Below are 72,089 nucleotides of genomic sequence, written 5' to 3'. Positions count from 1 at the left end.
AATCCAGAGGCTACCTGGCCCGATTACAGACTCTGCCTGAAGAAATAAAATGTAACCACTTCCTGAATAGTAGATCTGATGATCAATCCTCGCTTGATATCCTGTAAAAATCTCTTCTACAAATCAAGCAGCTCTGATACCATGTAGAAATTTTGAATAATATGACACATATTCAACAGAGATTATCCTGATCATACAATTTAAGCGGAACATGTATAATACATAATCTCCTCTACGTTGATCATCAATTTACAGAAGCAGAAACATCCACAGGCACACATAGAAGCATTAATCAAACTCATAAACACAGTATGTATCCCGGGGAAAGCATCTCGCTAAAAACCCCACACTATCTGTATATTATATTGATTGAATCATGTAACAATACAAAGCATAATACTTCTCACAAGTATCTCCACCTGTTACACACAATACAGCTCAGATTTGATCTCCAAATCTCTCCCGCTGCTTGCCTGCCTCCACTGCTCAAACCTGCTCGAGAACTGATGAGAATAGCTTCCCAAACTCGATTTTACATTGCAAAATAGTCACCCACACTATGTTGGACGTGAGCAACAGCTATAATATCATGAAGATACGTGAGCAAACTCATTGGCATACTCAATCCTTTGATTGTGCAAATCATCATGCACAGCTATAGTCACAACTGATAGCAATCTGATCCTCTAACACCTGTCCCTGCTGAACTGAACATGCACTGACATGCAACTGAGTTAACTGATGTATTCTATAGTTGCATTATGAGTTAATAACTTGTGAATTAATTAATAACTAATTCACCCAACTCATCTTTAGTCTATTGATCAGTTAGACTAAATACAACCAGTTTAACAAAGCTAAACTGAACACAACTCCATCAACTGTACCTCCAGTCCACTAAACTCAACTCACTTGAGTTCTAACTGAAGTCATGCATGCAACAACTCAACTGACTCATAAGAAAAACGAATTTCCTTCTGACAGCTGCATGTGCCACTTCCGTAGCTCAAACTGAAGTGCTCCAAGAGAATAAGATTAAGTTTATAGTCCAAATATTATTGTGAGATAATAATATTTGACTTTTCTATTTTTGACTTTGATCACTCACACTGTGATCACTCACACTGTAATCACTCACACTGTGATCACTCACACTTTCATCAAAAATAGAAGTCCATCTATTTTTCCCAACTTGATCAATCATCCATAGACATGATCCATATGTCTAAAAATAGACATAGTCTAAAAATAGACTTGCGCCAAAAATAGCCTGCGGGCCCACTTAGTGAAGGTGACTCTTTTCACTAAGCTCCATCATCTTGTTGCAATCTCAACAAGCATTTCTTGTTGCACACTTTTCAACATATAACTTTCACAACACATGCAAAATCTAGGTTGTTGTTACAGGGTGCATAGTGTAGGTTATTGGAGTTTGGCTACTAAATTAATTAATTCAAGGACTAAATCATAGAGCACAAACATAGAGTAATTCGAGTTTGCTCACAAGAACACAGAAAGGCATTCAAATATCTTTTTATTCATTCAAAATGTGTTGTTACAAATAAGAATACAAATTTGAGAGTTGATTCCTCATAATACTTGACATTCCCAAGTTGTTACACAACAACCAAACGCCCTCGCTAACTCGTACACCAACAAGTTGCAATCTCTTGAAATTGTGCAGTAGCCAAACCAACGTCAACAACTCAAGATCCAGGAGCTTGCACGAGCCAGCGGAAAACCAATAGTAAAAGGAAAACATTCTATCCTCGCACTAATAACCTCTTCACATTCCAATTGAAACAATTTTTTTCCCATGTCGTCGACCTCTTTGCCTTCCTAAGTTGAATTGATTCGCTTCCTCTTAGCATGCAGACAAACCAAATTTGTAACCTATGTCCCATTTTTATCATGTCTAGTAATGGTTGTCTTGTAACAACATGGTTAAACAACGACTAATTTTAGATGTGTCAGCTACTCCCATGCAATAGGAGTATCAACATGTGATCATGGGATTGTCAGCAACTAAAAAGTAGTCGTCGTTTTGATAAAACATGCCTACAGGAGTAACAATAACCATACACCGAGTGTATTAGCAACTAGCATAACAAGTGTATCAACATCTTAAAACACATGGTTATAACAACACTTATTACAAACTCAACATAAACTTGTTTTTGGTTTATGATGATTGTCTGAGGCGAAGGATGCTCTTGTATCAATATTGTATACATTTATTGCCCTGTTAGAGTAAAATAGTGACTTAAACTGAATTGGTGTTTTTGTGTTTGTTATAATGGATGTATGGAAAATAATATATAAAAAATATGAAAGTTAAATTACAAAAAAATAATAATAATAATGAAAGTAGCTTGAATTCCTTTGTTAATTTCTCTTTAGTTGGCCTTTATCAGAGCAAACTCCATGAAATACAAAGTTTTTTCCATTTTAAAAATAAAATTTAATGGTTAACTTCTTATCATTTTAAATTCAAATTTTAGCATCTTTTAACTTTGAGATTTTGATGAATTCACAAATTTACATAGAGAAAGATAAATCAAGATGATAAACAAGTGTTGTATGCAGTGTAACCCCTATCGAATAATTTTGAATACAAATGTATGCTAACTTTGATAAGTATTGATAATAGATGTGTTGAAAAAATATAATAGCAATTTACACAAGATAAGGATGAAGTATTGTAAGAAAAAATAGGGATGAAATAATTTCAAGTAATCTCAATTTATGAATCCAATTAAATCTCCTCTTATGATCATATAACTTTGATTAAAGGTTTTTTTTTTTTTTTTTTTTTTTGATTTTAATGAGTTTTCATTGAATAATGATAAGAATGAGTGAGTATATATTAACTAATAACAACTAAGAATATTAATTTACAACATGAATATAATAATTATCACAAATAATAGGGGTCCTTATGGCCTCGATGAAAAAATTGAAGCACAATTTGCATAGGGTTTGGGGCACGCGACAAACAATCAGCTAGAGTATTTGGCTCTTTGGAAAGGCGTGAAAACTACATTTGAAAGAAAGGTATTCAATATCATGGTTTTTGGTGATTCGATGGTAATAATTCTCCAAGTGGTCAAGACTAGAAGTGGATTAAGTCTTGGTCTTCCTCCTATTCTTCATAAGATCCTCCAGTTATCCTCTCAGTTTGAGCATATAGAATTCATTTGTGTTTATAGGCATCTCAGCTATATGGTTGGTGTTCTGGACAAACGTGGTTCAGTGGTGACCCAAGATCAAATTGAGTTGGATCATGAAAATATTAAAATTGCTTATATCCCTTAATAATGTTAATATCAAATTGTTATTTTTTTAATTTAAGTCTTTATCCTGCTGGAAATATGTTGTGTAAGAGGGATGAGACTTCGGTCTTTCAAAGTAAATGGTCCCAAGGTATTGGTGTAGTGTCAAGCAACTTTGGGATCTGGCCTATCAGAATTCTCCAACGTCGTTTTTTAAACTTCTCCTCCATGTGTCTCTCCCCTTTTTCTATGTGTTATGATTCCTCCCCCTCCCTGTGTTTATTATGGCATATGCATTTATATCACCTTATGCAAACCCAGTTGGAAGTTGATATGACTCTCACATTTCCTTTTTCGTGATGTGAATCTAAGTTAATTTCGTTGTCTTGTGTGTTCATTTCCCAGTCCTCTCAACGTCCTCCACCCAAATTTGGGTGGTATTTGGAATTACACCCTCTAATGGGCCCGTGGAAATGTTTCATTTTTTATTGTAACGGGGATTATGTGACCTATCAATATTTCCATGGTGATTTCTATTTGGTTGTTTTGCGGAGTGGGAGAATTTCTCTAGTTGTGATTAGGATTTGGGTGCAGTGGTATTCTCGTGGCATAGCGGAGACTCAATCCTCTCTAGACTACAATGTTGTGGATGATCCGAATTTAAGCAGGAACGCAATAGATTATAGAGATAACCATAAATACAGAGATGCAATAACCATAAACACAGAGATGCAGCAGAAATAATGCTTCATTTCATTAACGTAAAATACTGAAATATGCTTACAACCAGAAATGGGAATAAACCAGCTAGGGCGATGGTAGCTTATCTCTGAGAAGATATGTGATGGCTACATGCCTCTGAACTGTTCCGAACTGTGTTACAATGAGGCTCGAAGGCCTATTTATTGTTGAGAAACAATGGAAAACCCTTCACCTCCCGAAACCTAGCCCTAGAAGATGAAACACCAAATTGTGGGCCCCGTTTGGGTAAATTGGTACATCAATTTCCCGGGGTCGTAACTTTGGCATACGATCTCTGTTTGACGCGTACGATAGCTCGTTAGAAAGATCTATCCGAGTACTACCACTTTGGGAGGCAACATGGGTCCATGGACCCATGTTGCCCCAGAATCCCAAAAAAACGTCGTTTAGGGCCTCAAAACGGCTCCGGAAGTTCAGGACCCGAAAAACTGCTAAAAATAGTAAACTGTGCTACAATTTAGGAAACTGAAAAGACTGAAAGAGACAGTTGTGAGGGTCCAAATGGGTTGGTGGGTGGCCACCAACATCCACCTGGATCATTCCTCCCCCCTTAGGAAGCAATGGTCCCCATTGCGTTGAGTTCCTCCCTGAGATGAGGAAGCTTCTGCTGAGTTGGTTCTCTGGTGAGCTGTTCTGCAATCTCTGATGTGTCCAGAAATGGTGGAAAGCATGGTCGACGATGGTCCACATTGAATACTCGGTGCAAGCGAAGGAATGGAGGAATGCTGTGCTTCAAAGCATTGTTGCCCATAGCCTTGGTACTGCTGTGAGGACCATGTCGGAGTGGTCGGAGCTTCTGATGGGCTCTTGTAAGGCGTTCTTTCTGCAGATGTAACCAAACTTTGTTGCCCACCTGAAACTTATGTGGTACCCCTGTGGGTGAGGAGAAGTTGTTCCTGTGTTCTGTCATGACCGTATCCCTTTGCTGCTGCTGCTGCGTGGAGGAACCCTTTGCAGGGGTCATGGATGTAGCAACGATCTTCCCCTTACTTTGGGAGTGTGCCAGACAGATGAATTTCCTGGTCTGTGAGATGAGCTTGCTGCCTTTCTTAGCAGTGATCAAAGATGTGGCGGAAGGTGGGGCTACCTCTGGTATCCTATATAATGAATTATTCAAAGAAATAATGACAGCACGAGGCCTGGACTCATACACAGCATGTCGCCTCCACAAGTATGGCTGGCCTAATAATACATCACAAACATCCAGAGGTGTAACATCACACAATACCTCGTCTGTGAAGGGCTTGATGCTGTATGGAAGGCGGCACTGCTGGCGAACTTTCAGATCTCGTCCTTCGTGAAGCCACCCGATACTGTACGGCTGCGGGTGTGGTGTAGTCGGTAGGCCCAACTGCTTCACAACCTCTGCTGAAATGAGGTTCTTTTGGCTACCACTGTCGACAATGAATTGCAGCGGCGAACCCTTCACCCACATCTGTGAGTGGAAAAGACGCTCTCCCTCTTCTGGATTTTCGGGCTCATCTTTCTGGATCTTGGCGGTGGCAACAGTGGCGCTGGGATCCGCATCGATGATCTGCTTCCCTTTGCCATTCCCCTTGTCTGGTTCTGGCTCAGGGTCGGAACATGCATCTGATTCGGAAGCCTTCAACTCAGCCACCAGCGACTGCTTGGTCCGACACTCACTTGTGTTATGAGTGGGACTCTTGTGGAACTCACACCACTTTCCTGTGTCCTTCTTCGACTTCATGGTGTTGTTCTTTTCTTGCGGCTTCGACGGGTTGTCTTGGGTCACCCCGCCTTGGCTTTGTCCTTTGGGCTTCGGATTTGCAGATCCAAAGTCTCGCTTCTTCTGTTTGAACTTTTGCTCGATTTTGACAGCGTATCTGTATGCTGTGCCGAGTGAGGGGATGTTCAAGAACACCATCTCTTCTTGGATATATCTGTGTAGGCAGCCACGGTATTTGAGTACCAGATGCAACTCAGAATCTTTGATACCCAACTGTGTGCGAAGGGTATGAAAAATGTTTGTGAACTCCGGCACATCTTGGTCTCGTCCCTGCCGCAGTGTGGTCCATTTGATGTATTTGTCCTCATAGCTTCCGACAGGGTAGTATTGCTCCTTGATGGCATCCCGGAAGTCATTCCAAGTGGGTGCGGCTGAAAATAGTGAGCCTATGCTTTCATCCTTCTGCTCGCAGTAGGTTTCCCACCAGTCCTTGACGTGGGGGGCTGCTTTGAGAAGAGCGAAAACAATCTTTTCCCGACTTGAAAATTCATGAACAGAAAAATACCCATCTAGCGGATTTAACCATTTATCTACGGCATCTGCATCTATTTGACCCTCGAAGATGGGGATTTCAAAATTAACTTGTACCTTAAACGGTGTGGCATTTCCAGAGTCGCTGTTGGAAGCCGATGCGTCGCCTCTGGGTAGCCGCTGAAGAATCTGCGCAAAGCTATCCATCATCGCGTTCCTTTGCCGCTCGAGTGCTTCTTCGAGCAAGATTTTGATAGGATCTCCTGCTCCCTCATCTTTCTTCTCATCCGCCATGGGAGGCCGTCGGGATTTGCGAGGCTGGTCTTGCAAAGGTTCGACCAGTTCAAGCCCTAACTCCTTATATCCCGACCTCGTTGGGGACATGCAAAGAAAAACAGAGAAAAAAGCAGGCCTCTCTGATACCACTGATCCGAATTTAAGCAGGAACGCAATAGATTATAGAGATAACCATAAATACAGAGATGCAATAACCATAAACACAGAGATGCAGCGGAAATAATGCTTCATTTCATTAACGTAAAATACTGAAATATGCTTACAACCAGAAATGGGAATAAACCAGCTAGGGCGATGGTAGCTTATCTCTGAGAAGAGATGTGATGGCTACATGCCTCTGAACTGTTCCGAACTGTGTTACAATGAGGCTCGAAGGCCTATTTATTGTTGAGAAACAATGGAAAACCCTTCACCTCCCGAAACCTAGCCCTAGAAGATGAAACACCAAATTGTGGGCCCCGTTTGGGTAAATTGGTACATCAATTTCCCGGGGTTGTAACTTTGGCATACAATCTCTGTTTGACGCGTACGATAGCTCGTTAGAAAGATCTATCCGAGTACTACCACTTTGGGAGGCAACATGGGTCCATGGACCCATGTTGCCCCAGAATCCCAAAAAAACGTCGTTTAGGGCCTCAAAACGACTCCGGAAGTTCAGGACCCGAAAAACTGCTAAAAATAGTAAACTGTGCTACAATTTAGGAAACTGAAAAGACTGAAAGAGACAGTTGTGAGGGTCCAAATGGGTTGGTGGGTGGCCACCAACATCCACCTGGATCAGTGGATCAAGCGATAAACAAATAATTGATGGTGGTCGAGGCTATGACTGCGGAAAGAAAACAACAAGATGAAAGATGAAAATATCTTTCATGACAACATTAGTCCTCTCAACTTCTCGAGGAGGTCAAATTTCTTAAGATTCTTGGCAACATGGAAATTTCTTTTAATAAACTTCATGACGAGGTTGTGGCTCTCTGTGCCAAGATCACTTCTCTGGAGAATTCAATGGGTTGCAATGCGAAGGCAGATAATGGTGGTGTTGGCTCCAGTGTTGCGACCGAAAAAAAGAATCCTAGTCACCAGTGAAGTAATGTCACTCTTGGAAATGGCCTCGGTTGAAGAGCTTCCCCTAGTTGGATCATTAGGTTTTGGTCTAGTTATCCTACTACTTTATGTTGCAATGTAAATATATTCTAGTTTTAGGGTCTTTTGCAGAGTTATAAGTAGATATATCTTTGTCCCTGGGAAGAAATGCAGCCACAGTGCTTGTGTTAATTTTGTATGGAGAAATGAATATTTACATAGTTTGAAATCAATAAGACTTCTATGTAAGGGTTCTGGCACAGAATCCAAACTTTGTTAATATAAATCTTATCCATCTCTTTAAAAAAAAATTATCCAAATAATAATATTAATTATTAATTAACAACAAAATATCCAAAAATCAAGACACTAACATTTAAATGATATTCATATCATGGCACAAATATTCCAAATCGGAAAGTGACAAACATTCCTTAATAAACATGGAATTATATCTTGAAAAGGCTACAATGAGACTTCTAATTTATTCACCAAAGGGATACTAATAACACTCAAAGAGTAAATTGATGGATATAATCCTACTTTAGCAGTGACTAGTAAAACACTAACTTTATAAAAAGCCTACCATATGGCTTCCATGTATCCATAAATCTCATTTTTTACCATGTCAACGACTGGCATGCAAAGTGGTTACTATTTCCTCATGAAAAGAAGGTGACATTAGAGGGAAAGCTTGGACAATCAAATTTTAGATTCATCGAATGACAATTCTTAGGTCATCACTTAGTAAGTTTTTTCATAATAAAGATGCTTTTTGGCATAAATATGTCAATTTTGCAAATAGGCATATATGTTACACATGTATTCTTAAATTTTAATTTCTATAATTATGCAGAAAGGCATTGTATTCACATTGCTTCAATTTCATCCTCCTTCATCTAATTAAAATTTGACATGTGGAGCCTTACTGTTACCAACATTGTGCCGAACGGCCGAGGACGATGATGCAATAATGGTTGACAATGCAGACATCTCCTTCCTGGTTGACAATACATCCATTTTCTTCCTGGTCCTTGGTCTCTATTATTACAACTGATTTGTCTTTCACAAACTCACTGCCATTCTCAACCCTGCCATTGTCGATGTATTGTTCATATTGTCCATTTTTGCAACTTCGAAAGGACTAGACGTGATGACTACAACATCTTGGGAAAGCAAATTATCTGCAATCCTTTTGCAGAATTGAAGCAATTAAATGTTTGGACTCTGCTCTGATCCAATTTAGAATACATATGTTATTCTGCTAGACAACAAACTTTGGCACCACAACGAGCAAGTCGTCAACAACGAAGGTCGAAAACCATTCCAGTTCCTCCAAGGCACTGTTTTACGAGTAGACATAATTAACACACACACTAAGTAACATGAGAGCTCTAGTAGCTAGATAAATGACAACGAGAAGACCTAGAGACTTACTGCAACAAGAAGACTTGTAGACTTACTAGCATGTCGAGCTCGCTTGAAAACAGCCACAAACTGCCATTGTCGTCTGCTTCGACCATGTTAAACCCCGAGCATGAGACCTTGTTGCAAGTGGCGGTCACTTCAGTCTCCGTGATAGACAAGTCACCAGAGTAATGTTTCCTGATGATGTTAAGGTATGGTTTTTTCCCCCTTTTAACAGGTCTCCCTTGTTTAATTGTCACTAGCCCTTGTAAGCGATGTTACCCTTTGAAACAATCATGGTTTCAATGAATTTTTTTATGCAGTGTCTATGTGAACTTCCAGAGTCACACGAAGCTTGTAGAAAGCAGCAGCGTCGATGGCATTCAAGTCTAATGCAATTGTTTCGCTTGTGCCTTTAAGACATTATCCGTTCTAAGGTTGGTTCATTGATTATCAACTATTCATTTAGAATCTACAATAGCCATTTGGGAAATGTGTTGTTATTTTGTTACATTTGAATGTTATAAAGGTTTCAATATTATTTTTTCTTTTTTTTGTAAATTTATTTCTGGAAGAAGGCAAACTTAAAATTTATTTTCTTTTAGATGCGAAAGCTTATCCTACCTTTTTATTCATTTACGCTCTTCTGCATTATCCTTCCTATGACTATGTTCCTGCCAGAAGTTGAATTGCATGCTTGGGTTGTTTGTTATGTGCCTACTATTATGTCATTATTGAACCTTCTAACTGCACCAAGATATTTCCCATTCATTATCTCTTATTTGAGAACACAATGTATGTCACTAAATTTAATGCCATGATCTCTAGATTGTTTCAACTTGGTAGTGCTTATGAATGAGTGGTAACAAAGAAATCAAGTCGGGCATCTGAAACCGATCTACTTGCATTAGTGGAAAGGGAATCACATGTTCAGTTAGAACACCCAAAGCATCATCGTGGTGTTTCAGAATTAGGCTTGGATTTCCTCAACAAGCTTAATGAACAAATGCATCAAAATCCTCCAAAAAAGAAACCCAATCAGATTTACAAAAAGGAATTGGCTCTTACTTTCCTCCTCTTAACTGCCTCTACTAGAAGCTTGATGTCTGCTCAGGGGATTCTTTTTTACTTTTTACTCTTTCAAGGGATTTCCTTCCTTATGGTTGGCTTAAACTTGATTGGTGAGAAAACCAATTGACTCTGTGTTGTGGGACTTAAGGTGCTTCATACAAAATTTAATAACCCTTCGTTTGCGTCATTCTAGCTAAAATTTGAGTTGAGCAGGCACTGAATAAAATTATCTACAGGCCTGAGTAGGAAAATATGAATTTTTTTCTTACTCCATTGATTTCTATTGAACTGGTGCCACTAGGTTCATGCAAAAGAAGTAATGTCATCACTACATGGATACATGATTTTTACACTAAACGGTAGCGCATGTTTTTGTTCCTAAAACACAGATCACGTGGCAAGATCACCAAACCTTCTGAGCAGTACAGATCACCTGGCAAGATTAGCACTTCTCCAACAATATTTTTTTGTTCAATTTGTTTCAGGATTCAACTCTATGATCACCACTTCTTCCTGTATATTTTTTTTTATTAAGCTACTGCTCTAGCAACATAATTCTTTACTTTCTTTCCTATTCTTCCGATTCTCTATCAGTTTTCTTATGGGAACAATTTTTTCATATAGGCAAATCCTCATTTAAATTTATTGGAGAATGGAATATCTAGAGATGATAAAAGAGGGTTACTCTGCCCTCCTTGGCAGGTCTATTCACCCATTCTTATGATTTATCATCAAAAGATGTAAATCATATTTGTAAATGTAATTGAATCCAATTGTTTAAACCAGTTTGACTCTTATTTCCTCAAATTTGGCCTACTTTGGAACCTGATGATGTCACGATATTTCACAAAAATGATCTGTTAAGCAATTTTGGCCTACTTTGGAACTTGATGATGTTACATATAATCCACAAAAATGATATGTCAATCAATTCAGGTAGTTTGCAATTGATTGTTTTTGGATGAGTTTATGGCATAAACATATCTATCGTTGTGTTTATTAGACATGGATGTTCCAAGTATAGTTTGATTATTCAAATTCATTTAAAAATCCAATCTTTTGTCTAATAATGTATGGTTTTAACAAAAACTACCAAAATTCCTTTCTAATATTGTAATTTTGGTTTGGGTAAAAAAGTTCAAAAGCAAATGGTTGAAAAATATAAATACAAGAAATTTTATAATCCTGTTAAAAAAAGTTTAAAAGCAAAAGGTCGAAAAATGTAAATATTTAAAACATTTTATAGATTTTCCATAGAGAGTAGATTCAATTAAGATAAACATAATTACATAAATTTATTTTTAATATAGAGTGTTTTTTAGTACAAAGTGTTCCAATTTAGAAAGTTGGAATTTAGTTCTATATATTGACTTTTAGTAAAGAGTGTTTTAATTTAGTTGTATTTATTGAAAAATTGGATGTACGAAGAGATGAAATTTCGTTGTTTAATGAAAATTTAGGTTTATCAAGTATCAAGAAATTTCAAGATTTTTAATGTGTAATTAAATTTTTTAGTATGTAGGTAGTTATTTATTTTTATTTTTTTAATTAATTTATTTATTTTTAAATATTTTGATGTAATGTCATGCTTATGTTAGTTTACAACAACATTTCTCTCTGTGAAGCAACTCACTACTCTCAATGTAATAAAAATGTACAATCTCATTATATTTAACGAGTCTAGATCCATCTAACTCCGGATCTATCATGCGCCGAGAGGGATCAAATCCCTCGAGGTGCAAACCTTCTTTTTGGAGTGTGGAATTTGAGGAAAGGTTTGCACCTTGAGGGATTTGATCCCTCTCAGCGCATGATAGATCCGGAGTTAGATGGATCTAGGTTGGTTCCAGTTGAGGGAAACAATGACACATTTTTAGATTATCATTATTATGTATATGTTTGAAATAAACTTCATACTTTGAAATTTACAATGACACATTTTTAGATTATCATTATTATGTATATGTTTGAGATAAACTTCATACTTTGAAATTTACATTATGTTTTCTTTGTTTGACATGACTATATCATTCTCTTCTTTAATTTTATTTTTGTTGCTTGCCTTGAATGGTTTGTACATCTGCACTTGGATGCTTTGAGTGGTTTGTGTGTTTATGTGTTTGGATTTGGATGGTAATGTTTGTGAATGTTACAATTGTTGTGTTATATTTCTATATGTGTATGTAATTGTTTGTTAGTAATTAGTTGGTGATGAAGAAGGGAGACAATCTTGTCAATAGTTTGCAAGAGGATTGATACTACACTTTTTCATTTAATTTTAGGTATCACGACTTTTGACAATTAATAATTCTTAATACTGTCACTCCAGGTATTACTAAATATATTTTGAAGAGTAGTTTTAATAATTTATTGCATCAAGATTACTCTTGAAATCATTTGTTTCATTGCTAATGTTTGAAATAATTTATTTCCTTCAAAATATTTTGATGATTTTTTTTATTATCTATAGTTTGTTTTGCAAAAGTCAAGAAATAATGTAATTTTGATTTTTTTTTAATGAGTGGTCAGATTTACAAAATCTTTACATTATTTGTTAGTTTTTCCATCTTTTCATATCGATTATATGAAAAGGATAGTTGAGATTGTAAACCATTCAATTCTTTAACTCGAACTATTGTAGTAAACATCATACCTTGTCTCTCTTGCTCTCCAATATTAATAGGTTGAATTACTATAACACAAAAATCAATGCAAATTGTCAATCATTTTTTGTGCTTACACTGAAATCAATGCACATTGTTAATACAATCACTTTAAGTTAATGTACCATCATACATTAAGTTACATCAAATCAGAAATCATCATCTACACTGAAATCAATGCATCTAATGCACACAATTAAATAAGATTAGAAAACATCTACACTAAAATCAATGAATCTAATGCAAGAAATCAAATAAGATTAGAAATCAACATCTACACTAAAATCAATGCATCTAGTGCAAGCAATCAAATAATATTAGAAATCAACATCTACACTGAAATCAATGCATCTATTGCAAGCAATCAAATATGATTAGAAATCAACATATAGACTAAAATCAATGCATCTAGTGCAAGCAATAAAATAGGATTAGAAAGCACCATCTACATTGAAATCAATGCATCTAATGCAAGCAATCAAATAGGATTAGAAATCACAATCTACAACAAAATCAATGCGTCTAGTGCAAGTAATCAAATCGAATTAGAAATCACCATCTACACCGAAATCAATGCATATAGTGCAATGCATCAAATAGAATTAGACATCAACATCTACATTGAAAACAATGTATTTAGGGCAAGTAATCAAATAGAATTAGAAAACATCTACACTAAAATCAATGTATCTAGTGCAAGCAATCAAATAGGATTAGAAATCAACATCTAGACTGAAATCAATGCATCTAGTGCAAGCAATCAAATATCATTAGAAATCAACACCTACACTGGAATTAATGCATTTACTACAATAAATCTTCTTCCCTCTCCCCCCCACCATATGTATATATATATCCCACTATCTCTCCTTCTTTGTCTCTCTAGCTCACCCCCAAAAATATACACTCTCTCTCCATCTCTTCCTTTCCACTCCCCCCTCTCTCTCACTCAACTTTTCTCTATGTATGTTTTTTATTCCCTCCCTCTCTCCTCCTCTCTCTCAAGTTGTATCTCTCTCTCTCTCTCTCTGCCCTCCAACCCTGTCACTATCTCCCCCTCTCTCTCCCCCACTCGCCCCCCTCCATATTTGTGTCTCCCTCTCTCTCTCTTACCCTTCTCTCCCTCTCTTACTCCTCTCTTTATCTCTCTCTTCATTCCTCCTCTCCCATGTCCTTTAGTTTATCTCCTTCAAGGCAAGCAATCAAATAGGATTAGAAATTACCATCTACACTGAAATCAATGCATCTAGTGCAAGAATTCTTTTTCCCTCTCTCCCCCCTCCATCTCTCCGTCTTTGTATCTCTATCTCACTCCCCTCCCCAAACACACATGCTTTCTCCCTCCATATCTATCTATCTCTCCCTCTCTCTATCTCTCTCTTCTTCCCTCTCTTCACCTTCCATCTATATATCTATCTCTTTGTCTCTCTATATCACCCCCAAAACATACACACTCTTTCTCCATATTTATCTATCTCTCCTTCCATCTTCCTCTCCCTCCCTCTTCCTCTCCCTCTCTCTCTTTCTTCCCCTTCTCTCCCTCTCTCCCCCCTTCTATCTCTCTTCCCTCTTGCTCTCCTCTCTCCCTCTCTCCATCTCCCTTGTCACTCCCTCTCTCACTCCACCTTTCTCTCTCTGTGTCTTTCTTCTTACCTCCCTCTTTCTCTCCCTTCCTCTCTCCTTCTCTCTCTCACATCCAATCTCTCTTCCTTCCTCTCTCTCCCTTTCTCTCTTGCCTCCCTCTGTCTCTCCCCCTTATCTCTCTGTCTTTGTCTCTCTCTCCACACTCCAACTTTGTTACTATCTCTCCTTCTCTCCCCCTCTTCTCTCTATCTCTCCTTCTTTATCTCTCTATCTCACCCCAAACATATACACTCTCTCTCCATCTCTCCCTTGTCACTCCCTCTCTCTCTCTCTCTCTATGTGATTCTTCTTCCCTCCCTCTCTTTCCTTCCAACTCCATTTCTCTATCCCTCCCTCTCTCCTCCTGTCTCTCAAGTCCTCTCTCATCCTTCCTCTCTCTCCCTTTCTCTCCCTTCCTCTCACTCCCTCTATCTCTCCACCTCTATCACTTTGTCTTTGTTCTTCCCTCCCATATATATCTAGAGTTAATATATATCATGATATATTAATATATATTATAATATAACAAATTTAATATTATATTAAATTTAATATTGTATTAATCCTAAGTTATTAAATTTATAATATATTAATATTAATATTAGATTTAATGATATTTTTTACATGGCATGATAACAAAATTTTCAAATATTACAACTTTGATGTGGAAATATTTATGTCTTTAGAAATTTTAATATATACATATGATATGGTTTTACTTTTAATGATTCATTTTACAAATATTTAATTAAAAGAAATATTAAAAGATTTTGGAGCAAGATTTTTCGATTCTTTGTGTTGAAATAACCTTTTTACTTTATTTTACGAAATGATATTCACTTTAGCAAAGAGTAAAGATGTTTAAAATTTTCCCTGATTTGGAATTTTAATGTGGTAAAATGTTTTGTTGAAGGTAAATTTACGATCCATTCAAATTCGACGTATATGATAAAATATCTATTAAATATAAAATATCTTATTCGTTTAATAGTGATTTTATCATAAAAATAACTATATAAAACATTTAGATTAATTATTTTTATTTTTAGATTTTTTAGATTTTTTATTTTGGCCGACATGAACAAAATTTCAACTTTAATGACGGGTAGACAATGTTACACATCATACTGGGCTTTAGAATGGGCCTCTGGGCGTAATAAATAGAAAATTGATATATTTTTTTAGACATTTCTTTATTTAAAATAATTTTATATTTTAAATCATTGCAAAGTAAAATTAAAATTGAAAAAAACCTTTATAGATCAATCAACCTCTTGTCTTTAACTTCTTTTTAACGTCCTCAAATGTTAGCAATGTGCCTTATCCAAGCCCGTGCATTTCTCTGCTCAACTATTCAGAACCTTTATAGATCAATCAACCTCTTGTCTTTGCCTTCTTTTTAACGTCCTTAAATGTTAGCAATGCACCATATGTAAGCATGTGCATTTATTTGCTCAACAATTACTAAATTTGGTTTGGTACTGGTGATGTATGCATCATAAAAAAGCTAAGGGATAACTTGGTGTAAGTGGTTTTTTAAGTAAAACTTTAATTTACAATAAAATAATTAAATTACCAAGTTATAATCATTATGTGATTATTATGTATGTGGGGTTTTTGGGTTATGGTTATTTGGTTATAATATAGATTTATATTTGGAAGTAGGGAAACTTTTGTGATATTGATATCAATTTGATGTAGAAGGATATTTAATATTTTATCTAGTCATTAACTTTACATGGATGTGGTTTTGTTTGATTGTGTTTGTCATTTGAGTTTTTCTTTATGACAATTTGTGAGGATTATCATTGATGTTGTCATCTCCTTTGTTTTATTTTTATTTATTTATTTATTTTTAAATATTTTTATGTAATGTTATGTTTATGTTAGTTCACGACAATATCTCCCTCTTGTAAAGGAACTCACTATTCTCAGTGTAATAAAAAAATACAATCCCATTATATTTGATAAATAAAAAATTAATATTTTTATCTTTAATATTTCTTTATTTAAAATAAGTGTATATTTTAAATTGTTGCAAAGTAAAATTGAACTTGAAAAGTGTCGTTATAAATCAATCAACTGCTTGCCTTTGCCTTCTTTTTAGCATACTTAAATGTTGTTAGCAATGCACCTTATCTAGTGCATTTCTCTTCTCAGCCATTACTAATTTGGTTTGGTATTGTTGATGTATACATCATAAAACCTTCTTTTTAACATACTTAAATTGTAGGTTTTAATCCCATACAGAAATTACCTGCATATGAATTCTAAAACACAGAAAATAAACAATGCGAGAGCATAACACATAAAACACATATACACAAATATTTTCCCCTGGATCCCAAAACCAGGACTACCAGCTTGTCATTATTTCCTTTCAATGTTACAATATATATATATATATATATATATATATATATGCTGAAGCATCCAATACCATGGACCGAAAATTATCACGCCCAAAACCAGGTGCGAAAACCATGCACAAAACCATAGGTAGGTCTGCCCACCTAATACAGGGTCCAAAAAAAAATTCCCCGAGGCGCTGCCCCGGACCCCGTAGAGGGAGGCTAACCACCCCCCTCAAACCCCCTGTGATCCCCCTGCTCCGCAATGAGGGGGGGGCTCCACCTCCCCCGATTAACTAGGGCAGCTAGTCGTGGAAAGAATATAACACAACCCAACATAAATGTTGTTAGCAATGCACCTTATCTAGACCTATGCATTTCTCTGCTCAACCATTACTAATTTGGTTTGGTACTGGTGATTTATACGTCATAAAAAGTTGAGGGATAACTTGGTTTAAGTCGATTTTTAAATAACTTATAATAAGATAATCATTCAACATTAAGTAAAACCTTAATTTACAATACAATCACTATGTGATTACTATGAATGTGGGGTTTTTGGGTTATGGTTATTTGGTTATAATCATAGTTTTTAAACTAGGCCAGTTTGACTAGGAATCGGCCTAGTTGACTGAGCCATACCCATGCCCAGACCGACTAGGTCTATTATCTGGTTCAGTGGTCGGTCTGTTACCGAACCGTCTGAGTTGGTCACCAATTCCGCCGATTTGGTAATGGACTGGTCGGACCAAAGGAAAAAAGGCGGGTTGGGCGGACTTGAAATCATTTTTTTTTTGTTTATTTTGTAACCCTTATCCCACACCTATAACAGTGACCCAACCCCCTCATATTTCCTCACAACTATCTCATTTCATTTATGTGAGCAGTTGGAGTTGGTTTTTGGAGCAACATTGAGGAGGTTTTTGGGCGATCTTTGGAACAACATTAAGGAGCTAGTTTTTGGAGCAGCATTGGTTATGTGTTTTTGTTCTGATCTCTATATATTACATGTATTGGACAATGAACTCAGTTCCATTTTGATATAATAGTTATTTTCGTGAGCATGCTTTGATCAAGTGTTGTCTTCTCTCTATTATTCTAATGTTTAGAGTTTGGAAACACGAATGAAATATTTAAAAATATTATTTTTCATTAAAATTAAATATTTAATGTACTTTTTACAAAGATTGAAACTTTTATGATATTGATATCAATATTTGATGTAGAAGGATAACTAATATTTTATCCTTTATGAAAATTGTATGTGTGTATGTCATTAGCTTTACATGGATGTGGTTTTGTTTGATTGTGTTTGTTATTTCAGTTTTTCTTTATGACAATTTCAGGATTATCACCGATGTTGTCATCTCCTTTGTTTTATTTATTTCATGAATCAAACTCTTGGATGTGATCTAGTGGGCTATTTAAGTAAGAAACATAACAAGAGTAATGTTTAATTATATAGTCATTCAAAAAATCACGCAAAAATTAGAACCATATCCAATCCCTCACACAACCAGGAGAAGAGATAGAAATTGACAACTTAGCAATATTGATGTGACTGGAAAATGATAATTTAGTGATGTTGATATGACATGAATGATTGATGGAAATACGATGGATTCATGGTAATTGTGTGAGTTTAATGAATGGTTATATGGTTGACTTTTCTTTGACGATGTCATCTTTCCTAAACAAAGAACATCAATGGTAAAACTTTATTTTAGTTTTCCCTTTTTAGGGTCTCTCAATTATATTAAAGTCAATGTTTGAATGGTTCAAAGACAAATGTTATTCGTCAAAATATAAAAAGTGTTTGCGAGTTAATACAAATATTTCCTTTTGGAAAACATATGGTGATACAGGGTTAAAACAAACATCACCAAAATAAGTTTGGAGCATCCTATTTACATTGAATTTTCATTTTCATTTTGAAAATGCATTTAGCTTTATGCTCATAAGCCCTTATCTCACACAAAATAGGAAGGCAACACATTGCATAGGATGAAACCAATGCATTAATGGAGTCTTATTATAATGAACCAAATTACTTAAAAGACCATAATCAATCAAGTTGGAAACTAATCGCCATCCACTTGTTGATTTGAAATGGTTCCGTATATTGGTCACTTTATTACAATTTTTCTACGTCTTGGACTTTTGACTTCACCGTTACCTATCAAACATTGTTGTGTTAGTGCAACCGAGATAGTTGTTTTATTCAAGTGTTGGCGAGGAGGAATTGAATTGCAGATGGAGAGGTGGCATGAGAGATCACTCATTCTCTCTACGATCAAAATGGCCCCTCCACCAAATAAGTCACTTAGGAAGGCTACCATTTATCACTAAATTTACTTTTGACTAAGTGTGTAAGTTATATGATTACAATCTTAGGTTAAACTATTGAGCACCCATCGTTGTCGATTACTTGGTTCAGTTAGTGGTATTGTTCCTTCAAGTTCCTTGGCACATGTTCCCATCTACCTCTAGTCGTCATTGAAATAAAAAAAATTCTTTGTTTATGTTGCAATATATATTAAATCCATCTCGTCACATGTTATTGCCATAGTAATATTTTAATTTTAATTGTGAAGTTAAACGATGAAGTAGGAAGGTTAATGCTCGGTTTTAACAATACAGTAGGTTAATGTTAAAGTATGAAGTGTAATAATTATTTATTAATATTATTATATATGTAGTCTTTTTAAGTATGAAGAGTAATAATTATTTAGTAATATTATTATATATGTAGTCTTTTTAGATAAATGCTAATGTGGATGTATTGAGGTTAATAAATAGTTCTAATGATATAATATTTTTATGTTAAACTAATTCTAATAATATTATTATTTTCATTCATATATAATTTTTTTCTATACATTCTCATTTAAATTATAATGTTAAAGTGTCAAAATAAATAATTGGTTTTCATAATATAATATTTTAGGACTGAAATATTAAAAGTAATAACTATTTTAATAGTATTATTTTGTATACAAGAATTATTTTATATTTTATGGTGTCTTGCTGAAACTCATCAAGAAATTTTGGATAAAAATCTTCAATTGATGGAATCGATACACTTTTTCCTTGATCTTCAATCAAAGGAGGCTCATACAATCTCAAATTTTCAACATTAACAACGGAATAAATTTGCATATATGAAGACAAATCTAGCTTAAAAGCATTATTACCAATCTTTTCCATAATTTTAAATGGGTCATAACGGATTAGTTTAAGTTTTTTACCTTCACCTTGAAGCCTTTCCTTGTTAATATAAAGCCAAACTTCATCACCTACTTGAAATTGATGATCCACACGATGCTTATCATGTCTTACCTTATACTCGTCTTGAGTCTTTCTAATTGTTCTTGAACTGTTGGGTGAATCAATTGAATTTGCTCAATGGATTTCTTTTCTCTGGCTGTGTCACTATGTCCATCTACAGCTACATATTTCTTAAAGATGAAATCCAAAGGCAATTTAGGCAGATAACCAAGACATGCCTCAAAGCACGAAGTTAGAGTAGAAGAGTGTTTTGCTTGGTTGTAAGCATGCCGAATATAATGCAATTTTTCATCCCACAACTTAGGATGTTTGCTGCAATATCCTCTTAACAAATGAATAACTGTCATGTTAACCACTTCTATTTGACCATCTGTTTACGGATGGAAGGTTGTACTTTTCTTCAACTGGGTGTCCATTAAGTTCCATAAACTTGACCAAAAATTTCCAAAAAATCGGGAATCACAATCACTTACAATAGACGTAGGTAATAAAAAATGAACCCATACATTTTGAAAGAAAAGTTGAGCTGTTTGTTCAACTGTAATTTGTTTTTTACAAGGCATTAATATGCACATCTTGTTGAACCTATCCACAACTACATACAAATAATTATGACCTTTTCTTGATAAAGGAAGACCTCCTACAAAATCCATAGAAACACTTTCCCATGGACGTGAAGGTAATGGAAGTGTTGTGTACAATCCTAGTTTCCTATTACTTGGCTTACTGACTGCACACAATGAACAACCTCTGATGAAACGTGACACACTTTCAAGCATACGAGGCCAATAAAAATTCCTTTGAATATTTTCCACAGTTTTACTTACACCAAAATGTCCAGCAATAAGAGAAGTGTGTGCTTCCCTTGTGACATTTACTCTCTCCCTCTATGGAACACAAAGTTTTCCCAAATGATACAACATATTATCATGTACATGGTAGTCTAATTCCTCAACTTGGTGGCCCTGACTCAAGTTTGAATATACCTCTTGAAAGTCAGTATCATTTACAAATTGTTCAACATAACTTTAAGGCAAAATAGAATTATTCTTGAGTAAAATGGCTACATTAATAACCGGTCTAGAAAGCATATCAACAACTCTGTTATAAATATCTTTCTTGTACCTGATTACCAAGTGGAATTGCTGTAAAAATCCCATCCAACGAAAGTGCCTTGATTGCTGCAATTTTGTTTAAGAGTGTAGATATTGCAAAGGTTGATGGTCAGTGTGAATAATGGTTTCTTTACCCATCAAGTGATGCTTCCATTTCTTCACACTTTGCACTAATGCGTAAATCTCTTTATCTTATGTAGGATAGTTAATAACAACACCATTAAAAATCTCAGAATGAAATGAAATGGGCTTACCATGCTGTAAAAGAACTACACCCATGGCGTAGTCACTTGCATCTGTTTGTATTTCAAATGGTTGTTTCAAATCCGGCAATGCTAAAACTGGGGCTGAACTAATCTTTTGTTTTAAAGCATCAAATGCTTTTTGTTGTTTGCCTCCCCACTGGAAGACACCATTCATGCTAGTCAAAGCATGTAGTGGAGCTGTTATGGAAGAGAAATTGGAAATAAAATTCCTTCAGTACTGCGCTACTCCTAGAAAACTCCTTACTTCTGTGACTGATTTGGGTATTGGCCAATTCACAATGACCGAAACTTTAGAGGGGTTAATCTTCAACTCACCTCCTCCAACTATATGGCCCAAATACACTAAGGAAGTTTTCCCGAATTCACATTTAGACATCTTCATAAATAACTGTTCTTTTCTCAAGACATCCAACACTTTCCTCACATGCTTGACATGCTCTTCTTGTGATTTGTTGAATATCAAAATATCATCTAAATAGACAATTACAAACTCATCAAGAAAGGATATGAAAACAACATTCCTAACTCTCATGAATGTAGCTAGAGCATTGCAAAGTCCGAAAGGCATAACCAACCACTCAAACAAACCTTGTTTGATTTTAAAAGAAATCTTCCAAATATCCTCTTAAGCGATTCTAACTTGATGATATCCACTTCTCAAGTCTAATTTAGTGAAATATTTTGCATTCTTCAATTGATCTAGCAAATCATCTATTCTGGGCAATGGGTATCTGTTAGGATATTTCAACACATAGGAAATAGTTAAGTATAACTTGGTCTAGTGTAGAGTCAGGTAAAGTGTGTTTCTTTACTATGTACATTTGTAACTTACAATCCGACAGTCACGATATGTTCTAGACATGAAGTGATCTAACGGTTCATTCTCTCCTCGGGATTACCGACACTTGATCTGTGGCTTCACATCTGATTGGTCCATGATCTCTATTTAAAGAGCATGGAGGGTCATTTGTAGGGTGACCATTCATGAGAGAAGCTTATGTAAATTTTATTTCTTTTATTAATAAATTGCCTTAAGTGGCCATGTTGGCTTAGGCCATGGACTGTTTCCCTCTTTGAGGGTTTTAACCATGTCAAGAATACTGGTGTATTGATCTGTGATCTGTTTGTGAGAGGTGTCCTTTGGTGTTCTATCTGAGGAACTTACCCTATAAATTCCTACATGGTATTAGAGCTATTTAAGGGCTGCATTCGTTGGTGATCCAAATCCGAAGCTGGTGCAACTGCATCCGACTGTCATGTCCTAGATCCACTGTTTCTGACCGTTTTCGGGCCGAGAGAACTGCTCTATTGTGTTAAGAGCATCTGCTCCAGTGAGGAACCCCTTTCGTTTCACGTGAAAAGGTTTCTAGTAGCCCTAGCTACATCATTTTTAAGATTTGGAGGTATACAATGTTTATTTGCAGTTTTAGTTATTCATCTCTTTGTTTATTTCAGTTTAGTTAGCTCTCTGTTTTTTAATTACCGGATCTATACCTTTCATTTGTATGTATGCTCTTTGCCTTGTGACTTTGTGCGATCTGAGCAAATAAGAAACAAAAAGGAAGGATTGTTCTCATGTGTATACTCTTTTCCGTCGCGCCTTAGTGTGATCTCGGAAAATCAGAAACATTGAGGAAAATATTTAGGTTCTGATGAAAGCTAACTTCAAGCCATAAGATTTGATTTTTTTGTATATCCGTGTTGGGTTGTGTGGTTTTTTGTTTTGTAAAAAAATATATATTTTTCAAGTAAGCACCACCCCAAAACTTAAGTGACTAAAAAAAAAAACCCTTCCTCTTTCCCAAAAATTACTAACATTTTAAACTAGCTCACTTTGTCCAAAGTTACTTTATGAGAATAGAGGTTTTGGGTTCAAGTCTTTTTTTTGTTGAGTTACTTTTTGAGAAAACACATGTAGCATATGTTTTAAAGTTATTTTATGTAAAAGTGTTCTCACCCATTATAAAAAAAAAAAGTGAGTCATTTATAATTCTAAAGTCTCTTTATTTTTTATTTAAGTTATAATTTAGTGAGTAGCTCATAAAGTACCATTGTAAAAGTGACTTTCACTTATTTATAAAAGTGGGCCACAAAATATTTTTTTTAAAGTGAGCTAATTAGATTAAGTTTGGAAAGGGGCGATTTTTTCATTCACTTCCGCACATTCACGCACTTCGTTGACATCTTCATCAACTTTTCTTCAAAAAGTCATTAATTTTTCATTAGGAAGCCGTTTTTTTTAACTACCTAATTTTTCGAGATCTTTCCATTGGAACACTTAGTTTCAACTTCTACAACTTCAGTCTCTGTTAAAATGGAAATTTCATGCCAAGTTATTCTTGACAACACCAACTACTTCCAATGGTGGTCCTACATTATGGATTTACTTAGAAGTAAAGGTCTTTACAAAATAACCTCATGCCAAGAAACTAAACCTAAAGATGAAGATAAGGCAGCCAAATGGGAAAATAGGCAAGATCAACTTTTCTTCAAAAAACAGAAAGCTAACTAAATCGAAATAAACAGAGTGATGAATAACTAAAACTGCAAATAAAGATTGTATACCTCCAGATCTTAAAAATGATGTAGCTAGGGCTACCAGAAACCTTTTCGCATGAAATGAAAGGGGTTCCTCACTGGAACAGATGCTCCTAACACAATAGAGCAGTCCTCTTGGCCTGAACGTGGTAAAAAACAGTAGATCTAGGACACGATAGTCAGATGCAGTTGTACTAGCTTCGGATTTGGATCACCAACGGATGAAGTAGAAGATGAAGAAGATGGTGGAGATGGTGGAGTCTTGTCTCCATTCCAATTACCTCCTTTTCCATCACCTCCTCCTGAAGTGCCTTCTCCTTTGGGAGGTTTGGAACTTTCTTCTTACAATCTATTATTCCTCTATTCATAGAGGACCTTTACCATCTTTGTCATATCAAAGAAACCCTTTCTAAACGTCTTCTCATCTTTTGTCATGGTAGGTTCTCCTTCATAGACTCAACTACAACTTCTACAAGTTGAGGATGAACTGGTGTAGAAGACTTTGGAAACCTTTCTCTTCTTCCACTTGACCCAACTTCAGGGCTTCCAACCAACTTTCCTTCACCTCTTTTGAGCTTTTACCTTGTAAGCATGACATAAACTTGCAAACAATTAAATCCTTCTTTCACAAAGCAAATCTAGTAAGCAAAAACCAGTGCTATGATACCAACTTGATCTCAAATGGAGAAAATTATTAATGTTGTACTAATTTGCCATTCAGAATAAAACCCAAGATGCTTATCATTTGCTTATCAAGTGCTTAAGGATTCAAAATTTTTGCTTAATAAGCTGATTCCCATGAGATCTTCTTATGTAAATGTTAGAAACAATTTAACACAAAGCATATGCTGAACAATAGAAAAATAACAACAAGAACATCAAAATACAACACACAGCAAACACATGATAAAGGATTTCACCCCTCCTGGGCTATGTCTCCTTGGTCCAACTTCCAATGGCTTGAGCCTCTTTATTATGCTCAAATTACAACAAAAGTGTATCTATAATGCTTAGATGCCTTTGAAACCTATCTTAATGAGTTCAAAATACTAAAAAATGGTTATCTAGTATCTTTTTGCATACCATTTGGATAAGTACTGAAGAAGTTATGACTTCTCCTAGTTCTCCCACTATTTGTTCCATAAAATGCTCCAACACTGACATAATCCCACAAATTCGCTCCAAAATCGCTAACTGAGTGAGAATTTGGTCGCGTTGCGGGCCATAATCAATCGGTCATATCGCAAATCAAAATCGGTGGAGTCATGCGGTCTTATGGACTGTGAACTAGGCGAGGGATATGCGATTGCAATACGACAGACCCGCCGGGAGTATTAAACTTAACATATAAATTATCGCATCCGGGAACCCAATCACAAATCACAATCAACGCTTTCCATCAACAGATACCAAAACGTATACCACTGTGGACCCACCGAGATTATCAAACCTAGTCCATAAAATATTGGGTTTGAATCCCCATCGCAAATCGCAATTGGAGTTTTCCCTTGGCGGATATCAAATTCCATACAACTGCGATATCAGCTGACCCGCTGAGCTATGAAATATAGTGTATAACATATCGCGTCCAGGGACCTTTCGCAATCACTGGAGTACCATGGGCAACATAAATATCTGCGGGGTTCTAGTGCGATATGCGATTGTGATTATTGCAAATTGCAACCCAACCTGCCAGGGGGCGATTTTCGTAATACCTTCCACCTGCGATATGTGATTGCGATTAGATCGCATCGCAACCGCCTGCGTCGGGGCTGATTCTTAACCTGTGTCCTCTGTTTTTCCTTGATATGCGACATGTGGGACCTAGTAGCAACCTGCCACTTGGTGCTTCCACATTCGTTGGGACCTTTGCCATGTCATCCAATCCTACCACGTGTCCAAGTCAAACCTGAACTTTGACTTGCTCTAACTTTTGCATATGAGCTCGGATTTGAGTGTCATTCTTACTGTTGAATTCAGAATGACGAGCTCTTTGATTTGAAGTTGAGTGTGACAAAATTATGACACTTTGATTTTTGAGCATAAACTTGAGCACCTTATAAGAGCAACAAGCTTTCCCCTTAGAAAAATCTCTTAGCATAAGTCATTGAATCTTGACTCATGCTTATGTTGTGATTTATCTATCATGAATTTAATTTCTATAGATGAGTAGAGTAGCTTCAAGTCTTGTGATTTAGTAAATTTCATGCGTAGTATTGAATATACACATTAATTTCTACACGGTATCAGAGCCTTGAAAGCACATTAGAACAAGTCCTTGAAGTCCTCATGTACAATGATCATTGAAGAACTAATGAGATGTTAGGAGGTAGAGTTATGGAGCCCTAGTTTAGGGCATATCCAGAAGACCCTATGTGAAAAATTCTTAATGGAGATAGAAGGATGCTAGTGGGTAAATCAATGAGCCAATGTTTAGTGACCCAAAAAGGAGTTGTGATCATTGATATTGGAAAAATGAGGAGCAGAGATATTTCCCACAAGGAGATCGAGATTCAGAGGGAGTCTAGTTTCAGAGGGAGCATCCCTATGGAAGCTAATACTTTCAGATATGGGGAGATCAGACTCATTATTTTGCAATAGTAGAGCAATAACAACACTTGTATGAGTAGATCATATTTTTCCATGCATGCAACCATACCTACAAGAGTGAGGTGGGGCGATGTAGATCTTTAGTCCCAGAGTTGCAGAAATTTGGGGCAGGGTCCGTTGAGGTGTTTTTTTGTCTCATGGATCATTACCTTGTTATGGGGCCCACAGTATTTAGTAGCAGGAGGATCAGTATCATTCAGATACTAAAAAGTGCAAAGGAGTGTTGACAGCAGAGCAGGAGGCTCAGTAGCAGAGTCAACAATAACATAGTTTTCCTAGTGGACAATTGGAGACACATTTGATTCAAGTTTTTTTTTGTCAGTTGCAGATGTTGTAGTAGAAGCAACAACAATGAGAAGTGTTGCATGAAGTACATTCCAAAGGTGTTGGAACGGGGTAGATGTGAATCCCTTTCTTGCTGAGAGGCAGTGTTGAAAACGCAACAAGAAATTCCTAATTTAATTTTATCCTTAATAAAATTAGGATAAAATTGTAATTCCACATCACAAGACAACAAGAATGAGTTAACTAAGTTAATTTCACTTAGTTGGCTCACTTAATTCAAGTTGAAGGCCTAACTTGAGTCATGTAGAGTGGTTCCTAAATTTTAGGAGCCTAGGTTGAGTTTAAATTGAGTTGTAATAATTTAATTCAGTTAAACTAAGTTAATGTCAGTTAATCTAGTTCCAACTATTGGAGGAACTAGTAGAATGTCTAGTAGTGGGGTTCATATTCAATGTTCAACAAGTTAATTGATAAATCAACCATAATTAACTGTTGCATGCATGAAATTTGAGTTACCCAGTTGAGATTGGAGTTCAAGGGCAGTGTACTACCAATTGTATAATCATCCAAATTATACAAGTGGTACACGTAGTAAGAGGAATACCTAAAGGAATTGCTCAATCCAATGGAGGAAAATTCCTATGAAATAGAGGCCTAATTCACAAGGGATTAGCTTAAGGTAATAAGAGCTTGGCAGGCAACAAATTGTCTAAGTATTGGCCGAAGTCAGCTTGTGAGGTAGTGAGATAGATTATACTTGTGCAGAGATTGTTCAAGTTGAACAAGCATTGTGTTTATTCTCTATTTTTTTGATCTAATGTAATATACAAATAGGAAGGGGTTTTGAGTAGCAAGCTTTCCCCTTAGAAATATATCTGAGCACATGTGATTGAATCTTGTCTCATGTTTATGTTGTGATTTCATGATCATGAATTTAACTTCCGTAGATGAGTAGAGTAGCTTTAAGTCTTGTGATTTAGTAAATTTCATGAGCAATATTGAATCTACACATTAATTTCTACAAGGAGAGCGCAATTCTCCCCAACCCTCCTAGTGCATCTGGTAGTGTCGACTCTAGTACCGTTATTCTTCCCCCTTTAGAAGAACCTCTAGAGTCTCATATCACTTTAGATCATGCTAGGAATGATCCACTTAATCATTCCTCCATCTTACATCAACAACCTAATCCCTTAGACATTGTTGGTGTTCAACCACCATGTCATCTAGGTGAACCCAGAAATTTAGTCCATTTTATTCATTGTTGTAGTGTCAAGTGAGATTGGCAATCCACCATTTCCTTTCTCTTCAATGCATGCTTTGTCTGTTCTTCCAATAAGAAGACATGCATAACATAAACAAATGGCAAACCACGTCATCAAAATGTGTCTAGAATCCATTATTCTAAATACATTCGACATGTCCATAACATATTGCATCCATCCATACAACATTCATGGACACATATGCCCCTCCATCTCCTCATCATCCTCTGGAGGATCTCGTGCCATTCGGGCCGACTACTTGAATCCCTTATTTGACATTTGGAACACAATGGTGCTCCACAAAATCATCTAGCAAAGGGGCATCATTCCCCACCTTTGCATACCCGATCAGTCCCCTCTACCACATATGCTGGGGCGCAGTATCTCATGCTTGGGGGCATGATGGCCCCTAGCCACCTTTCTCACTTGATTAACATAAGTCTCAACCTAGATCCTAATGATATAGGTATGGTTAATTATCCTTTCATTCCTTGGATACTTTGTCCTACCTGTCTTTCCGAGGAGCCATATACACATCGCATAACGTAGATGCTTGATACCATATATTGAAACATTCTACTCTGTGTGATGCCACATTTACCATCTAGTCTGCATGTTTAACTTAGTGGGCAAGAATGATCCTAGACCTTCTCTAGTAGTTCATTATCGTACCTTGATTCTTCATCAGGAACCATCATTTCAAGAAACATTAAGGTCATTTTTTAGAAAAGTAATATTAGCTGCCTAAAAGTTGCAGATCTAAATTACTATGGTCGGTTTGTCCACTATGATCTCCACAAAATTTAGGGCCTTCTCCTCCTCTCCAAATTCTCCAACAACTCACTATGCAAATGAATTGGATTTGGGGGCAAGGAGCCATTTTATAGGAAAAACCCTAGTTTTTATGTCACCCATTGTGACCAAACCCTAGCTTAGTTTGACGAATCGTCAACACTGTTGGAAAGATCTCATCGAGGTCGATAATGGGTCTCTTTTATTTTTGGTAAATTGGCACTTCACCAGGAAGCCATTTTTTCCATGAGGTCTCACTTTACCACCTATTAAAATCGAATTTCTTCACTTGAGCCACCCATACTTCGGTACCACTTTACTTATGCAATAGTTGACTCATGCATCGATTTTCGTCATGAGTAACCATCATCTACTCATTTTTTTATGGTCCCCCTCGGGTCTCCCCCATGTGGCAGCATCATTGAGTCACCCTTTTTCAGAGCATCCGAAATGAGTCACCCTTGCATCTATAGACTCTGTTCTGAGTCCCCTTGTGTCTTGTTACAATATATCATTCATTTTTGTGTCACATTCATCCCATCGTGCTCATATTTAGCCTCCAACTAAACTGTTCCATCTTTGAAAAGCCCACGTTTGAGTAATTGACCATCCCCTCTAGAATCGAGTCAGTTGCTGTCAGGTCAACCATGCATATTATGCTCTAACAAGGGAAGTCATCAACCCACCACTCATCTTGCTTCCTTCCATCATCATCCCTGGAGTCATTTCACTAGTCACTTTACTATGATCCCTCGTGCCTTTATTGAGGATTCCTCATTACCTTAACTCTTGCAGGTCCTCTTATGTCGACTTCAACACATTTATTCCAGAAGTGTGGTCTGGAGGGTGGTGTACCTTGCTTCCAACCTTCAACTTTGTTCGATGCCTCATACCAAGCAAAGGGAATCATTATTGCCCTTTGACTTGGTTGTTTCTCACGTGCTCAATGCCAACTCATTATTGCACGATTGAGAATCGTACACTTTGAGGTAAATTTCATGGCGTTGAGGTTTTTTTATTTCTCTTTAATTTTAAAATTATTTACTTTTTACTATGTCAGTTATGCAATTATAAGTTTTTTTATTTCTCTTTAATTTTAAAATTATATACTTTTTACTATGTCAGTTATGCAAGCTTTCTTTAGTTTTGTTTTGTTAGAAGTGAACAAATTATAATTATTCTAGCCCATTAATGAAAAGAATTAAGAGGGAAAAAATTATAAACTCTAATTACTTTAATTTCAGAGTTAAGAGGTTGAAAATAGATTTAAGAGTTGAGTATATTTCATAAAAAATTTATTATATTATATATTATAATAATATATAATTTAATAAATAGTTAAGAGTTAAGTATATTTCATAAAGAGTTTATTATATTATATACAAGATTTTTAATCATGAAATTTACCATGGATATTATTAACTTCTAAGTAGGTTTTTTTACAATACCATGGGCTTTTAATTGTATTTTCTTTAACATGATTGATCCAAAATATATGTTTAATATTTTACAACCAATTATGTTTTTTATTAATTTAGATACTTTCTTAAATACAATACAATGGGATCATATTTAACAAAGAGAGTGAGATGGAAGGGAGAATAGAGTGTGGGGGAGAAACATAGAGGTGAGAGACACAGTGAGAGAGAGAGGAGGGAGAGAGAAGGAGGGAGAGAGATATATTTGGAGGGGGAAAGAGAGGGAGTGACAAGGTAGTGATGAAGATGGAATGAGGGAGAGAGGAGACGAGGGAAGAGAGAGAAAATGAGAGGATAAAGATAGGGAAAGAAGGGGAAGAGAGAGACAGGTAGACATAGATGTGGAGGGGGGAGGAGAGAGAGAGGGAGGGAGATAGTGACAGAGTTGGAGGGTGGAGAGAGTGTGTGTGTATGATGGGGGGAGAGACAGAGGGACGTGGGAGAGAAGGGGAGAGAGAGGACTTGAGAGAGAGGAGAGAGGGGGGTGAGAGAGATGGAGTTGGAAGGGGAAGGAAGACATAGAGAGAGAAAGGTAGAGAGGGAGTGGCAGGGGAGAGATGGAGAGTCCGTGAGAGAGAGAGAGAGAGAGATTGAGAGAGAAGTTGGAGAGAGTGAGAGAGAGGAAGAAGGAGGGAGGGAGAGATAGATAGATATGGAGAGAGAGTGTGTATGTTTTGGGGGTGAGAAGGAGAGACAAGGGGATATATATATATATATATATATATATATATATCTCTGGGGCGGGGGAAGCGGTAGAAGAGAGAGGCAACGAGAGAGAGAGAGAGAGAGAGAGAGAGAGAGAGAGAGAGAGAGTGACATATGTTTAGGGAGTTGAGATAGAGAGACAAAGAAGGAGAGATGGAGGGAGGTATAAGTATAGATGACAAGGGGAGAGAGGAAAGAAGACAAAGATAAAGACAGTTAGGGAGAGGTAGTTAGAGTGAGATGGGGGAGAGAGGGAGGGGAAGAGAGAGAAGGAGAGGGGGAGGGAGATAAACACATAATGGAAGGTGGAGAGAGAGGGAAGAAGAAAGAGTCTCACAGAGACGAATATAGACATAGCAGTTAGATCTAGAAAGTCATGAATATTTTAGATTTTCACTAAAATATATGTATTGATTTCAATGTAGTTGTTGATTTTTAATCCTATTTGATCACATGCACTATATCCATTGATTTCAGTGTAGATATCGATTTATAATTATATTTAATACCTTACACTAGATGCATTAGTTTTAGTGTAGATATTGATTTCTACTCCTATTTGATTGCTTGCACAGGATGCATTGGTTTCAGTGTAGATATTGATTTCTAATCCTATTTAATCGCTTGCACTAGATGCATTGATTTCAGTGTAGATGTCGATTTCTAATCCTATAGGATTTCAGTATAGATATTGATTTCTAATCCTATTTGATTTCTTGCACTATATGTATTGATTTCAATGTAGTTGTTGATTTCTAATCCTATTTGATCATATGCACTAATTTCAAGGTAGATGTCGATTTATAATTCTATTTAATACCTTGCACTAGACGCATTGATTTCAATGTCAATGTTGATTTCTAATCCTATTTGATTGCTTGCACTAGATGCATTGATTTCAATGTAGATGCCGATTTCTAATCCTATAGGATTTCAGTATAGATATTGATTTCTAATAGTATTTGATTTCTTGCACTATATGTATTGATTTCAATGTAGTTGTTGATTTCTAATCCTATTTGATCACATGCAATATATGCATTGATTTCAACGTAGATGTCGATTTATAATTCGATTTAATACCTTACACTAGATGCATTGATTTCAATGTCGATGTTGATTTCTACTCCTATTTGATCGCTTGCACATGATGCATTGGTTTCAATGTAGATATTGATTTCTAATCCTATTTGATTTCTTGCACTAGATGCATTGATTTCAGTGTAGATGTTGATTTCTAATCATATTTAATACCCGACACTAGATGCATTGATTTCAACGTAGATGTTGATTTCTACTCATATTTGATTGCTTGCATTAGATGCATTGGTTTCAGTGTAGATATTAATTTTTACTCCTATTTGATTGCTTGCACAGGATGCATTGGTTTCAGTGTAGATATTGATTTCTAATCCTATTTAATTGCTTGCACTAGATGCATTGATTTCATTGTAGATGTCGATTTCTAATCATATTTAATACCTTACACTAGATGCATTGATTTCAACGTAGATGTTGATTTCTACTCATATTTGATTTCATGCATTAGATGCATTGGTTTCAATGTAGATATTGATTTCTAATCCTATTTGATTTCTTGCATTAGATGCATTGATTTCAGTATAGATGTTGATTTCTAATCATATTTGATTGTTTGCACTAGATGCATTGATTTTAGTGTAGATGTTGATTTTTGATTTGATGCAACAAGATGTATGATTTACATTAATTTCAAAGTAATTAGATTAATAGTGTGCATTGATTTCAGTGTAAGCACATCTCTACCTCCTCCATCTATATCTCTATCTCCCATTGTCTCTCCTTCTCTGTCTCTTTATCTCAGCACTTAAACATACACACTCTCTCTCTATATCTATCTATCTCTCTCTCCCTCCCTCCCTCCCTCTCTCTCTTCCCCTTCTCTCTCTCTTTAACATTTCTCTCTCCATATCTCTCTCTCTCTCTCTCTCTCTCTCCCCCTCCTTGTCTTTGCCTCTCTCTTCTTCCCTCTCCCTGCCCCATCTATATCTCTATCTCCTCTTGTCTCTCCTTCTCACCCCCAAAACACATACACACTCTCTCAATGTAAGCACATAAAAATTATTCAACCATAAATACAATACTTGAATTTTCATCCTAAATAAAATGTTTGCTTACCCCAAATGTTTGTTTCTTGAAACTATAAACTATTTATAATTGGGTACATTCTTATTATTCCCATTTTCCATCATTCAACATTGTTAATTACTTTGCATCAAACACAGTAATAGAAAATAACTATCATTGAAAATTATTTGGGGTTTAACACTCCATAAGTCACAATGGTTGACTTTGGAGAAAACTATTATTAATATTGGAGAGCAATAGAGACAAGGTATGTTGTTTACTACAGTAGCTCGAGTTAAATATTTGAATGATCTATGATTCCAACTACTCTTTTCATATGATCGATACGAGAAAATGGAAAAAATAATAGGTGCGACAATAGGAACATTGCTGAAACACAAGGACATCAAAGGACCTATCCCACGGAGGGGGATTTGCAAACCCGTTTTGTAAATCTCCTTCACCAGGTGTTACTAATAAAAAATATTAATTTTAAAAGTCTTTCCATATTGGGTTATTACATTGGATATTTATTGCTGTTTACTGTTTTGGATCACATATATATTTTTACTGCAGGGTTTTCTTGTTTTATTATTGCATATATGAAGCGTAAGCAACCAGATATTGTTGTTAGGGTCATTTGTCACTAGTGACTTAAGTGAATTATTTTTGGTACACTTGCTAAGAAATTTCATACTAACACATTGTATCTTTTATAGGACACTGTTTGGTTCTCCCGCAATGTATGGACATCATTGTACTCACCCATCCCTTTGACCTACTTTATGGTCAATAGTTGGACATAAATAAAATTAACTTATCTATCTTATCTAATCTACAACCTTACAAAATATATTTACTTTTAATATTGTTTGGTTGTTAGATAAAAAATTAACGAGAGATGAACATGAATCAAATTCTCCTTACAAAAGATGTTGGTGGTATAATACAATATGGTAAATTAATAACATTATAGGTATTTACCAAATTATATATGGTTAAACTTAATGTCCCTATATTGAGACTATGATGACATTTGATATGAAGGTAGAGTGGATGTCTCACAATCCATGGTGTGTAAACTAGTTGGTTTGTGTGCGGTTTAGTCCCCATCAAGTTTCAAATTTAAATCACATGAAAAAGAGTTGAGGATGGGAGCCAACTGTGGGACTTACATTATCTCATGGAGCATCTAAACTTAACCAAATCTCCTACAATCTTGGTGACAACATCACATTTGTTAAACAAATCATTTTTTCTCAATATTAAAACTAACTTCAATACAAATAATTTTTTACTTCTTTTTAAAACTAAATACAAACAAATTTTCCTTCCTATTAAAACTAACTTCAATGCAAATCATTTTTTCTCCATATTTATTTTGTAAGTGTGGCAAGACTATATCTTCAACATGTCCAACTCACATCCATAAAATAACAATAAAATTTAAAATCCCTACCACAATGAAAGCTAATCCATTTAGTGAAGTTACCCGTTGATTTTAAATGGAGAACACTAAAAAGGCAACGCAAAGCACAGGGCACTTGAAACTTTTACGAATATTCGAAAAAAAAAACACAAAGGTTTGACCAAAGACGAGAATATAATTGGATGGGCACGTGCCAGTGGATTAGGTTAACCTAGCTTCAGGTTTGACTGGTTATTAAATTAAATCATAAATTTATATAAATTCATTAATAATAAACATAATAATTTACTTAGAAATCCCGGAAGTTCAATTGGATAATTGACAGATAAGAACTCCATGACCCCACATACACAAGATCCTTGTAATGCTAATTACTTAAACCACGGAAAAATTAAATAAATAAGTGTTTCTAATTTCATTTAATTAGGAGCTAATTAGTGTTAGTTTGCATCTATTACTTACCATTTCATCGGATCGTCCCAATTGAGTTTCTTGGCGTTCGATGCAGAGGCCGTTCGGAAGCTCACCTTCTGTATCATGTATATATTTCCCGTGAGTTAAACTCAAAACTGCCGCCAATTAAATTGGTTGCCCGGAACTGCCAGAGAGGAAGAAGAAGTATCAAAGTGGAATGATGGCCCATTGATTGGAAGATTTCTCTCGAATTTCTGGTAGGAGATCGCCCACAGACTTAATTTTTTACGCCAAATTTGATGTCTAGGTTTGCTTTTATGATCTTTAGGTAACACGTTATTGGTCGCAAGATCGACCATCGCTTGAATGACATGAGGTGGAATGTTGCAGGCAGGCGATGCTGACTGATTTTGATTGGATTCACAAATACTAGTATCAGGAGTGTTATTGGAGACCAAATCAAACCAGCAGCAGCGGCCTTACTAGCGCAACAACAATGGGTGTCTCAATAATGGAGGTATTCATGCACCCTTCTATATCGCCTTCTATAGCCTAAAGTCTTAGCTTTGATGCCGGTTTATTTTTATATCAGTAAAATCACTTCTCCAGCCAGGCATGGGATTTATCCGTAAATATAATAAGTTCTATGGGCGTGCGTGTATGGGAGGGACGCGTTAATGACACCCGCTTCAGGGATTTTATTTATGGTCCCCTACTGGAACATAAGAAAATATTGATATTGTTAAGTATGAGACCAACGTGTTCTTTGTGGGCACTGTAGAATGTGTTGATAATTGAATCAAACACCTGTTATAAAATGGAAAAGAAGGAAAAATTAAATATGGGAAAGCATTCTGTTTTTAAATGAATAAAATTGTATTAGAACTGCAGAAACCGTTTATTTTGACGGATGCTTCAGATTTGAACTTCCTACCCTGGGGAATGTCTCAAGTCTCTGTCTATCTTTGAGTACATAGTGCAGTCCGGAGGGTCTGATTATCGGCGCTTTGTTTTGCAGGGTTTAACGAAGTCTCTGGCAATGACCGTCCTTTCTGAAGTAGGCGACAAAACCTTCTTCGTCGCCGCGGTAAGTTTAAAAAGCCAATGTTCGGATTGAGAAATGATAAGTACCTTTATTGCCTGTCAGAAATTGTAATTTTGTACTCATGGACGTTCACTTTGACCTTATGGGGTGTAGAGCCCCTGTGTGTGGACGTCCATGAGTTGGTCTCATAAATTTAACAAGCACTTAAATTAATTTAAGCAGACTTTAATAGAGTAATTTATCCTTGCATATTTGGTTAATTCCTAAAACATTTGTGTCTGTTTTTTATTTTTCCTCTAGTAAATCCTCAAAACAGAATTCAGAATAAGAAATTATGATTTTCTAAAACAATGATAAAGTTCTTTGCAGCATGAAATATTTTGTGATTTTTAATGATTTGTCAAATTTTAGCCATCTGTGTTTTGCCAAATTCAATATTCTGGGTAGTTACTGAAATTGAATTTGAACAGAACTTAGAATAAGAATTACAATTTTCTAAAACATTGATAAAAATTTGCATTATGAAAATTTCCAAAACATGTAATACTTTGTATTTTTTAATGATTGATCGTTAAAACCCTGTGTGATGAAAGTTGGATTCCATTAATTCATTTTTCAAATAGTTTGTTTTCACCACCAAATATTAAGTAATAGGTTCTACAGAGATGTTGCTCAAATGAGTGAGACATTTTATTATTGGATAGTTAGCGTGAACAAGGCCAGATATTGAAGGAGCCTGTGGTGGATTCTATTTACTTTGAGTCAGGGTTGGTTATACAGTAGTATTTCTTTGAGCTTTTTAGTTTCCCTCAAAGTCCCTTGTCCTAACAGAATAACAATGTAAACAAATAACGGGTGAGACAGTGATATTGAGTTCCCATTTATTCCTGTGGTAGATCCTTCTCTTTTAAATGCTGAAATCAATCTGTTTAATTATTCTGCCACCAAAACAGGTGAGCAATGGGGATAATGGACAACATCGTCTTAAATGTCTTGAGGCATTAAAAAATATAGAAGCTTATCCATTAATCAATATGAAAAATAAAGCCAAAGATGAGCATCCCATGATCCAGTTCACTATTTGGATATCAATTTCTATTTCAATTAAATTTGGCCTTGTATATATCCAATTAACTTTTTCAAAAGTTTTGGCCAAATCAAAAGTTTCATTACCAGAGCTAGTTGCATCTGTACCTTTATTGCGTGCAAACTTTCTTGGGCTGTTCCCATTGTGTCGTGTATTTACTGTTGTGTATGAGCCTAAACTTTTCTTCGAAGATGACTTTTGAAGAGTTGCTTTGAGGCTGCAGCATGCCTGCTCTAAGTTTTGAAATGATTTTGTAAACAGAATTGCATAATGATATAAGCCTGTAATCATCCATTGTTTCTGGATCATATTTCTTTGAGATTAGAGCTACAAATGTGGCATTCAAAGCCCCAAGACTTCTGGATTCTGAATTTCCTTCAAGAAATTATCTTCTAGTAAGTCGTAAATGCCCAAGTAAAATTATGTAGTCCATCCATCTGTACCTGTGCTCTTTGCTTTCTTGATAGACTCAAGCAAATATTTTGATTCTTCTTTTGCTAGCCCTGCTTCCATACTCTTTCTTTTCTGATCATCTATTAATCTGGGGAAAGAGGATGCCTCCTTCAGTACTTCTGCTATGTTGCATCCCAGAATTTGAAGTGATTAACCCTTATTTCTGCATCTCCTGAAATGATCAAGCCTTGGATCCATCATTTTTTCTGAGTTCCCATGTAGCATTGACATTCTTCCTGTGCTTAGCAAAATTTTGAAGAATCTCTTAATTCCAAGAATCTGAGGAGGATTACTGATTAGTAATTCCAAGAATCTGAGGATTACTGAAATTTTTTGGCCAAAATTTCAGTAATCCTCTTCTAGGTCTTAGGTTATATCTGGAACTGTTCTTCCCATTGACCGCTGTGCAGAATTCCTCAGATTCTTGGAATTATTTTGACACAACCAACTCAAATGCCACAACAAGACTACTTTGCACAGTGGAATAAACACAATAGTAAATCAACTAGTGCACAATAGACATTTTTTTTGCAATTTTCAACCCAACTTCGTTATATTAATCAATCTTTAATACAACTGTCTAGGGCTCTTGTACTAGGGATCATGGCCCTCATACAGTCAATGATACAAGAATACAACTAGGGTTTGGTGTCAGTCCTTTGACAATGAATCTACGTTGAACAAGATACAACTTACTCGTTGATATAGCCAACTCCTCAGCTCCTTTCGGTCCACATACCTTGAACACAACTGCTGGTCCTTCAGCTCCCAATTTGTAGCTCTCCCAATCTGCCTCTATCAATGATCACAAGTCCTTTAGGTCACTGAAAATGGCTCCAAACAATACTACCCTCTAGCTGCTCCTTATTGCATGAAGTTATCGACACATAGCGACTTCTATTTGTTGTTCACAACTCGGTTTGTGAACAGCTCTTGGGCTTCCCACATCTTCCTTCCTCTGCTGCTATATAAAGACAAGTCAAGGGCACAAAGGCTGCCCACTCACCACTGTAGAAGTCCTCAAACAGTGAACTAGGGCTTGATTTCACTGGCTCTCTTTGGCTGCCACTTTGTCACTTCAAGGGATCAACCTCTAGGCCAATACCATTGCCACTTCTAGCATGCTTGAAGTCCTTCTCAAGTCTGCACTTAGGGCTTCTTTGGCACCTACCGTCAGCCCTGCAATCTGCTCCTTAAGATGCCAAACAATTTTGTCCAACCTAGACTCCAATCCTGCACCCTTCCTCCTTGAAGACATCCTCTTCTGCTCTCCCAAAACACCTCAGATATGAGCAAGATTTCTCTTAGATACTTGGACCTGTCTAGGGCAACCTGAAGCAACTTCAAATCACATAATTTTTACACCCACATACCTTATATCTCTGCACTCTTGCCTTAGAGGGATGTGGCCTCTTTCTGTCCGCCTTCTAGGCTAGTTGGCCTCCCTAATCAGTAATCAGGACTCCTGTCTACCTGCAATTATAACAGAAAAACCTTGGCCTATACACAGAGAAATTCCACCTGTTTTGCACCCAGAATTACCCTCTATCAGCTTGGCCTTGTCTCCTCTTCTTTGCTGCTTGTACTTGCCTAACCATAGCCCAAATAATCACAAAGAATCAAACCAAAAACCAGACCTGATTTTCTCCTTCACTAGGCTTCCAGGGTTGCATCTATCTCAAGAGTACCCGGCCTCCTTGTTCAGTCTTCACATGAGATATGAAAGCCTTGATTGGATGCCAAATGAGGCCTCTCTCATCTTGTATTTATATGTCCTTTGGGTGGTACAACTAGCCCTCTTCTAGGGCTCTTCTAAAGCAAGGCCGACTTGACTTTTTGTGCCACTCACCCACCAACATATAAACAAAAATTCTTTTCTCCATTTGGCACATGCTCTCTTAGATTTATTAGCAGCCCCTTGGTCCACTAAGGGTGCCACACATGCTCCAAGTCTCAAATCATCAAAACCATGCATGGTTTCACACCCGCAAGCTTTGGTGCAAAACCCACCTCTTGTGTACTTAACTCACAAATGACTTTTGTGGTACCAATTTCCTCCACAACCTTATACCCTAGGGTTTGGAGTACCTCCTAAGTGACAAATATGAACACCATATACTTTGGAAAAAGGCACAAGTACAAGAAACTTGTTGAGGTTTAGATAGAGAAGAAAGTTAGTTATATCATGAGGATGAAACTTGTGGCAGCAACGATACATGCTGGCTTTGCTAGTTTATTTAGGGTTTATACGAGAGTCTAATTGGGTTTAGTAGCAATGATGGTAGATTAACTAACAAATGAATGGAAAGAGACTATTGATTTATCCATATCTTTTTCCTCTTATGTGTGCAAATTCATCTATGAATAGGAAGAGTAAAACTAAAGTAAAAGAGTATCCAGCCTCCAAAACCCTTCAACTCGATGCAAACAAGCGAACAATGAGCAATATATCGATTAATTCAATTTGCTTTGGTGTTCAAGCAAATTGGGAAGAGATCTTGGGCTTTGTTATCGTCCTAGGGACCTGAAAATGCTTAACTAGGTGCAAGATTATCTACAACTACTCTGATGATATTACAACAAGCTAATTGGACCTAGGGACAAAGGAACAAACAAGAAGGAACAAAGAACGGTTAGAATCTTAGCATGTGTACCTATGAAATCACGTCTTTCATCTTTGCCAATGAAAACAATTAAGGATATGCTATTTTTGGATATAATGAAATCAAAGCACAATTAAGTGTACACAAAAGTAAAATATATGAGAATTAAAGTGCAAGTATGTATGACCCAACTGTGCTTAGTTGAGAAGTTTACCTCCTTATTCAAATACATGTGTTGAATTTCTCTTTAAGGTGGAAATGGCGACGGATGGAAGTGTGGTTAGGGATAGAGATAAAAACAATGCAATCCATCTTATTAATGTGATAAGGATTATCAAAGCCAATGAAGAGGGAAGTACTATTTGTAGCAACCTCCAATAGGTAGTGGGTAGTTGGAGACAACATATCCAAGTAAGTCCAAGATTGTGGAAGGTGGAAAGACATTTGATTGAATGCAAGATATTTATAAATTTGACAGTTTTGGTATGAAAGAGAGACCAAAAAGGGACCCTTAATAATGAGCAAGGGAGTGGCATAGATTGATTTGGGATTGCTTGAGTGGTATATCTAGTCATTACATTCATTATTGAAGGGTATTTTGAAATTTTCTCTATAACAATCAACTTGTGGGTTTTTATATTGCATATTGAGTAACAAGACTAAACCATGAGTGTTTGTGGAGAAATTGTCCCTTGTACCACAAGGAAGTGTGAATTGCGGGCCACAAGGTGGTTTAGATAGAAATGGTAGTGTTTTGGAGTATGTACCATGGCCACTTTAGTTAAAGGAAAATTTGACTAACTAAAAACCTCAGACATCACCATAATGGATTGGGGACATTTTAGGAGTCAAGAGAGAAGACTTAACTAACCAAATGCCCAACTAGTGCATGAGGTCCAGGAGAGGTCAAATCTGGGAAGGATTTCCTGAATGGGTTGGCCAAAGAGTTTACTAGAACTAAACATACCACCAAGGAAGGGAAAGACCAAATTCTAGGTGAAGGGACCCTTGCATGGCACTAAGCATCAAACAGGAGACCAAAAGCACATATCTAGACCATAGTAAGATACTCAAAGAGGGAACTTCAACATATATGAGCCATAGTTGTGATGGATTGGGGGACCTTTATGTTTTCACAAGGTGAGTCAAGTATGTCTAATGCATGATGAAAATTGCACATAATTGTATCTAAAGGGATATGTGTAGGCTCAATATAACCTGCAAAAGTCCATACATGATCCAAATTGGATCATTATATTGTTTGTCATCCTTCTCGATGCTTTCAAAGTGGAAACAATGGAGTAATCAACTCACGAGACTTTTTTTAACAGTGGGACCTAGTTTGGCAAAACAAGGTTTGAAACCTTCTAGGAGCATTTTGAGGCATCAAACGACGTTTTTTGGGGGTAAACTTTGCCGCTGTAGTGCCACACATTTTTGTTCCTATTCTATACACAAAGATCTTTCCAACGATGCAAGAATTGCGTCAATCGAAGTTCGTATGCGAAAGTTATGCCACTTAGAAGTTTTTCCATTGAGGGAAAATTTCCCTTGAATTTACCTCAGCAGTATATCGTTGATGATATTTTTCTTGGGCTATTCACAGGAGGAAAAATCTTTATCAAAGTTATTCCAAGTATACATTTGGTGAAAGGCTTTATATGTTCTCGACGATTTCTGCCGCAGCGTTTGAGTAATAGAATTTAGATTTAGCTGAGAATCCATTAAGAATAATTAGCATCCGTGTGTTCTGGCCATGCTTTCCATTAAACTGCCAAAGGATTTCAAGTAATATCTTTAATTATAATCTTTGGGTTGCTTGTAATTTTTGGCATCTAAAATGTTATTGAGATAGAGTTTGTTAGCGGGCACTTAAATTGCTTCGTATATGTTGGAATTCAGCATATGAATCATTGAATAGTCTTTGAAATCACAAATTCAATTGCAATTTGTATTATCAAAATCACGATTTCAACTGTCTGGGTAGATTCAGAAATGCCATATTTTTGTAGAATTGCAGTTTTTTTTTTTCAGTAGGAAAAAATCGGCATATATATATTGAGATATGGATCATGTTACATATAAGACCGTAGTCTTAGAGTATATGGATACATAGCTCCGATATTGCGCATGTAGAGTATCAGCAGCATGAAAAGGCTATGTGTCAAGATATAAAAGAGAGCATCGGCGAACTATTTACCAAGGCAAAAACAACCTGGTATTGGCAGCAAGAAGACTATGAATGGAAATATAAAAGAGAATTACATATATGACTGCAATCTTGGAAAATATGATTACATGGCACCGATATTGCTCATGTATTGTATCAGCAGCAAAAAAGGCTATGAGTCAAAATTTAAAAGAGATCAGCAGCGATCCATTTACCAAGGCAAAACAACCTGGTATTGGAAGCAAGAAGTTTATGAATGCAGAAATTACAGATTTGCATTGCCCAGAGTTCTCTAACCGTATTTTTGCGAGAAACACTTCCAGAATGAGAAGTGATATGATGACCATTTATCCCATGCCATTTTGTAAAATGCACCTCTTCTTTTAGTAATCATGTACATCACAAATCATTGTATAAATTGTTTGCATTATTCTTTTCATAATCCTTTTTCTACCAAAAATAATTTTTTACGTGTAGTTTGAGAATAGAGATCTGATTAAATTTGAGAATAGAGATCTGATTAAATTTGAAGGGACATTCTTAATTTTCAAGTTGAAGGGTATAGCTGCTTCATCAGCTCTATCATGATTAAAAGTTGGAAATTTAATTGTATTTTAATTGCCATAAGGAAAGCAGAAATATGTTGATAACAAGCATTTTAAATTTATTTAGAAATACTTAAAGATGGAAATTTAATTGTATTTTAATTTACATAAAGAAAGTAGAAATAGGCTGATAAAAAAGTATTTTAAATTTATTTAGAAATACTTAGTTGGAAGTTTAATTGTATTTTAATTTACATAAGGAAAGTAGAAATAGGCTGATAGAAATTTATTTTAAATTTATTTAGAAATACTTTTTTTGGCCTGTGATTTGTTTATGGCAACTTGATGATATTGCAATATCTTGTCCAAGTTATCTACAGTAACCTTACTTAAAGTTCCATTGGCAATGTTCCCTGCCAACAAATGAATCGGTACAAAAATGGGATATGAAGGGATGTGAGCTTTCATACCTTTGAAAGGATGTGATATGATATGTAATGAAAGGACACGAGATATGGAAGGGTTATGAAAGGAGCATGAGAACAAGATATGAAGGGTTGTCACCTTTCACACCTCTTGTGATGGTGCAAGTAATTAAATATGAAATAATACAAAAATGAGAAATTAGGGTGTATGAAAATGAAATATGAAGGGGTATAGAGATGAGATGTGAAGGGGTGTGACCTTTAAAGCTTTTGGCACCAGTACAGGATATTTGATATAAAACTGTATGAAAATGAAATATGAAGAGTTATGACACCTTGAAACTCTTGTCTGGAACCATTAAGCTCTGGTATGACTTTTTATGCTAGTGACACAACTCATTTGTAAAATTACTCAAAATAAGGTAAAACAAAGCATAATGGAGAGAAATTAATACACTGTAATCATGAGTCTATGATAAGATGGAGTAACACTAGGACATGAGTCACGCTCTTAAGCTTTTGACATGAACATAAGTTCATTTCGATGATGATCATGATTCTTTAGATGAGAAGAATATCTCTTTATAACTTTTAGAAGAGTCACCAAATCCCTGACAACATATGTTAACTCTCGTTTCCTATTGATTCCTTTGTTAAAATTTAATGAAGTGGCTCGAGCATTGACTTGTACTATCATCAACCTATACTTGATTTTTAGCAAAAGTATGATATTATATATTGTTGAGATCATCTTGGAATGAATTTCACAACAGTAACATTGATAATATTGACTTCAGGAATCTAATAAGAGAAATCGATAAAGAAACATATAACTCCTACACATGGTATAGGTTGTGCCGATGGGCATAGCAAGATTTACAACCTTGTCATTGCTGAAAATGACATTGAACTGAGTGACAATGATGAAATGTTGAATTGGGAGTTTCATTGGTTGTGGTGGTTATGCTCTTATCTATGTTGTTTCGTTCAGTTAGTGTCCCTAGCAACACCAGTCAGGCATTTTTTTGATGTACAAACTTCTCTACTAGTCTAGAGGTAAACTCTCCCGACCTCAAAGTTTTAAGTGGCATCCTAGTTGATAAATGCCAATATGTCTTTTACCACCATCTCACTATTTTTCTGAAATACCTTTATGTTATTGATTACAAAACATTGTTAGCTCGAATACAATTGGTACCACAATATGAGGGATTGCAGTAGTTGTATAAAAATGCTTCTGATATTTGGATAGTCTATTCGTTTTTCTTCATGTTATGGAAATTTAGATTGAATGTAGTGGGTAAGATTCATTTGTTTGAGTTTTTGTGTGTTCAAGATCATGGCTATGCGGCATCCCAGGAGATTTATCTTGGTTGGATCTCTTGTAGCTCTATATGTAAGTACAGTTTATTTTATTGTCCTTTTTCTTGGATGTAGCTTTGGAAGTTTTAGTTTTTAATTTTCAAATGTTGTTAGCAGTAGGTGTGCTTAGTTTGTTATTCTTTACAGTAGAAATGAGTTAGTTCCAGTGGCCACCATTGTTATGTGTTTTCACTTAATTGTTCTATTACCATACAGATTATGACTGTGATCTCTGTATTTTTCGGCTGGGCTGCACCAAATCTTGTAAGTCGCTGGCTGGTTATTTTCCATTGAATTAAGAATCTCATGAATATCTGTAGCACTTTTGTTGTCTACTGGTTTTTTTACCCTTCCTGTAGTACTCGCATTGCTTAGTCTAGACATATTTACAGCAGAGTTGTATCTTCTTTGTATACAGTTTCCATTTGAAATGATTTATATTTGAAATTCATTGCTTCCTGGTTTAGCATGGTATGCTTATAATTATTATCTAGTGTTCAAAGTCATTGATCTCATTATGCTTGTCATTTTCATGCACATCATATCTAACGCTACTGCCATTGTTGGAATCCTCAAGACTCTGAAGACATTTGTCGGCATTTTATACAACCTTGAAGAGAATCTTATCCCTGTAATCCATGCTTATGTTGTTGGTTCCTTGTGAGATTAATCTTGGAAGGAAGTAATAGTCTCTCATTTTTTTGTAAACCTGAATTTTGTTTTCTTGGCACACAGTTTGCATTACAAATATTTATATTTGTAATTGTATGCCCAGATTTGATAAGTATTGGTGATGCAAACAACTTTGGTCAAATATTGCTTCCAAAATACAGTAACTAAATTTTATTTTCTTTTGATTATATGATGCCCTTTTTACCATGACAGGGGTTCACAAATGCCATCAAAATATTCAATAGTTCTATCAATTTGACCTTGAATGCATTTGGAAAATAGTACAAAAAGGACATTTTTGTATGTTTGTTGAGTCTCTATGTTTAAATTCTTTTTCATTATTACTTTGATGATTTTTAAGATTTCTTTTAATCAACCCCTTTATTCTCTTTTTCAGTCAAGTTTTTAAACATTGGTTGTTAGTAAGGATTTGTTTGTTATAACAGCTTGAGGAAGTACAATAAACCACTATCCAAGGTTAACCATGCATATAAGAATAAATTACCTGGATTTGGATACAGATCCATCAGATTTTGAAAATCTAGGATCCGGATACAGGTGGGAAACTAAATGGAAATGCCTTGCCAGTGAACATGATATATAATGAGGTAAACTTCATTGTAATAAGTTTACCTGCTATCTATAATATCAATGACTGTTGTTATGTAATCTCTCATCTGCTCGGTGATGTAACCCTATCTAGGGTTTCTAGCTTGTTACATGGTATCAGAGCAGGTTCATTATTTACCTAATTAGATTATTGATTGAATGCTGAGAACAGGCATTAGAGAAAGGGTGTCGACTACCAGGCAGTCAAATCACCCCATTTCTGACAAGTCAAAGTTCTATGTGTTTTGATTGCTTTTTTGAAAAACTGGTGTTCTTGGTCGTCTTAAAATTTGCCAGAACCCTCTGGGAGCAAACTTTCCATCTCATATTTGTAACTCCTAACATAATTCCAACTAGATTTAAAGCCAAATTTAACTGGTTAACCAGTAAAAACAGGATGGTTTGAACACAACCAGTATGAAAGAAAGTATTCAGCTGCTGACTCATCAAACCTTTGTACAATTTCTTTACCTATGCAAACTCTGCTATTATATTAGCTTGCCAAATCAGTCATCACCATGATTCATTGCAGATTCAAGTCAAATTGATCCAAGACCACTGGGAAGAAGGGGAGGAGGGCAAATTTTAAGCTATGTACTATGCAGTAAGCCAATCTTCCGTTGAATGAAAATAATGTGGTATTCAATTGAGAGGATGAAAAGACAGCTTACTGTATGGTGCTTAACATTTTCCCGGGAAGAGTACTATAGCTGCCATTTCGAAGAAGGTCGAGCAAGCCACCTAGCCTCCATTCGAGGCATCATAGCCAATCCAAGGAGCCACCATACCACAAATCGCAGAGAAACATTCATTGTGGTAGTTCACCAACTCAGCCGTCACCATGATTCATTGCAGCTGCAAGTCAAATGGATTGAAGCCACCGAGAAGAGCATTGTACCTGCCAATTCGAAGGAGGTCAAGTAAGCCACCCAGCCTCATTCAAGCCAACCCAGTAGCCATCACATCAAATTAGAGCATCCACCCTTTATTAGTTGGAGGAACCACCAAAATGAAGGAGCCACCATACCACAAATGATACAGGAACCATTGTTGCTGTAGATCGCCAAATCGGCTGTCTCCATGATTCACTACAGCTGCAAGTCAAATCGATCCAAGCCAATGGAAAGAGTAATGTAGCCGCCAATTTGAAGGAGGTTGAGTAAGCTACCTAGCTTGCATTCAAGCCACCATAGCAGCAGCCGTCACTTAATAGTTGGAGGAAGAACACATCCAAGGAGTCACCATACCACAAATCATAGAGAAATTACAGCAGCTGCCAACTGTGTAGTGCCGTTTGTTGTAGATCAAGATGCTTCCGTAAATAATTCCTATGAGACATTTGTTCTTCATACATCAGAGTCACTGTTTTAGCACGTAGACGTACAGTTAGAAAGTAGCGGCTGTTGTTAATATACAAATGTTGCTGTACGGAAATATTATAGCGTCCTTCAGTGACTGTACAATTAGCATGTAGTCGTACATTAGTAGAATTTCTGATTAGTTGATTTGAGTCTCTAGATCAAGCGAAGAGTCATTTCAGATCTCTTTGTTAGGACATTAAGCATGGAGATGCCATCAGAAAAACACTCTGGTTTCATTTCCACGCGTGGAAAGTAAAAATTCAGGTGCAGTGGATGGACAGGAATCTGTGGAGAATACTAAAAGGGATTGAGAGATCTTCAACATATCCTAGTAAATTATTGGAATGGTAGAGAAGAGGTTCACTATGTTTGGCCAAGTCACTATGTTTAGCCACAAACAATCTGAGATATATCATTAAACATCTAACTGAAGTCAAAGCTAAAATAGAGGAGGAAGATGCCAAAGCCATTTTGTTAGATAGTTTGTCTTCTTAATACAAAATGTTAGTTTTACTTAGTCAACTACCTTATGAAACTCTAGAAGATATGAAGTCAACTACCTTATGAAACTCTAGAAGATATGATTGCTACTCTCTTAGTTGAAGAAAAGAGAACCATTGCAGGAGGGACCAAAAACAATCTTCAACTTGAGATGGCATTATACTCGAGAAATAATCGTAGCAGATCAACTAAAGACAAGGGGAAGCTGAAATGTTTATTGCAAGAAAATGGGTCACACAACTTGGAATAGTAAATTTCCAGCCATTAGCATTCTTTAAGGGAAAAGTTAGAGACAGAGCACTTTTAGTTAATGCAACCATTGTTGAAGATCCACTGGATGCTGATAGCAGTGATGATCTTATTAAATAAAGGACATTTGACGCATTTAAGGATCCCACACTTTGAAAACAAGATAGCATCTAGTGTAGATACATTTAAGTGTGGGTAGTTTCCAATATATTTTGGAGTTTGTGGATCTTGAGAATTATCCCCTCATTAGGGTTTTAAGACATACATGTGGATTGCCATCCAATAAGGAGGTCATGAGACGTGCATTTGTGTTGCTGCCCAGTAATTTAATTCAAAAGATTTATCATTTGGGAGTTTTGGAAGGTAGAATTTGAGAAGTCGGGAATTCAATTTGGGAGCTACATCTTTACAAAGGTTACAAGGCAGCTTGATTGGGCTCTACTTGATCTATGAACTATTTAAAAAAAAGCTTCTAAAGAATGTTTTTTATTACTTATATTGTTTTTATGCTTAATTAGTGTGTGTTTAACTTCAGTTGATATCTTTTTCTTTCAGTATTGTAAGCCTTAAGTGGGAGTGTTAGAATATTAAGGTTTACTATGCAATTGTCACTTTATAGCTTTAGGTTTAGGCTTAAGTTCACTTTTTGTGTAAAGTGGTCTATCCCATGCTTACAAACGGAAATTATTTTGTGAACAGTGATATAAGGAGGTAAACTCCCTTGTAGTAAGTCAACCTGTTATACATGATATCAATGAATGTTATTGTGTAATCTCTCTCGTGTGCTCAATGATGTAACCCTGTCTAGGGTTTCTAGCTTGTGTAACATATAAAATAATTAATATATTACATTTTAATTACATATAAGCTTAAAATTTTATTTTTAATTAGTTTATTACATATAAGTTATAAATTTTAATTTTAATTAGTTTATTTCGAAACTTGTACCCACCATTTTGATGTTTTTGGTTGCTTGGGAACGGGAACAAAACATCCCCAATTGGTTGGGCATGGTTCTGGGAACTTGGTAGTTTCCACATCAAGGAAATGAGAGATTGGGAATGATTTCTGATATGGAGAACTTCAAATTAGAATTTTAATTTTGGTATTAATAAATACTGATATTTAGTAATATTGATTAAAATACATTTTTGATTAATTATTACAACACTTAATTAATTATGAATATTTTTATTATATTTATTCAAAATATTACTATAAAACAAAAACTAAACTACACAAATCTTTTTTCAAAAATCATTTAAATAAAAAATTAAAAGAAGTTAATATTTCCCACTTTATAGTCGTGGATATGATAACTTTTAATGCATATATGTTTGCCTTTGAGTCTAGACTAAACACAAAAGTCCAATGAATCAATGCCTTACCAATGATAAACATTTGCTAGTGTTTGTTGTTGTCAACCAACTTTATTTTTATTTTTATTGTATTTTTATATTATGAGAGTAGTCTATTCAGGTTTTTTCTAATCAGAACTAGAACAATGGTTCAAATTTACAAATATGTTCAAAGTTTATATATGGAAAGTTTAATTTTATGAAGACGTTATACATATTTAATTTCCCATTTTCCAGTTGAATATTTGTCGATATTAACTTCAGTATTCTGTTAAATATGTTTATATAATTATCATTATCATTATCTAGATATGTTGTAATTTAAAATATTTTTTACCATGTAATATTATTGCTCCTAACTTGATGTTTCTTGCAAATTTAGGGGAAACTTCTAGCTATATTGGACACTCATCCATGTTCCTAATGTTTCGGTGTTCTTGATATATATATATTTTTCAAGAAGGGAAACAAAATTTTTAATCTTGGACAATTCATTAAGTAAATCAATGTTCAGACCAAAATCCTTTCTTACAGATGGCTTTCCTGAACAGGAACTTTTGGCGGCTCCATCTGTTATAGCTGGCTATTTGTTCACCAAAGGTCTTTGAGGAACTTGTTTCCCCAATTGACTCTTTTGTTGACCTATTGGATTTCTTCTTTGATATGTGTTTGATTCCTCTCCCTTACTATTTTCTTTGTTTCCTCCTATGAAGGCATTGGACCATACTTTTTTGTGATTGTATATGTCTACTCTACACACACAGCACAAGAATTCCCTTGAAGATTGCAAATGATTGAAATTGTTTGAATTTTCTTTATTAGTTTCTCTTTCTTTGACAATTACTGGGCATGATACCTCATCATGCACATTTTGACAGCATGAGAAATGCTCTTGATTCAGTATGGTGGTAGGATTTATAGGCACTGGGAGTATTTGATCTTGGGGGCCTCTGTTCATAACTTCATGCTCTATCTAAAGTTGCTTCTTTGAAATGGTTTTGCATAGCTTTTTTCAAGTGCGTAAATCTATTCTTCATTGTTGTATACAACTTTATAGCATTGGAATGGAGCTCTCCAATTGCTTTAGTCAATAATGTAACATTTCCAGGAGTTGGCTCTACATAATTTATGGCTTTAGGTTTGGTTTTGCCTTTGATGTAGATGCCCTAGAATAAAAAATGTCCAGTTTATTAGAAGCCTTTATATTTTCTTCAATTTGTTGCGCTTGAGATGCTTTTAAATCTTTGGGGACTTTGTCTCTCTAATAAAAGCCAAAATTTCTTTCAAAGGTATTGGAATATTACAAGAGAATGACATCACCCATAGAAATTTGAATAGTACAAGAGAATGGCATCACCTTGAGGTTTAGTTTCTTTGGGTGATGCCATTCTCTTGTACTATTCAAATACAATGAATAACTTTTAATGCATATATGTTTGCCTTGAGAAGAAGATGCAAGAACTTGGTTTAGGAACTTTGATGATGCTGGCATCACCCTGAAGTTAAACTGCATGTGTTATGTTTGACAAAATGTCTTACATTAATAATTAGCAGAAAATAATTGACAATGTCATTTTTGCGAAGTGCTGGTTAAAAATACCATATGTGATAAGTGACAATGTTCACAACTATTGATGGTGACTTATATTGTTTCCAGTTGTCCTTTGAATTCAGGCTTTTAGTTGTCAACATTTTGTATTGCTATAATGTATCACAGTTTTTGATTGTGCATGGCTTTATATCTCCTATAGGTATTGTGGACTGTGTATGAATGGACATTGATTGATCATTGTATTTTCATTTTCACTAGTAATAAGAAAATCTATAACTAGCTTAACATAGTAAATATGGAATTTAATTCTTGCATGTTGATACGTCTTATTCCTTGATCATAGATATATGGGAAATGCAGTGTTAATATTTCTGATATTTAATATTTATATTTTTTAACTTTTAATATCTCATGTTCCCTGTTTCTTGTTGCATCCTCTGAAATGCGGGGGTTGTTTTCTTTCCTTAATTTCCCCACCTATTCTCCTCGTCCCTGCACCTTAGGTTAATATAACTTTTTCATTTGATGCTATTTTGATTCCGACGCTTACTTCTGTTTAAAATGTTGCAGTTATCTCGGAAATGGACTCATCTTGTTACAACAGTCTTGTTCTTTGCATTTGGTTTGTGGTCATTATGGGAAGGAATCACAGAGGATGGGTGTGTTTTTCGTACAACTATTTCTTTCATCTTACACTGAGATTGTCTTGTCAACTCTCAAATTTTTGATATGTTTGCTGTTCTATGCCTACTGTGGTGGGATTTCTTTTCTGCAGAGAATCAGAAGAGTTGGCTGAGGTGGAAGCTAAGCTGGTTAGTTATAGATTTATCACACTCATAACTAAGTAGTCACATTACTTTCGGTAAAGTTGTGGCTGATTGCTAAAAAATTACTCTATTTTCGATCATGCACAATGCAACTGTGGAGATTGTTAAAATTGACTGTAATACTGGACTATTTGTTGGGTGAATGGATGCAGTCTGCTGATCGGAAAGAAAATGGAATTTCAACTAAGGCAACTGTAAAATCAAAGGTACGGAAGTAACTTCAATAAGCCTAATCTGAATTTGAGGGACTTTGAATGTGATTTTATTCCTTTGTTCCTTTGTTCTTCTGTCCTTTTGGAATTTGTTATCTTAGGTTTGGTTTACATTTTGATGAGGATAAATATTGGTGGTTAAGTTGTTTAGTTCATGGATGCAGAGTGTTAGCAAGGAGTTGGGGTGTTGAGTTCTTTTGGCTTTCAAAATACGTAATTGCCTGTTTGTAGTTAACAGTTATTATTGATGTTTGTAGGAGGACGATGATACAAAAAAACAAGAGAGACCTTTCCTTACGAAATATTTTTCACCAATTCTCCTAGAGGCAAGCAATCTTCTTTACTTATAGCCCAATTTAAATGGTGTAAAGTTTTGTTGTTTCAACAATATTTACTGAAGGCTTCTGAAGAGAATTTCTGCTGTTGTGATTTGAAATTTCTAATTCCACATTTACAGGCATTTTCGCTGACATTTTTTGGAGAGTGGGGTGATAAGAGCCAGGTATTCAATGGTTTTTATTAAGATAGGATTTTAGAGGAAAATTGTGAAGATGCCATTACTGCACTTATGTGAAGTTAATATTCTAATATAATTTGACACTTTTTCCAGCTTGCTACAATAGGACTGGCGGCAGACGAAAATCCAGTTGGTGTAGTTCTCGGGGGCATTATGTATGTTCTTCAAGGATATGCTTTAGCAATGAAAGATACTTTCCTTCTAAATTGAATTTTAATATGGATCATCAATGGATTCTTATAGCTATATCCATTTGTTAGATACAGAAGATTAGTGTTAACAAAATATTCGTGAGTCAATGATCTCATGTTAGTGCAATAGCACTGTTTGGTAAGAGGTTTCTGCAAGTTAATGATGTCATGCAACTAATTTTGAAATTAATGGCCTTACGCATTTCATTGTAGAGGGCACACTCTTTGTACGGCTGCTGCTGTGTTTGGAGGGAAGTCTTTGGCAGCTCGGATATCTGAAAGAATGGTAAATTGTTCATGATGGATTCATTTTCTGCTGTATAAAGTTTATTTCTGATGTTACTGATTATTTTCCTTCCTGCTTTTTGCCAAGAAGGATATTCTCTGGTAGAATTGTTTGGTGTATTTGGTATTCAGTCTTTGCTGTAAAATATGGTGAATTACTGAAATGGTAACTAGTATATTAGATTGCACTGAATATTTTCTTGCTTGGTATTTTGATGGAACAGGTTGCAATTTCTGGTGGAATTCTTTTTGTTATATTTGGCATTCAGTCTTTGCTGACGAAAGTGGAGGATGCCTGAAAGTTCCTCTGGCATTTGATGATGATTAAGAACTGCTTTATTATCTTTTCTTGTGCCCATGTCTGATGTCCACGATTATTTGCTGCTTTCATTGTTACATTTTTCATCTCACTGGGTAATTTCCAGCTGAATTGCTGCAGTAATTCAATACATATTTCTGTAGCAAAAAACACTTGCAAAGAACTCTTTTTAAAATGTTTATGATTTTCCAGCCTTGTTTTTGTCATTGTTAAATTTTCATTTTGGAAGAGAAACATGCTGACAAATTTTACTTCACAGTTTGCATTAATTACTTTTTATAATAAAATTATAATTTTCTATATTGCATGGGGATCTGACCCCTTATGAAGAAACCTTAAGCACCATTCCGGTGCTTCGGGGACTTGTGAAACCCTAGGAAATGTCCTCAAACTGCTGGGTACTTCATCAGGGACTTGAAATTTCTGGCTGTCCCCAAGATGTTCCAGGGAGATTTCAAGGGTGTTTTGGACAGATTTCAAGGATGTTATGGCCAGATTCCATGGATGTTCTGGGCATCTACCTTCAGTTTTGACAATGGACATTGATGATTGGACAATTTTAGCATTTTTCCCATCTATATGTTTTGTATTATATTAGATCTAAATCTGTGGTACAAGTTGCAGCATGAAACATGGGTTTTCTATGATGGTTTTTGACTTGGGTTTCTGTTGAATTAAATATTGTCTTTTCAGCAAAAACATTACAGCAAGCAAAGCCTCAATATAAAAATAACGAGGAAATGCAACATTTCAAAGGCTGATCCTTGTAGTTATTGCTATTGTTTTTCTCATTTTTGTGGCCATCAACTTTTAGATATTGTATTTGAGTTTCCAGGAGTCGTCATTCAAGTACTTCCACTGTTGCAACCTCAAGCATTATGAAAACAATCAGGTAGTACTGAGACTCGATTGGGAACTAAATGTTTGAATAAATTCTTACTCAAATCAACTTTTTAATTTCAAACATGAATATAATCTCTTTACAGAACCATAGTGTTTTGTACTGGTTTTCAACACAGCTGTAAAAATATCCTGAACTTATTGAGAAGGGAATGCCTTTTAAGTTTCAACATAATTATCATTAACAAGAAATATGAGGAAGAAAAGGCTGTTATATAAGCAGTTTGTTGTTTCATAGACCGTTCAAAGACCTTATTGCAAATTGAAAATAGTTCACTAAAACTAAAATGCATATTACTTATTTCCAGGGGCCAATAATAAAATGCCATCTCAACTTTTAGATATTGTACTAGGGTTTCCAGGAGTCATTGCAAGTACTTCCACCGTTGCAACCTCAAGCATTGTGAAAACAATCAGGTAGTATTGACTCAGATTGGGAACTAAATGTTTGAATACTCAAATCAACTTTTTAATTTCAAACATGAATATAATATCTTTACAGAACCATAGTGTTTTGTACTGGTTTTCAACACAGCTGTAAAAATACCCTGAATTTGTTGAGAAGGGAATGCCTTTTAAGTTTTAACATAATTATCATTAACAAGAAATATGAGGAAGAAAAGCTGTTATATAAGCAGTTTGATGTTTCATAGACCGTTCAAAGAGCTTATTGCAAATTGAAAATAGTTCACTAAAGCTAAAATGCATATTACTTATTTCCAGGGGCCAATAATTAAATGCCACTTGCTTTTAAATTGCTTGAGCTTTTTTAGAATTGAAAAAATTGAGAATTGTGTATAATACTATATAGTAAACCTATAATACTATATAGTATAACCTACGACACTTACAACCAACTACAAATGTTTATGGTGAGTTCTATATTATTGTTATTATTATTATCCCCAACCTGTTGTCCCTTGAAAAATTTGTGGGTGTAATCTAGTTGTCTTGGGGATGCGTTCCCATCCTTGCTATTTCCCATACTGAAAACCATTTGATTTTAAGTTTTAACAAAATTATAATAAAAAACGTTTCAAGGAATTTTTATGGTTTGAGAAGTCTCAAGACATTGAAACTATTGTCTACTACAAATGGCCATTTGACATGTTTTGATGTTCTAGTTTTCCTGCTATTCATTGGTGGTTTCATCGAGTGGGTTTGGAATGGTTCCTCGTAAGTTGGGTTTTATGAGGGTCTAACCATATTCAAAAGACCGAGAAGCATAGAATATGCACATCATATCAAAAAATATCTAATCGGGATAAATTTGAGAATGAGAGCAAAAATTGTTGGAAACACTGAGAGGGAGGGAGGGCATGGGAAAGGTGGCCTACTCTAGTAATATCACTGTCACAATATTCCGTAAAACTCACTGTTGTTGCTAACTCGTGCCTACATGCACAATTCAATGTGCCACAAGTTTGGCAATATTATGATAGTACATGGGTTCAATAGGAATATGATATATAACACGATTCTTTGGTTGTCAATTTGGGCAGTGTATTATTAACAAAATACTCAGAGATATGATTCATGAGCTATACCTTTTAGATTTATGTCCTTAAAATGGCACTGAAAAGCCCGTGCGTTGATAAAGATAGGCAACAATGCTCAACAACCATACTTCTCATTGTCAGACCCTAGCAACATGCTTCGACAATCAACATCCAGCTTTGCTTGACAATACATCATACTAGCAGCGCTGGCAACAATAATAACTCTACTCAATATACAAATATGCTCAACACATCTCAACACGTCAATCAATCTCTTTGCTCAAACCTTGGCAGCATATTTTGACACAACATCTTTGACAAACTCATCATAACATACTTGATGAAAAAAAACAATAATCTAATTCTAAACAATACACTTTGTCAATCCCTGCATTATAGGCTCAAAAACATCACATCATTATTAGCTAGTGGTTATAGCAGGAAACTTCAGACATGAATAATGATTTTGGCCTGCCCTTCAATCCAAGTTCTGATATGACAACACAACCTTTATCTTCACCAACATACTTATTTGGTATTAGCTCCACAACAACACACTCAGTCATCAAGCAACAATCATTATCTCTCTCAACGTCAATGCCTCAATAATCACTGCAATTATCCCTGTCAACAACAACTCATGTAAAAAACGTTACATGGCATATCTCTAGCTATAAAATCTTCATCAAGTACCATAACAATTCACTCGCGTGAAACAAGCCATACTCATCCTAGTAAACAATATGTTAACAACAATATAATAATAGAGATCCTCATCAACATTGACTGTACTAGAAAAATATCTTTGTGGACAACTCTGTCACAAAGTTAGACCGTATAACATGACATGCAATTCAACCAGCTCAATAAATTTTCTCCCTTACTCTGTTATTCTTTGCATTCCTTGTCACATATCTCGGTCACGACAATAGTATTGTTAGGCTTATTGCATTACAACACCATTCAACATCTCTACATTTGTCATCACAATGTAAACCTTTGTTCTTTGCATTAGTTTCATGATTTGATCCTTAGAACAACATTAGAATAACATCAAATTTGACCCTTACACAACTCCAAATTCGACCTCTTTCCAACAGCCTGAAGTGCCCCTTTTTTTGCGGTTTGTTTACAGGCCTAAAAACATCCTAGAATTGCGGGCAAAATAGGTCTGTCCCGCGGCCCTAATAGGAATCCTTCTGCGGCCTAACAGAGGCCCTTAAACAAGCTCAAACCAACCTCAAAAACCAACTCCGATATGCCTTAAATTATCCTCAGATCGACCCTAGAAACATCGCATAATTTGCCTCAAGAAATGCTTCAAATTGGTCAAAGATTGGCTTCAGGGAAACTGTCTCAGAGGGTCCGAAATGGCCTCAGGATAGCATAGAGATAGAGGGTCTGAAATAGCAAAGAGATTGCTTTTAGAATGGGGGTCAAAATTCGACCTCTGGAGGGGGCTGAATTAGGCCTCAAACAAGGCCAAGATTGGCCTGAAAGAAACAACCAAAAAGTGCCTCAGAATGGTAACCTTCAACCAACGAAGGACCACCATAAAAAGATAAAACAATAAGCCCAATAAGCCTTGGTAATTTGACCTTCTCTTCAGATAGGCGTAATAGTCCTTGGCCTCAAAAAATATAAGAGGAATTGATAGATATAAGCATGAGAAATTGATGCTTCTCGGAGGAGAATTGACAGACCCATGACATTTTTGGGGCTCCTTGACAGACCTATGACATTTTTGGGGCTCCTTGTCGGAGCTGTGACATTTTTGGCTCATTAGAAAATCAGTTTGTTAAAGTCTATGGTATATAGTCTATGCTAGGATCCAAAAACAAATGGATCATCTTTGAACTCTGTGGAAGGAGTATTATCATAGAAATTTGAAGTCTATATCTATATCAAGCCTCATCCTCATGACATTAGAATTTGTGAAATCCGATCTCGTTTTACAATGATCAGTGTATGAAATATCTAAATTATGTGCTAGCAGACTGAACCGATGGTGATACGAACCTGAGGTGATATACGGGTTTGCGGTGATCTGAACCTTTGGTGACTATGGACACTGTTAATTCGAACACGTGGTAATTGTGGTGACTTGTGGTCTGAACCTGTTATTGGTGTGGCAAAGATCTAAACCTAGTATAGAGTTGTCATAGGGAGGGATGACCTGTACACATGGTGGTGCTGTCCTTTAGCATTGCAAGGATAGTTTCTTGAAACAACCCATAGAAATCATGACTAAATATGAAGACTGTAAACATGAAGTACTTCCGCTGGAGGAAAGTTAATATACATGTCAATTGAAGAAAAGTCAAAGGATCAGATCTCTGCAAGGTTGGATAAGGCAAGATTGAAAGAGGTACATATACCTTTTGCTCATTTCCAACCAATGACTTATGCGAATCATATTGCATATTAGGTTGTGTTTTCTAGGTCATGATTAATATGTAGAATAAGCTAACGATCTTATGCTCTCTTGAAAGATAAATAAAAGGATCTGTGTAGATATATTAAAGATCATTGATATGTTAGGCATATGAAGATTAGGTTTTTGTGATAAAGGAAACAAATATATTTAGAAAGCTTTCAAAAACATTTGTAGGGTTTGCAGCTAACATATTAGTATGCTTGTAGAATTTGCAAATCTAAAAGTTGGTAGTATCTAGGGCTTGTAAACCCTAGTTAAGGCACAAATAAGAAAAAACCTAAAGATAAAACCCTAGGGCTAATCGTCTTCGTTAAAAGAAGAAACACTAGTTCTTGATAATGACATAAATGACATCACGTTGATGTGATGAAAAGGTTGGTGAAAAGCTCCAAGATTAAGAGGGAGCCAAATTTCTTCAGAAGATAAGTACTCTACCTCTCCTTGATTACTATTATTGTTATTGTCTTTGTACTTTGCTTAATTATATTGGTTCTTTCATAGCATCCTAACAAAATTTGCAGGTCAATATAAGAACTACCTAAGCTTTGAGAATAGATGAAAGAGTGTAACAAGTGAAGAATTTTCGAGAAGATGTAAATGAAGAAAGGGAAAGTAGTTTTGAAGTATGCATTAGATGACAACACGAGAGCAAGACTTGAGAAGGGTGTTGTGAAGATAAATCCCCTCCGAGGACAAAGACAATCACGATCTCTCAAGCCCAATGAGTGGGTATAGCAACAAACTGAACAAACTAATGCAAACTTTCTTAGAAAAATAGAGAGGAGAAACCTACCTCGCTCTGATGCTAATCGCTCAATCCTTTAGTGATGGCTTCAATCTCCTTGCTTCCAGGCTCCCTCCTTGTTTGTTCTTTACGTCCGAGATGGCTTTGATATCCTCGCTTCCAGGCTCCCTCCTTGTTTGTTCTTTACGTCAGAGTATCTGCAAGAGAGATCAAAAGACGATACAAGATATAAGAGCATACATGTCATATATCAAACATAAACTACTTAATAGATCAAGGAGTATTAAGCTAAATGCATAAACATGTACACATTTATGGAAAGTGAACATCAGATGTATATATTAATAAACTAAAAAGGGAAGCATACAACCAATGCCTTGATGTTGGAGACCTCCTTTTGGTGGATGTACAAGTCCAAGCCAAGATTCTTCAAGCACTCCTCCAAGTTAGATGGGCAACATTTAGGCATAATCTTAGCATAGGAATGCAAGCAATCAATGACCAACCATTTGGGGATGGAAGGGATTTGATTTATAGGAAGGGAGAGGGAGTCAGGGATCCACAAAAGAGGGAGGAAGGTCCACATCTCAAGGGGAAGGCCCTTAAAGGTAGGATTAAGAGCTCCAAATGGGAGAGCTGGACCATATTTGCAACCAACAACATCCAGCGTGCCGTTTCTCGAATTTTGTAGCATACGAAGCTTCTCCTCCATTTTTGGAAAACTTGCCAGAAGAAGTTCAGCGCGGGTTCTTAAATTATGTTTCAATTTTGGGCTCAAAATGATGTCACCTGAATCCCTAAGATGCAACTATATGAGAAAAGGAAAACTTTTTGTTTCAATGAAAGTTAGACTAATCAAGGGAAGAAATTTCAATCAATAATGCATCAAACAACATGCCTTCCACTAGCTTTCACTTTCACTATCAAAATGAAATACCCAAAGTAAAATCGATTTCCACTTTTCACTATCCTAAATGCAACTTACCGAAAGCAAAATGATGTTTACTTTACTAAGACGTATTTATGTAAATGCTATTTTTCTTTGATTTTTAAATGCTCTAATGCAACTAAAGCAAAAAAAAATTTGATTCAAATGCCTCTAATGCAACTAATGCATCAACCAAAGCAACACCAATTCGAATTCAATAGTACTTAAATGAAAATAACTTTCACTTTTCTTTTTGAACAAATGAATGATGCACTCTTTTCAACTTGAAAATCAAACAGTGTAATCTATGCTTGATTAAGAACAAAAATGATTTCTAAATGCAAATAACCTAATGCAACTTGAAAAGCAATTTTTGAAGTACAAGCTAAAATAAATGCAAAATGATGTTTTCAATGATTTCCACAGAAAGCAGTACTCAATCAATCAGTAAAACCAGTATCTTAGTGACACCAAAAAGTAGCAAGTGATAACCAATTGACTAGAAACCCTAGAACTCAATCAAATTTCACTCCAAAGCCAAGGGGACAAATTTTACAAATTAATCAAGACAACCAGAAAAAACATAGGCAAATCCAAACACAGAGGACATGAAAAAGACCTCAGGGGCCAAGAAACACTGGATTTTCACATGGAAACCCTAATTTCTTCCAAAACTCTGAGATCAACATGACTGTAATAGCCAAATTCGTGCCGAAATGGAGATCAACACAATTGTTACAAGTAAAAACGCGCTAGAGGCGTGACTGTGCAGATAAAAAATGCGTTGGACGAGGAATATGGGAAAAAATAAGAAAGATTTTGAAAAAAATTCTGGACTTAGCACTCTAAGGCAGTAATTAGTGAATGTGTAGACCTACACAGGCCCAAACTAACTCATAATTCAATGGTCAGTCAAAGTGATCAAAAGACCAAATCAACAAAAGATATTGAAGAGGCTATAAATTCCCTAATGGAGTTGCCATTTTTCTGTGAAGATAAATCCCTTCTGCGGAAAAAGACGATCTCTCTAGCCCAATGAGTGGGTCTAGCAACAAACCAAACAAACTAATGTAAACTTTCCTAGCTTATGTTTAAAAATAGAGAGAGAAGGAGAAAGCTACCTTGCTTTGATGCTAATCGCTCAATCCTTTAGTGATGGCTTCGATCTCCTAGATTCCAGGCTCACTTCTTGCTTGTTCTTTATGTCCTAGTCCCTGCAAGAGAGATCAAAAGACGATACAAGATACAAGAGCATACATGTCATATATCAAACATAAACTATTTAATAGATCAAAGAGTATTAAGCTAAATGCATAAACATGTACACATTTATGGAAAGTGAACATCAAATGTATATATTAATAAACTAGAAAGGGAAGCATACAACCAATGCCTTGATGTTGGAGACCTCCTTTTGGTGGATGTCCAAGTCCAAGCCAAGACTCTTCAAGCATTCCTTCTCCAAGTTAGATGGGAAAGATTTAGGCATAATCTCAACATAAGAATGCAAGCAATCAATGAACAACCATCTGGGGATGGAAGGGATTTGATTTATAGGAAGGAAGAGGGAGTTAGGGATCCACAAAAGAGGGAGGAAGGTCCACATCTCAAGGGGAAGACCCTTAAAGGTAGGATCAAGAGCTCCAAATGGGAGAGCTCGACCATATCTGCAACCAACAACATCCAACTTGTTGTTTCTCGCAGTTTCTAGCATACGAAGCTTCTCCTCCATTTTGGGAAAACTTGCCAGAAGAAGTTCAGCGCAGGTTTTCATATCAAAGAACTGTACCCTTCCATCAATATGAGCAGGAAGTGGAGCAAAGAGTGTTGGTCCTGAAACTTAGGGTTTTAGTCAACCTTTTCTAGAATTGACTCAGGGAAGTTTTCCTTTGGTTCTTCAGGGATGTTTTTGTCTATGTGTCATGATGGATACACTTCACAGTTTTTGTCACTTTGCAACACTTGCGACATTGACGACACAAAGTGTGATGCTTAGGATATGAGACTGGGAGTGTGACAAATCACTGTATAACAAAGGGTCTTCCAATAAAAGGGAAGAAGTTCATTTACTTCAGTTAGAAAGAGGGAGTTGAAAGAAGAATCTAACATAACTTGGATGGATCCAATGCTACTTGAAGTTTGTCAAAAAACCCATAGAAGCTTGTGAACAAAATTCCTCATAATGACAAATGACAAATCTATGGCAATACCCTTTAGCAATAAGTTGAAGTATTATGATATTGTTTATACATTATTGTACGAACAATTGATTGGTTCCCTAATATATTAGATTCAAGAGCACATCGATTAGATCGATGTTGATAGAATACTATTGATGGTTGGGAACTGGTATTGTTGGCATTATGAGACAAGTGTTGTCCTTGATGGCAAATCACACTGATAACAAATCATAGTGCAGAAGGATAGCAGCAAGGAATTGATGATCAGTCTACAAGTATGAAGAAAAATATATACACGCTGGTTCACTATATACCAAGTCGCGCATACAAGCAGGTTCACTATATACCAAGTCGCGTACACGCAGGTTAGCTATATACCAAGTCGCGTGTACACGCTGGTTGGCTTCAGTAAAAGCGCGTGTATGTGGAAAACTTATCTTTGGTCCACGACGGTTATTCCTTGGAAGTTGTGCCTATGGTTTTGGACCTTGGTGTCTCGACGGACGTGTTGATCCCTAGTTTTGAAGATGATGGTATTGGATTTCTATGGTTTTGGCTCTTGGTATTGAACAAGGCCTAAGGCTATATAAGGAGAAGGAAATCATTAGGCAAGGGTATTGGAAATGTCTTGAATATCTGAAGAAGCATGAGATCCAGTATGCAGGTTATGGGTTGACGATGCATTGCTTGATTTGAGCGAAGGAGGGATCTCACCGGCTGATTGAGAACAGGATCTAAGGAGAGATCGGGATCAAATGGTTTGAAATGAACTATCTTTATGATGCTTATTCTAGATCTACATACTGACGCATGTATTGTTCTATAAGTGTTATGAGTATGACTGATGTCTGGTACAGCTGCAAGTTATGAGAAATTATTTCTAGATCTGTACGCGGGTTGTCTTTGGCAAAAGCGCGTATACACGTGGGTTTGATTCATCGAAGTAGCGTATACATTGTAAAGCTTGATATTTGAAGTTGCAGATGGGTCTGATGGTTATTACAGAGTTCTGTGTCTGCTCTGTGTTTTGGTGACAATGTTGTTAACAGGGTTTCAGTGATTCAGAGTTTGATGATTGTTTTGAGCTTCAATGATAGTTATGGGTCCAGTATGAAAATTGGATGAAAAGTGGCCTTTCAGATTATATGTTGTGCTTCAGTGTATCCAGTCTGAAAATTGATGAAACGTGGTACCTGGAGGAGAGAATATTGTAGGCAAGCACCTACGTACTAGTATCTAAGCTAGTACAAAAGCTAAGGGAGATCTTTGGAGCATTGTAGCAGGTAGCAGCCTGTGTACTAGTAAATGGATCGGCTAGTACAAGAGCAAAGGGGGTTGTAGCTCCCGTACTGGTATAAGACTGCACCAGTACAAATATTGTAAAAGGATTTTCTTATTAAGAAGAAGATTGAGATGACTTGCAGCAGGTGGTTTTCACCCACATTGGGTTTCCACCTTATATCTTTGTGTTCATGTGTGTGGCTTTTGTGTGATGATATGTTCTGTTATACTGCACCTGTTTACTGATTAATATGGTTAATAATGTTCTGATGCATTTACTGAAGATAAGCTAACTGAATCATAAGATTTCTGGATATACGCTAGTTGCTTTAGACACAGCAGCGTGTACACGCGGGTTCACTTAACTGAAGTAGCATATATGTTTTGAGCATTGAAAAAGTTTTATTGAACTAATAATACTGATTCACCCCCCCCCCTCTCAGTATTATTTTCAACAATTGGTATCAGAGCCAGGTCCTTTGATAGAAGCTTGATCGCTTGAAGGAGATCCATGGAACAATGGGAAAGAAGCTTAAGAAGAAAGCTCATAAGAAGAAGAAGACATCTCAGAAGAACTATGACAGTGGGAGAATCGATTGGGGATTAGGTATAAGAAGCTCTTCAGATTCAGAATCATTATCAGGTATGAATGTGTTATCCTCTGATGTTCCATCTATATTTCCTTGTGAAAGAGATGAAAGTGATAGTGAGACTACTGAACTTGCTCTTATGGGTGAGCGAGAAAGATGTCAAATAGAGGCAGAATTTAACAAGCTGACAAACAAAATTATTGAACAAGAAAAACGTTTTGACGTAAAGAGTGGTGCCCTCAAGTTATGCAAGGAAAGGTATCAAAAGTTGTAGGATGAAGCAACATCTCTAAGAAATGAAGTCATTGAAAAGAACACAACAATCAAGGAGCTCAGAGATCGATCCAGTTATTATGAAAGTCTTGAAGCCACGATCCTCTCACTAAAAGGAGATCTTGAAGAATCAAAGAAGCAGAATACAGATCTACTCCAAGCTATTGCAAAACAAGAAAACGAAGTCACCAGCTTAAAATCTCAACTAGAATGTGCCTTCCGAGTTCGTCAAATGCAGCAGGATTTGAATGAAGAACAAGAAAGGGAGATTCTCAAACTAAGGGAACAAATGGAAGAAGGAAGGAAAGCTGAAGAAGATTTGAAAAAGCAATCTCTTGAAAAGGAAGAACAACTTCAGGTTGAGGTAAATATCTTGAAAGGTAAACTAGAAGAAAAGGATAAGCTTTTACGATTTCAAGATAGTTCTAAAGTCTTGGATGATATTCTTAGTAGTCAAAGGTCTCCTGCTATAAAGACTGGTCTTGGTTTTCATGAACCTGTTGAAGGTGAATCTAGCTCACAAGGTGAGGCAAGGAACTCTAAAGAGAAAACTAAAATGATCGACAAGGAGATGAAAGGTCAACAATCAAGGAAAGAGACTCCTCAAAGAAAATCTTTTACTCCTCCTATGAATAATGTTGAATGTTATGTATGTCATAATCTTGGACATGTTGCAGCTAGATGTAGAAGAAGAAGGGTTCAAGACCATCATGCAGAAATATCATCACACTCAAGGTACTTTAATGGATATTGCTTTGCTTGCAATATGTTTGGTCACAAAGCTGCTGATTGCTGCAGGAGGAATATGAAACATGTAAGATGTTATGCATGTAACAAGCTTGGACATATAGCAAAGGAATGCAGGAACAAAGGATGGACATCACACCAAAAGGAGAAAACCTCATCACACTTGAAGATATGGAGGAAGAAGGAAGTACAGTCAACACAATGTACTGAGACACAGCACAGCACAGACATATCAGACTCAGGGGGAGCTGAAAGTGTAAAACTTCAGCGTTCTGAATCTCATACGCAAGTTCCTTAAAGGGAAGTCGCGTACATACGCGAGTTAGACACTGCAAAGTCGCGTATATGTCAGTCTGAGGAAAAGCAGTGGGGACAGGATCAGAAAAAGGATCTGATATGATTCAGTCTATTATTTGCTCTATTGATTACAGTCTGCTGAGGATGTGTGGAAATGTTTTGTTACTTGTATGATGTCTAGAAGTGTTTTGATCCTAACTTGAGGATGACGATGTTTTGATGCTTATTGCTGATATATGCATGATCAGATCTAACAGATGGCACTAGTTGAGGGGGAGCATATGCCTTTAGTAATTCATTGTTGGCATTATGGTTAATAATCCTTGGTGATGATTCTTATATATATCTTGCTATGATATGATGTTGTGAGTTGTCTATGATAAACTCTCATATGATTCTTGAAGCTACATAGAAGATGTTCAGATCAGATTTATGGTTGATTCTTTGATGATGCATATATGGTGCTTACATGGTGATCGTCATAGGGACAAGGAGAAGTACAAAGCTTGAATACACATCTTCCTCACTTGAAGATGAGTCACTTATATACTGCTGTTGTCATATGCATAAAGATCATACACTTATGATGCAGGCACTCATGTGGATAAGGATTGTTGCTGATGATGATATCAAGAAGCTTTGTCAAAAGAGTTTGAGCTCAAGATACATAGTGCTGATACATGGATGACTCCTCAAAGTCACTTTGTTGGAGACATGATGATGAGTTCGTATCTATATGATGATAGGTTTATACTTACATATGTTGGTTGATGCAGATGTTCCCAAGTAATGACACCTGGATCGTGTAGAGCTTGATGAAATGGCTATGGTGGTTTCACACATGATATAATGTGAATGACTCTGAATTCTGTTCAAAGGGATGAATTGATGCAGACATACCTTGTTATAGGTTGATGACTTATTCTCTACAGGACATTTACAGGTTGCTGATATGGAAATTGGTGTACGCGTGTTGTTTAAAGGATATCCGCGTACATACGCCATTTTATGCGGGGATAGTCGCGTATATGGTGTACGCGTGTTGCGTAAGGGATATCCGCGTATATACGCTGATTGATGCAAGTGAAGTCGCGTATATGGAGTTCTGAACAACAAGGGCAAACTCTGAATGAAAAGATTCTGAAATGGGTCTAACAGAGACCATCTGGTACAGTCAGAGGGATCAGATAATGATGCAGTGTTGGCATTACCTTAAATGCAGAGGGAGAACAAAAAGAAAATATAATTGCAGGACTAGATGCTTATGGAACAAATCATACATTGTGTATGATAGCTGCTGATGACTATCGTGGTCTTACTTAGATGTCTGGTCTTTTGACTCATGAAGTAATTGAGTGTCTCTATCTATTGTAATCAGTTGATGAAATCTCTTCTGGTCATTTGATGAATGTTGAAATATTTCAGTCATGTATTTTCATCAAGGTCATGTAACGGCCTATGTCGGTTTCGCCACTATGCCTGAGATGAATGATGTTATACTCTTGAATTATCATGTGTAAACTTTTGCTATATCCCCACTTGATTGGGAGATGGATGTATGTATGAGTCTTTGGTGCTAGGAAGGTCACTTATGATGTATAGAGTCGTGTTCTTTCTTGTAGAACATTTTTTGTAGACCTTGCTTACAGTCAGGGAGAGCATGATCAGCACACTTCAGCAAGAACAGAGATTCAGCATGTACTCAGAGGGAGCATGGACAGATTGGTACACCTTGGCATATACAAAGGGGGAGATTATTCAGAGATTTTAACAGATACTCAAGGGGAGTATGGAGAGCAAAAAGTTCAGCAAAGGAAGAGAACATCTTGGTCCACCCTTTGCCCTTGATGTCAAAGGGGGAGAGTGATTTGGTGTTGTTGCCATCAAGTCCAAAGGGGGAGATTGTTGGCATTATGATGCATGTGTTGTACTTGATGGCAACCCTCTCATAGAAGAATATCTCACTTATGTATAACTGGATGAATCTTCAGAAGAGATGTCAGATGTGACTAAATGCATGGGATGTAGGACAGCTCAAAGGAACAAGAAGACCAAGTTCTAAGTGTGACAAGTTAGCTTTGCCATCAAGTCCAAAGGGGGAGATTGTTGGCATTATGAGACAAGTGTTGTCCTTGATGGCAAATCAAATTGATAACAAATCATAGTGCAGAAGGATAGCAGCAAGGAATTGATGATCAGTCTACAAGTATGAAGAAAAATATATACACGCTGGTTCATTATATACCAAGTCGCGTATACAAGCAGGTTCACTATATACCAAGTCGCGTACACGCAGGTTAGCTATATACCAAGTCGCGTGTACACGCTGGTTGGCTTCAGTAAAAGCGCGTGTATGTGGAAAACTTATCTTTGGTCCACGACGGTTATTCCTTGGAAGTTGTGCCTATGGTTTTGGACCTTGGTGTCTCGACGGACGTGTTGATCCCTAGTTTTGAAGATGATGGTATTGGATTTCTATGGTTTTGGCTCTTGGTATTGAACAAGGCCTAAGGCTATATAAGGAGAAGGAAATCATTAGGCAAGGGTATTGGAAATGTCTTGAATATCTGAAGAAGCATGAGATCCAGTATGCAGGTTATGGGTTGACGATGCATTGCTTGATTTGAGCTAAGGAGGGATCTCACCGGCTGATTGAGAACAAGATCTAAGGAGAGATCGAGATCAAATGGTTTGAAATGAACTATCTTTATGATGCTTATTCTAGATCTACATACTGACGCATGTATTGTTCTATAAGTGTTATGAGTATGACTGATGTCTGGTACAGCTACAAGTTATGAGAAATTATTTCTAGATCTGTACGCGGGTTGTCTTTGGCAAAAGCGCGTATACACGCGTGTTTGATTCATCGAAGTAGCGTATACATTGTAAAGCTTGATATTTGAAGTTGCAGATGGGTCTGATGGTTATTACGGAGTTCTGTGTCTGCTCTGTGTTCTGGTGACGGTGTTGTTAACAGGGTTTCAATGATTCAGAGTTTGATGATTGTTTTGAGCTTCAATGATAGTTATGGGTCCAGTATGAAAATTGGATGAAAAGTGGCCTTTCAGATTATATGTTGTGCTTCAGTGTATCCAGTCTGAAAATTGATGAAACGTGGTACCTGGAGGAGAGAAGATTGTAGGCAAGCACCTACGTACTAGTATCTAAGCTAGTACAAAAGCTAAGGGAGATCTTTGGAGCATTGTAGCAGGTAGCAGCCTGTGTACTAGTAAATGGATCGGCTAGTACAAGAGCAAAGGGGGTTGTAGCTCCCGTACTGGTATAAGACTGCACTAGTACAAATATTGTAAAAGGATTTTCTTATTAAGAAGAAGATTGAGATGACTTGCAGCAGGTGGTTTTCACCCACATTGGGTTTCCACCTTATATCTTTGTGTTCATGTGTGTGGCTTTTGTGTGATGATCTGTTCTGTTATACTGCACCTGTTTACTGATTAATATGGTTAATAATGTTCTGATGCATTTACTGAAGATAAGCTAACTGAATCATAAGATTTCTGGATATACGCTAGTTGCTTTAGACACAGCAGCGTGTACACGCGGGTTCACTTAACTGAAGTAGCATATATGTTTTGAGCATTGAAAAAGTTTTATTGAACTGATAATACTGATTCACCCCCCCCTCTCAGTATTATATTCAACAGGTATGATTTTTTGGAAGAGCACGAAACAAAATTCTGCGGCAATACGAAAAAGGAAGATTAGTTGTGAAGAAGTTTGGTTTGTTAAGATGTTTGATGGTTTAGCTGATGACATGCTGGATTTGATTATGTTATTTTTGTATTGTTCAAAGCTATTTGAAGATTGTGAGAGATCCAAGAAGGTCGAGGCGGTGATGTCCAAATTTATGCCTCCAAGCATTGAAATTAGGCTTGATTTCTCTAACTTGATAATTACTTGTTAAGGCCTTGGTAGTTTTACAATGCTGGTTATGATGTTGTAATCATCATTGTTGCTGATATATCATGATCCTTTCTTATATGAATATTTCAACTTGAGAATATCTTGTTGAGTCATCATGAATACCTCCCTCCTTAAGAGGGAATGTTAAAATTGTAACTAGTGTTGGTCTTCATAATGTAATATAAAATTATCATTGATGTATTTATTATATTCATTATTATATTTATTTTTGGTCAAAGCATGTTCTTCATGCTTATAGAGTCAAAAAGAGTTAAAAATGATTTATTATGATTAAAAAAAATGTACTTGAATCATGTCCCATTTGGATATTTGTAAGAAAATAATTTTGAATTTTATGTTGAGTCAGTAAGTCCACAAAATGTCAAGTCAATCCTCCTTGGAACAAGTCGGCATGGGCCTCCACGAGACACCTGTTCGACCTCCTGGGAAACTATATATAAGAAGCAAGTTGAACGCTCTTGGAGATCATCCAATCACATGCAAAAAGTACATATGAAGCATGCAAAGGATGACAAGAAATAAAAGTCAAAGGAGAGAGAAATGCAGTCAAAGAAGAGAGAAGAATAATTTTGCTTCACTGAATTTTAGACTTGAAGGAAAAATTTTTCTATGCTACTGCAGGCCCAAAATTTTAGGGGCTGAAATTTCAAGATCGAAATTTCAAGAGTTAACCATATATGGGATAGTTTGACCGTCGTTGACTTTGACCTTGGAGGTGACTTGGAGGAGGGTTTGACTTTCCATTTTTGGTGGCAGTTTTGGTTTTGGTCATGGTATTGGATATCTCATTTTGATCTAATTCTATGAGAGAAGGATTGTTCGATTTTCCCCCTTGTGGGTTTTTGTCTTGGCTAACACCCTAATTTTGATCACTTGTCTCTTTATTTTCCTAAAAGATTTAACATTTGTATAATTGCTTGATGAAGAAGACATAATGAATAATAATAAGAAGATCTAACATTGACAAGTAATTATCAAGTAAGAGAAATCAAGCCTAATTTCAACTACACTTGGTTTTTGAATAATCTTCTCAACCATGAGGAATTATGGGGCGTGCCACCTACCGTGGAATTGACATGACGGGGAATATCAAATGATGATGGTATTGTAAGCAAAAACATTGATCATCTCATCCAAAATCGTTATCAAAAGCGAGGCATCATGAGCACACTGTAACAACTTCTCATCATTCCAAAGCTTCTTGATCATTGGAGCTTCCAATCAATACAATCTATAGATGAATATTAAGAGCATTCAAAGATTGACGTTGGCATCAATGACAACCATTCAACAAAAACATTTCTCAATGTGCAGATATTTCAGAGAAGAACTATCTAAGAAGGATAAATTTGGGAATGAGAACAAAAACATTTCTCTGTGTGAAGATATTTTAGAGTATATTTGTGTCATTTTTAGTCAGATTTACATGTTTTCCCACCTCGTTGTTAACATGCTTTCATTATTCATGGTTGGGTAGTTGTTACATGGCTAATGGGGTAAAGCCATGGGACATTATGCCTCTCACACATTTTTTTATGACTTTTGTTGGCTATGCATTCTTTGGCCGAGACTTAACTATGCTATAGGATATTGGAAGAGGTGGCTTTCAATTTCTTGGCTTCTTAATACTTAGAACTTCCATTTATTAAAAAATTACAGAAATTATTAATATATTGAATAATTGCATTTGAACCCGATAAATATTTGGAGCTTGTATCAAGGTACAATTACATAATTAATTCTTTATATTACTTTTGATATTAGATTTTGGTGGTCTTGAAATTAAATAACTTTAAAATACATCTAGTGGAATCTTTTTGTTCACAACTTGTGTTTCATTCATTTATCATTATTTTTTATATTAGATTTTGGTGGTCTTGAAATTAAATAACTTTAAAATATATCTAGTGGAATCTTTTTGTCCACAACTTGTGTTTCATTCATTTATCAAATCTTTCCGTTTTTTAATAGACAACTTATTTTATCCTTTCAATTCAAATATATAATTATTGGGCTTAAACTTTTTTATCCATTTTAATTTTTTGTAAAAGCTTATTATTATTTTTTTTTTAAATTATGAAACTATTAGGCTTGTCTTCAAAGGAATCATTAAAAGTTGTGACCTTTTTTAATCATAAACATAATCAATACATTCTGTAATCACAAAACTTTCCATTTTAGAGAACGGAATAAAAATTACTTCTCTAAAAAGTAATGGTAATTTATAAATTATAAGAAAAAACCCTGTGATCATAATTGTAGGTTACTCATTATAATTTAGATTATGGCATATGTCTATTGCTATAATGTAGAGTGTGTCACATGAGTTTTTTATAATTAAAAAATAATTTATTACATATAGTATTATGTATTTAGTTTGATTTTGATTTTGTATCTTTATTTTTAATTATTTTTGTTGTTGTTGTTTATCTATAATTTAATATCGAAAATTCAATTTTTGTTATTATTATTATTATTATTTAGATTTATTTATTTGTAAAATGATTAATTGACGTTTTATTATAAGTTTTTTAGTAACTTCCATTTTTAGTTTTTAGTTTATATCTTTTTTATTTAACCTCCTCCTCCTTCTTCTTCCTTTTTTTTTTCATGAATTATAGTTTTTCCTCTTGAAGATGACTTATATATATATATAAACACACATATATAAGTGTATATACATTAATATAAATAATATTAATTGAATTTAGGCTTTTATGATCCATATTATGAAAAGTAAGAAAACTTTCAGTAAAAATCACATCATCATAGTTTTGTCGAACCATCCAATGTGCTTTATCGTCAGGACATGATGAAAAACAAGATCTTGACATCAAGTTAAATAGATGAAGATAATTTTTTTTAGCCATTATCATGTAACGGTTA

General features: G+C 35.9%; 1 protein-coding gene across 1 annotated transcript; it reads left to right on the top strand.

Annotated features, from left to right (window-relative positions):
- The first annotated feature begins 35,094 nt into the window (after nt 1-35,094).
- On the top strand, nt 35,095-53,569 carry LOC149238966 (GDT1-like protein 5). The gene is made up of 13 exons (XM_089373266.1): nt 35,095-35,292; nt 35,426-35,552; nt 36,054-36,122; nt 44,700-44,759; nt 44,942-44,989; nt 51,598-51,686; nt 51,803-51,839; nt 52,007-52,060; nt 52,324-52,392; nt 52,524-52,568; nt 52,677-52,738; nt 52,988-53,060; nt 53,284-53,569. Exons 2-13 carry the CDS (start codon nt 35,532-35,534, stop codon nt 53,356-53,358), a joined length of 702 nt encoding a protein of 233 aa, XP_089229392.1. The 5' UTR covers nt 35,095-35,292; nt 35,426-35,531; the 3' UTR covers nt 53,359-53,569.
- Nucleotides 53,570-72,089: the final 18,520 nt, after the last annotated feature.

This window comes from Pinus tabuliformis, chromosome 8 (assembly GCF_031772625.1).
Source record: "Pinus tabuliformis cultivar Carrire ecotype Pingquan chromosome 8, CPIR1, whole genome shotgun sequence".
In the NCBI taxonomy this organism is placed as follows: domain Eukaryota; kingdom Viridiplantae; phylum Streptophyta; class Pinopsida; order Pinales; family Pinaceae; genus Pinus; species Pinus tabuliformis.
Note: the sequence above shows the minus strand (reverse complement) of the source record. Positions and strands in the feature narration are given on the sequence as shown.

Bases quoted from the DNA above. Each gene is read 5' to 3' on its own strand.
- LOC149238966 (XM_089373266.1), top strand. From the start codon at position 35,532: ATGGGTGTCTCAATAATGGAG. The intron at 44,990-51,597 runs GTAAGTCGCTGG...AAAATGTTGCAG, and splicing joins GCTGGGCTGCACCAAATCTT to TTATCTCGGAAATGGACTCA. The intron at 52,061-52,323 runs GTACGGAAGTAA...TGATGTTTGTAG, and splicing joins AGGCAACTGTAAAATCAAAG to GAGGACGATGATACAAAAAA.